The 72089-nt window shown below is 43.5% G+C and overlaps 1 protein-coding gene across 2 annotated transcripts; it reads left to right on the top strand.

Moving 5' to 3' along the window:
• The first annotated feature begins 22349 nt into the window (after positions 1–22349).
• On the top strand, positions 22350–67407 carry LOC147424113 (Clathrin adaptor complexes medium subunit family protein). Of its 2 annotated transcripts, XM_086500892.1 has the most exons (15): positions 22350–22526; positions 22683–22781; positions 22856–22950; positions 60632–60835; positions 60915–61031; positions 61213–61341; positions 61455–61581; positions 64603–64706; positions 64861–64965; positions 65050–65144; positions 66139–66226; positions 66315–66375; positions 66470–66543; positions 67016–67069; positions 67150–67407. In XM_086500892.1, the coding sequence occupies exons 2-15, from the start codon at positions 22724–22726 to the stop codon at positions 67204–67206; spliced, it is 1368 nt and encodes a 455-aa protein (XP_086357018.1). In that variant the 5' UTR covers positions 22350–22526; positions 22683–22723; the 3' UTR covers positions 67207–67407. The 2 variants fall into 2 exon arrangements, with proteins under 2 accessions (XP_086357018.1, XP_086357017.1); XM_086500891.1 differs by having other exon boundaries at positions 22354–22526; positions 67016–67407.
• Positions 67408–72089: the final 4682 nt, after the last annotated feature.

The following is a 72089-nucleotide window of genomic DNA, read 5'->3' as shown; positions in this document are numbered from 1 at the left end:
AAGATAAAGACTAAAGGGGAATCTAGCAAAAAGCCGTCCAAGTCACGACGTAAAATTGACATTGTAGATTTCTCTTTGGGTGAATGTTCTAAACTATATGATTTGGTTCAAGATGTTTCTGTGCAGGGCCCAAAAATCACCTGGCCCCAGTTACTCCACCTAGCACCTAGGGTGAGGAGACAATGGACAAAGATGGTTAACACGAGGCGACCAAAGCCAAAGATAGCTGGGGCTATCTCTGGGAGGAATCTAGACGACATACTACCAGTGATGGATGCTTACATAAAAGGGCAACACATCTCCAATATCTACATCGATGGTGGCGCACAAATATGCGTCATGAGTGAAAAAATGATGCACCGTTTGGGTTTAGAGGTGAGTCGGCCGGCACCATGCCAAGCCAAAATGGCAAATAATTTAAAAGTTCAATGTGTTGGTGTCATAAATGCAGTTAGGATAAAGGCATTCAACACCGAGGTAGATGTGGACATCTTTGTCATGCCACACAAAGGGGAGGGCTATCCTATCATTCTAGGGAGGCCTTGGCTTATGGCTATGAGAGCTAAGCAGGACTGGGACACAGGCATAATCCAGATGAAGGATGCAAAAGGAAGGCCAATACTTTACGACATGAAGATAGGTCAACAACGCGACATGGATCTAGAAACCTCCGAGGATGAGTTTTCTAGTGGTGAATCTTCAACCGCTTCAGAGGAGGAGTCAACAGTGAGTGAAGAAAGTGACAGTAGCATTGAGGTGATGGGGATCATTCTCAAGGACCCTAAGAAGATGGAGCAACCTGATGCCTCATCATCAAGCCAAGGGGAGACACCAGGTATACAACCTCTGGTAGAAGCAAGTAAGCTACATCAAATGCTCTCTAGTGAGTTGTGTGGGAAGGAGCGTGAAGATTATATTTTGATGCTAAGTAATTTTACCACATTGTTCATTGATGAATATGATAAAATCACTGGCATCACAGTAGTTCAACATCACATTAAGCTCAAGGAGGGAAGTAAACCTGTAGTGCAGAAGCTTAGGCGGCTAGGAGTAATTCAACAAGACGCCCTACTCAAAGAGGTGAGGAAATTGCTAGAAGCCGGTTTTATCTATCCTGTTGAAGACTCAGAGTGGGTTTCTCCAGTGGTAGTCACACCAAAGAAGAATGGTAAGTGGAGGGTTTGTGTTGATTACAAGCCTCTTAATGCAGCCACAAAGAGGGACCATTTTCCTCTTCCTTTTCAAGACGAAATACTCAATGAGGTAGCAGGACATGAGCGCTACACGGTATGTGATGGCTACTCAGGCTACCTCCAAATTAGCATCGCTGAAGAAGATCAAAAGAAGACAACCTTCATCACACCATGGGGATGTTTTGCTTACAGAGTTATGCCTTTTGGTCTCACTAATGCTCTAGCCACTTTTCAGCGATATGTGACATTTGTTTTTCAGCCATTCTTTGGAAAATCAATCCGTGTTTTTATTGATGACTTTTGCATTTATAGCTCTCGCTCTCTTCATTTGGAGAAAGTTTATGAAGGTCTAGCTAGGCTACAAGCTTTGGGTGGCCAACTCAATGTGGAGAAATGCCACATTGGTGAAAGCAAGGTTACTCTTCTTGGCCATGTGATCTCGGCCAATGGCATTGAAGCTGACCCAAGCAAGATTCAAGCCTTGGTGGCTTTGACCTCTCCCACCACAACAAAGCAATTGGTCTCTTTTCTTCAAAAGGTGAGGTATTTGAGTAGGTTCATTCACTTGCTCTTCTAGCTTCACTTCCCACCATAGCACCTCCAAAGTGGGACGAGCCATTTTATGTAAACCCTAGTGTTGGCAATGACACACTTGGGACTGTATTGATGCAAAAGGATCCTCAAACTTCTTTCATGCGTCCTATCTACTTCTCTAGTCGAATGATGACCCCATCAGAAAAGGGATACACGGCAGTGGAGCACATGGTGCTTGCATTAATGTTTGCTACCACCAAATTTCGCTCTTATTTATTGTCTAGACCATTCATAATCTTAACAATGGAAGAAGTATTTCCTTATGTAATGCAGCACATGGATGTTTCTTCTAGGATTTCCAAATGGCTCACAAGGCTACAAGAGTTTGACTACACAATGCAAGTGGAGAACTCCACAAGGGCCAGTCTAGGAGGTATTCTCACTCATCGCCACTATGAAAAGAAGCTAAAGATAAAGCCAAATGATCAAGATATTACACCTGTGCTGGAAGTCCCTAAGGTAAAGGAGGCTCACTCTCTTTTCTTTGATGGAGCCTACAAGAGGAAAGTGGACAAAGCTGCAGCAGGCATTGTCATCTTCAACGAGCAAGGGGACAAGGTTTTCTCCATTGGGAATCTCTTGGATTCTCACTCTAACAATGAGGCAGAATATGCAGCTTTAACTCTTTGGTTAGAGTGGTGTGTGACACAGGGCATTCAACGGTTAAATGTATTTGGTGATGCCATGCTTTTAATAAAACAAATACAAGGAACTTGGGCTTGTAAAAATCATATCTTGCTAGGCCATTTGCGCAAAGTCAAGGAACTTTTAGGAAAATTTCAAGTAGTACAATTACATCATGTCCCTCGAGCAGAAAATCAAGAAGCAGATGCTCTAGCTAGAGAGAAGTTGCAAGATGTTTCAGTGGTGGGTGCTATCAAGTTGAAGCTGCCTCTCTTCCAAGGTAGCGATGCTATGCCTGACATCATGAGTTTCTTGGACACAGGAGAGTGTCCTAAGGATCTTACTAAGGGACAAAAGCAGTGGCTTGTGCGCAAGGCAACAAAATACCGCCTTATCAATGACGACCTCTACTGCAAGGGTAAGGATCAAATTCTTAGGCGTGTACCTCTCTCTAGAGAGATCACTGAAATCATTTCAAGTTGCCATGATGGTGTTTGCGGAGGACACTTTGCACTTGACATCACTAGTAGAAAGATTCTACAAGCCGGGTTTGTATGGCCTAGTCTACATAGGGATGTGCATCATTGGTGTAAAACATGCAAGGAATGTCAAAAGGCAGGGGATAGGAGGCTCACATATGAGCCACAGACTCCTATAATCTCATATGGACCATTTGAGAAATGGGGAATTGATGCTATTGGGCCTTTGCCAAGGAGCCAATCAGGTAAATTTTATATCATCATGGGTGTGGACTACATGACCAGGTGGGCTGAAGCAGTTGCCACCACCCGGATTACAGCTAAGGAAGTGGCTAAGTTCGTATTTGAAAACATTTGTTGCCGTTTTGGCACTCCTCTTGAACTAATTTCTGACAGGGGACCAGGTTTTAGAGGAGACCTTGTAGGAGAGCTAATGGAGAAGTTAGGTATCTCACGACGACACTCAACTCCCTACTACCCACAATGCAATGGTTTGGTGGAAAAGGTAAATGGTATGATCTGCAAGATCATCACTAAGCATGTAAACAATCACAAAAGTGATTGGGACAAGCATCTTATGGCTGCACTTTGGGCTTATCGCACTTCATTTCGCACATCCCTTGGGTTCACACCATATCACTTGGTGTTTGGTAAGGAAGCCATTTTACCCATTGAAGTACAATTGGCTAGTCTCAGGGTGCTAGCTGGGCAGGTGGAACGTCCTAATGCTCATCTCCACAACCACATTCTTGATCTAGAGAGGCTTCAACTAGACAGAGAAGACGCTATCAACTATTATGCAGCACAGGCAGAGCAACGTCGACTTACCTTCAACAAGGGACTTAGGGCAAAAGGTCTCAAGAAAGGTATGTTGGTCCTACGCTATGATAACAGGTTTGACACTAGGAAGGATAAAAAGTTTTCACCCAGATGGGAAGGGCCATTTGTCATTAGAAAGCGCTACGCCAATGGCAGTTATCGATTGATGGATGCAGATGGTAAGCTCCACAAAACACGTGTCAATGGATGGAGGTTGAAGCAGTACTTTTTGAGATTTGATCAAACACCTATGATGGAAATCCCCGAGGAGGGAGACTCCTCCACCTCAATTGAAGAAGAATCAGGTACAACGCTAGAGGCATGAATACCTCTAGCCTTAGGGGGAGGGCTAATGAGGCAAGCTTTTCCATGCATGGGAACCCCCCCATATATTTTTGCCATTTTATCAAAATATTTCCCATTATATAAGTTACTTTTGATTTTTTCTTCCTTTTTCACAAACGTTTTAGCCTTTATTAAATAAATAATACTTATGCTAATCAATCACGATGTAGCATAATAAGTAAGCTTTCTTTGTTGATCTCTCTTTTGACCTTAAAAAATATTAAATATATATATTCTAGTATTTTCTAATATATTTTTTTTTCATGTATGTATATTATTCCACTTTACCAAATATTTTATTCACTAGTTTTCATTTTCAAACCTCAACCCCACTTTCAAATTTCAATAATACCTCCATCTAGATGATTGCCAATCTTTTCAACACTCTAGGTCATGTTTTCATACACATGAAGGAGCTTACACTTGAAGGCAAGAGAGAAGTCCACTCAAAGGGGACCACCAAAAGACTTTTGCAGCCACAAATAATACATTATTTGGCTGAATTTTTTAAGTAAAGAGAACCCCGAATCTGAAGGAGCGTTCAACATGAAAGATGTAGCTCGTGATTTCAACTTTTAGCTCAAATTTTTTCAGAATTTTTGGAGTTATGAACACGGAGATATGATTTTTGTAGTGGACCCCAGTTTTCTCGTGTAATGGTGACACAGGCCATCCCCACTTTTCTTCCTTCTAGAATGGCTATGGTTCTACAAGTCTTCAAGCATGATTACAAGAGACAAGGCTCTTTTAATGAGGTCTTGGCTAGTCTAGAGTAATTCTATCACCATTTTTGGAGGATCCATCCTCATCAACAAATATCCACCTTCGACAACCTCTTGTATAATTTTTTTACCTCTCTCTTCTCTCCCTAATAAGCTTATGTCTATCCAAAGCTAAACTATTGTAAATGATTTCCTATCCTCTACATCCTACCCACATTCTCTTTTTTTCTCTCTCTATTGACTCTGGTATTTTAAATAATGAGGAGACAAGATGGGAGCCACAGTCACATGCACCCCATTTTCCTAGTCACCAAAGTGGGACACTCACCTCAAATAGAAATATTGCTAAATCCTTCCCTCCTTCCCTATATAAGGAGGCCATGAGAGCTCACTTGGGGGAGAGAACACACACACACACACACCTATCCATACACACTCTTGTGCTACATGCTTGTAGCATGAACCCTAATCACATAATCACAACACCATCACCATGCACAAAAGATGAGCACCACACCTCCACACCACTTGTAATTAAGGGTTGAAGGCACAATTTCAAGAAGAAGAAGGGTGGACACACTCATGATATTCCTCGCCATCAACTCCCATCTCTCCATTATGCCTCCTACGATCTTGTTCCCTTCTCATTTTCCTGTCATACGCTACCTATTGTATTCATCTTTTGCAAGCAATCAACACACTCCATCTTGGTGCCATACTTTGTGTCGCTTTGGATACATCTCATTGTGAGTATGGTATATGCTTGTTCCTTGCCATTTTTTTTCTACTTATGTTAAGGTGTGCGGATTCGCCACCACACACACACACTCTCTCTCCCTCTCATATTCCTATCATCTTGCTACCTCCATCTTAAGGTGTGCGGATTTGCCACCTTTTGTATGAGAAGTGAGCATACTTGCATGTATCCCTGACCTCGTTATCTTCCTTACTACATGCACGCGTAGTGAGCCCATTCTCACTCACTCACCACTCCTCTCACCTTATTCTCCGACCACCCCATTCCACATTTGGGCGTGGATCTTGAAATTGTTTTCCATGCATGCTTCATTGTGTATATGTATGCGTCCTAGCCGCATATCTTGCTAGGTGGTGCCCCTATTGTGTATTCTCCATGATGAGGCCATTGTGCATAGTCTTGGTGTAGAGGCCACCGGGTCTATTTTTTCACTTCCGCCTCTCAGTGTGTTCCCTGTCTCGGCCAAGTGTGTTGTGTAAGCCGAGTGGTGCCCCATAGTGTGTGTGTGTGTGTGTGTGTGTGTATCATTCCAAGAGTGTGTGTCGGGTCGTTATAGAGGCACTGTGTGTGTTTTCATCCCGCTCACATTCTTTTGGTGCCCCCACTGAGGATCTTCTTCGAGTACCTTCTGCTTCGAGCTTCGAGCTTCGAGATTCGAGATTCGGGATGCAGGTTGCAGACTTCAAATTACAGGTTACAGGTTACAAGTTATAGGGACAGGTACAGGTACAGGTGATTCACACAGGTACAGGTAGCTGGAGTACAGCGATATACTAGCAGTGGTGTCACTTGCAGTTGTTGTGGGTATGCATCATTTAGCGCTTGTTTGAGCTCATTGTCTGCTGGATTGTATGTTACTTGTGGAAACTGCTATTGTATGCCTTTGTGGAGCCATACTTGGTTTTATTTGGCAGTCCCAGCCATTTCTGAGACTTGGTCTGGAAGATAGTCACTTCTGAGACTTGCATATACGTGATTTGCATTAGCCTTCGTGTGAGGGTCGATAGCGTGAGGTTTTATTGAGCTGGGGGATTCTCAAATGTGGAGGTCCTTTCGGTGATACAGGTAGCTGGAGCACCTTTTTTGTGACCTCTCCATAGGCTATGTATTAGTGATTCCTATTTGATGCTCGGGTTCTATTGTTGACAGTTTATGCATACATATACAGTCTATATTTTGAGTTCTCACTGCTCTACTTATGGGGAAAGTCTGCAAAAAAATTTCCAAGTTATAATGGCCGGTTTTTTGGTCTTGTGAGCCATTTATGTTGTTATGCTGCTGAAATTTTGGCAAAATCAGAGGATAAGACAGGTGTGCTTTCTTTGGAGCTGCATGGTTGGCTTTAATGGATGATCAAAATGGCCCTCAATTCACTCCTTTTCATTTAACTCAAAGAATCCAGATAAATGTTCATGTGTCCAGGAAGATTTTTTTTCAGCAGCGCATAGTCTTTGTGTTCGGGCCAAGAAGATTACGAGAGATCCTGGAATGTCCTTTGCCTGTTGTCATTCCGATGATCAACTATGAAAACTCATTTGATGTGCATGTGTTTGTCCTTATCTAAAGTTGAGCTCCATTGAAGTTTCTGGGGATTGGGTAGTGAAAAGTTTTGGGTTCTTGCACGTGTGTTCAAAGGGGTTCTCAAAGCATTGTAACTTGGGTAGCCATGGCTTTTTCTTATCCGGAGTTTCATGGAAGAAGTGATGAAGATGTGGAAGATTTTTTGAAAAAGATGGAGGTTGCCTGCATTAGCGACTAGATTCATGACCCTACGCAGATGTTACGTCTTCTCCAAATTTGTTTGAAGAGTGATGCACGAGCCTGGTCCAAAACATTTGAAGAGGAGTTGCGTGTGGCTGATCCACTTGTAAGATTGAGTTGGGACAATCTAAGGCATGGATTGGAAGTGGAGTTTGTCAAGATAGAAGATCCTGACAAAGTGTGGCAAGAAGTACAGGCTTTAGTGCAAAAGGAAGGTGAGCCAGTAGATGCGTACATACGTAAGTTCTCATTGGCATGGGAGCGGATGTGCAAGGCCTTAGCACCACAGGTACCCCCGCCTGACATGATGAAGAAGGACAGGTTCTTGGCTGGTGTTTGGGAGAATATACGTTGGAGAGTGGAGCTAAAGAAGCCTAGGACATATGAAGATGCACTAGAGGTAGCAAGGAACAAAGAGTGGAAGTTGAGGAAAATGAGCCAGTTAGGGGTGGAGTCTTTGCCCATGAGGTCTGAATTTCATCCTATAGAGTCTTTACAAGGTCGCATGTCAGGGGTTCATAATGAACCAGTGGTTCCTATTACTACTCAGGTTATGCCAGCAGTGGTCACTACATCGGTGCAAGATGATGGGCTAAGGCAAGACATGAAGCAAGTGGTAGATTTGATGAAGAATCTCAGCCTAAACATGCTAGGTCAAGTGGGAAATAATCGAGGTCGAGGGAGGTTTGCAAATCAGCGAGGAGGTGAAGAAAGGCCTAGGAATGGTGTTGGACAAAGCAATGGTAGGTTTTGGAGGCAGACGCCCACATGTTATAATTGTGGAGAGTTGGGTCACATCAGCCCGCAATGTGATAAGCCACCAAGGATGGGGGGAGACATGTATCCATTGCCAAGACAGGTGCTAACTAGGTCAAATGATTATGGCATCGAAATTAAGGGAGACGAAGGAACCAGTGGACTGACCCAGGAGGAAAAGGGAAAGACAAAAGTGCTAAGTGTAGTCACCTTGGAGAAGGCATCAAAGCTAGAGGATACATTAGTGATGCCTATTGGGAAGAGGACCACAGAGGATAAGGAAGGAAGAAGTGCCCCAGGTCCTAGTAAGAAGAAAGGAAAGATCCATGAAGGCGAGGATGTCAAGGCCAAGAGGAAAAGGAGAGCTCGTCGAAAGTTTCATGTTTCAGATTTTCCACTAGGGGATGGGCAACTAAGCTATGACTTGAAGGAGGATCTAACGAGCAGGAAGGCAGATGTTACTTTTGGGTAGCTTATAGAGATGGTGCCTAAGCTACAGCGACAGTGGAAGAGGATGGTTAACCCAATGGAGAAAGAGCCAGAGAGAGGTTCAGTAAAGGTGTTGGCAATGGATGAGCTACCAGACATTTGTCCAATAGTAGATGTGTGGCATAAAAGGAAAAATTTGGGACAAGGTTGTGTGGATGGCGGAGCCCAAATATGCGTCATAACACACTCATGCGTTGAGAAGATGGGTCTCACAGTGGCTGGGGTGTCAGATTGGCAAACCATCAAAAAGTAAAATGTTTGGGTGTTGTAAAGAGCTTAGAAGTGGAGGCATATGATGCAAAGGCAGTGGTTGATTTTCATGTGATGCCAGCAGGGTTGGGAGCATATCCTATTATATTGGGCAGACCATGGTTACGTGCAGTGGGAGCTGTTCAAGATTGGCGACATGGTACGATTAGCCTCTATGGAAAGACAGGTACCAAGAAGCTTTATAATATGGACACAAGGAAACGATTAGAGGAGCTTTATGAAGATGAGGATGAGTCTAGTGATGAAGACTCTTCCACGGTGACAGATGAGGACAGTGATAGCACTACCAGCAGTGATGAGGATGCTGATGTTGCATTTCTTTTGATGGACAAAGAAATCCAGGAGTTTGGTTTAGTTGCATTTGCGAATGAGGTTGAAGATGAAAGTGAAGGGCCTTATGAAGTGATTGAAGGGCTGATGCAAACCAAGGTTGAGTTGTCAAAGAAGCAGGAATTGATGACACAAATGATCAGTGGAGACCTCTCAGCTATGGAGAAGGATATATATTTGCACATGCTGGCTAGTTTTCCTGATTTGTTCATTACTTCATATGAAGAGATCAGAGGGTTCAAGGGCGAAGAGATGCATATAGAGCTGAAAGAAGGTGCTAAGCCAGTGCGGCAAAGGCTAAGAAGGATGGGTCAAGAGAAAATGGAAGCCTTGCGAGAAGAGGTGGACAAATTGTTGAAGGCAGGGTTCATAGTCCCTGTGGAGACCACAGAATGGGTGAGTCCAGTTGTAGTCAGTCCAAAGAAGGATGGGAAGTGGAGAATTTGTGTAGATTTTAAACCCTTAAACAGAGCCACTAAGAAGAACCCATATCCTCTTCCATTCATCGATCAGATCTTGGATTCAGTGGCAGGTTATGAGAGGTACAGTGTGTGTGATGGTTTTTCAGGCTATTTTCAATTGAAGATTGCTCTTAAAGCCCGCACAAAGACCACTTTTATTATGCCATGGGGCTGCTATTGCTACACAGTATTGCCATTTGGGTTGTCAAATGGACCTTCCTTCTATCAAGAGAGAGAAAATTGGGTGTTGGAACCATTCATTGGTAGTTGTGTTAAAGCTTTTATGGATGACTTCTATGTTTATAGCAGTAGGGATGAACACCATGAGAAGCTGCAGATGGTATTGGCTCGATATGATGAATGTGGAGGACAACTAAATCCAAAGAAATGTCATCTAGCACAGCCAAGGGTGAAGTTATTGGGCCATATGGTGTCAGAAAATGACATTGAGGTTGATCCAGATAAGATTAAGTCTATTATTCTTCTTCCATCACCTACGAGTACGAAGAAATTGGCAACTTTTATACACAAAGTGAAGTACATGGCACGGTTTATTCCATTGTCTTCGCAGCTTCTTTATCCATTACAGCAAGTGGCAAAGCATGATCCATTGCAATGGGAGGACAAGTGCGAAGAAGTGTTTCAAGAGGTGAAAGAGGTGTTAGGGGGGTTGTCAGCCATGCAGGCTCCTGATTGGGAGAAAGTGTTTTATGTAAATCCATCAGTAGGGGATGATGCCATTGGAGCCATGCTATTGCAAAAGGGGAAGGGCAGCCATTATATGAGGCCAGTGTATTGTGCAAGCCGAGTGAAATTGGTAGCGGAGAGAAAGTTCTCGGAAGTAGAGCTAGTGATGGCTAGTGTAATATTTGCTTGTCGATGATTTCGTCATTACTTGCTACCACGGCCTTTTGTTTTCTTGACGAGTTATGCCTTTTTGCCACAGTTAATTAATGGTACTAACATGTCAAATGTGGTGAAGAAATGGGTAATTGAGCTGCAAGAGTTTGAGTTCTCTTTTCTAGTGGAAGATAGTACAAGGGCTACCCTAGCTGATTTGTTGACCTACAAGGAGAATCCCCTTATTGTTAAGGAAGAGGTGGTGAGAAAGGTAGTTGAAGAAGTGCCACAGATCAGCAATGCACATGTGTTGTTCTTTGATGGTTCATACAGAAAGAGCCATGATGCAGCTTCAGGGGGTATAGCACTTTATGATCCAGAGGGGAAGCTAGTATGCAAGAGAGGGTTCAAATTGGATGCTCATAGTAACAATGAGGCTGAATATGCTACTCTGGAAGCCAGATTACACATTTGTTTGAAGCATGGGGTTCGAAGGTTGAGCATAAAAGGTGATGCCTTGTTAGTGGTGAAGCAAGTGCTGGGTGTGTGGAAGAGCAAGAACACCTCATTGAAGGAAATGTGCTTCAGAATTAAAGGCCTGTTAAAAAAGTTCAAAGCATGGATCATCAGACACATTGAACGTGCTCTAAATGGAGAGGCACATGAAGAAGCTCAAGGCATGATTGGGGAGCTATTTGTGTTGAGGACCACTTTACCTCTTTATCATGGCCGGGAAAGTTTGGCTCAAGAAGAGGAGTTTTTGCTAACAGGAATCATTCCAAAGGAGATGCAGAAGTCTAAGAAGTATGGCTTTGTGCGTAGAGCATACAGGTACAAATTGATTGGTGATGTCTTATACATGAAAGGGGTTGATCTCGTGTTGAGACGTGTACCTTGGCGGGAGGAGCTTTACAGAGTGTTGAAAGAGAATCATGAAGGCACATGTGGTGGCCATTTTGCTCTAAAGATCACCTTGCATAAGATTTTGCAAGAGGGGTATGTATGGCCTACTTTGCACAAGGATGTTCACCATTGGTGTAGGTCTTGCAATAGGTGTCAAGCATTTGGGAAGAGAGTGTTGAAGCCAGAGCTACGAAAAACCATTATGGCGTTTGATGTGTTTGAAAAGTGGGGGATTGATGCAATAGGCCCGTTACCTATCACAAGCAGGGGCAAAAGCTATATCTTGACGGCAGTGGACTATCTCTCTAGATGGGCAGAGGCTATAGCAGTAAAACAGATCACTGCAAAGGATGTGGCAAAATTTGTGTATGATGAAATATGTTGCAAGTTTGGGGTGCCATTAGAGCTACTTTCAGATAAGGGGCCAGGATTTAGAGCTAAACTGCTAGACTTCTTATGCACAAAGATGAAGATTAGGCACCAGCATACCACTCCTTATTACCCGCAGTGTAATGGCTTAAATGAAAGATTCAATGGTGAGTTGGTACAAATTCTTTCTAAAGTGACAGAGCACCAAGGAAAGAATTGGGATTTGGAATTTCCTAGTGCATTATGGGCTTACCGTACTTCGGTGAAGACAGGTACAGGGTTTACTCCATTTCATTTGGTGTATGGAAAGGAAGCACTATTGCCTGTGGAAGTAGAGTTGCCTGCAGTCAAGATGCTAGAGAAGTTGCTTGGGCCGCCTAGTGATGCTTTCAAAGAGAGGCTCTTGCAGTTACAAGAGGTTCAGTTGGATAGGATGAGCGCATTGGAGCATTATGGGCAGATGCAGGATAAGGCTTTGGCAAAGATAAATGAAAAGGTCAAAAGTAAGGGTATCAAGAAACATGACTTGGTTTTGCGCTACAACAGTAAGCTGGACAACACCTTCCAAAAGAAGTTTCAAATTAAGTGGGAAGGCCCTTTCAAGGTAGTGGAGTGTTTTCCAAATGGCACATATCAGCTGGCTAACCTGGATTGTGTTCTACATAAGCCAAGGGTAAATGGATTGCGTCTTAAATTGTATCATGCTAGATTGATGATGGTGGAGCAAGATGAGCTGTCTGTGGATCAAGCAGTGTTGGTGAGGGATGAGGAGACCTGTGATGCAGCGAGTCTCATATCTCTCTTTGCTCCTGCTGATCATGAATGATCTAGCAGGCTAGGGGATGGGCAAATTATGTCAGGAGTTTTTTTGAGCAAGGGATTGCGCATATGTACATACACATTCATGGTGCATCGAATAAAGGATTACCCAATTTCCATAGCCAGGTGGTTACGTGGGGCCCACGTGTGTACAGGTAGGACAGGGTGTACATAGTGCAACGATTTTCACTATTATCAGTACCAGTGTGTTTTTTCTACAATAAGGAGGAGTTGGTAGCGCGTAAAACTTCTCGAGGAAGCTATCCGCAGGCTGACGACATGAGGTAAGTAGGTGTGTCAGATGGCATCGAGTGGCGTCAGGAGGTCGAACGGGGTCAATACTTGCACGCGGAGAAGTATGGACACGACGTGGGTGTTTTCTTGTGATACTTATGCAGAAAGGTCATCATGAGGACCACTTTTTGGGGATACTTCACATGGTTGCGGGATGCATTATTTGGAAAAACTGAGTGCCAGGTATGCGGATGATGCAAAAAGGTGACAACTATGCACTGCGACGTCAGTTTTTGGCCTGTTCGGGGTCCGTTTGAGGTCATCTAAAAGGCCACGGGTGCCCAACTAATAAAGCTAAGTGTGGGAACTGAGAAAATTGAGAGAAGACCAGAAAAAACGTGGAGAAGAGAGGAGGAACAGCCGCAGGTGTGTTTTTGCTCATTTTGGAGCTTGTTTTGGCCGTAAACTGCTCATCCGAGGTCGGATTTGAGCACTTTGACATTGTAGACTGGTGTTTTGGGCCGTTCCGGACGCGATGGCGCTGTCCATTTTGCCAAATTCCTCACTCGTTTCTTGCTGTTTTTCTGTGTAAGTTTCTCCTATGAGCGAAGTTTCTGCTCTAGTTTGTGATTGTATCTGACTTATTTTACCCATATTGTGTGAGCTATTTGCCCCATTGGTGTTGGCCCAAGATCAATTGTATCTAAACATCAGAAATTCTCCTTTTTTGAGCTGAGTTTTTTGGGTGTGTGTGTGTGTGTGTGTCTGTGTGGAGTGGGCAAGTGGATAGTCTCTCTCCTCTCACTCCAGAGGTGTGTTCCCTGTCTCGGCCAGGTGTGTTGTGTAAGCCGAGTGGTGCCCCATAGTGTGTGTGTATCATTCCAAGAGTGTGTGTCAGGTCGTTATAGAGGCGCTGTGTGTGTTTTCATCCCGCTCACAACGCCATCATGTACGAAAACAAGCCTTAATCAAGTGGAAAGACCGACGTGAAGAAGGTGCCACTTGGGAAAACATTGGTGTTCTTAAGAAGAAGTTTCCCACTTTTGTTTTCGAGGATGAAAACTCTTCTTCAAGGGGGGAGTAATGTCAGGACACGGGTCCTGTACCCTAAGAACTAGGCTAGGCAAGGACTACGGCCAAGGGCCGGGCTAGGCAGTGTGGATAGGGGATCCGTTTAGGGCAAGGGGCTAGGAGCCCACCTATAAAGGGAGGTTGGGAGGAGGATCCAAGGGAGCCTAGTTGCTTAGTTTCTTACAGTCCTAGTGTGTTCACACACATCACTACCACATGTATATGGTAACACTTTAGACTTTCTGAATGCTCCGAAACCTTGAGGAAAACCTTGCCTCCTTCTTGGAAAGTAGCAAGATGGCGATGCTCATTTGCGTACTTCTTATATCAATCTTGAGCTTGCTTAACATTTTGTCGAGCAACTCAAAGCATATCAAAATGGTCTTGGAGAAAATCCTTCACTTTTTGTATCTTCTTCGTAGCCAACCCCACCGTAACGGCTGATCTAGGTTGAAAACCATATAAAAGCATAAATGGACTAAACCCTGTAGTCACATGCTTTGAACTATTATAAGCAAATTTGAATATAGGTAAGTAGTCTTCCCAATTAGTTTGCTTCTTGCTAACGTATGCTCGTAGCATATCCTCTAGCACTTGATTAACCCTTTTGGTTTGACCATTTGTTTGTGGATGAATAGCCATACTAAGACTAAGTGTAGTTTCCAACTTTTGGAACACAGATCTCCAGAAGTGATTGTCGAACTTTCGATCTCTGTCACTAATGATACTAGCTGGAAGACCATAGAGTCTATATATATACTCTATAAATAGCCGTGCTAATTTTAGTGTCTTAATCATAGTCTTAGTGGAAATGAATCGACACATCTTTGTCCCATATAGCATCATGGCCACGATTTGTATTAGGTAGTCCTACTACAAAATCCATAGAGATACTCTCCCACTTACCTTGTGGAATCTCTAAAGGATGTAAAAGGCCACCTACTTTGAGGCGCTCTGCCTTATTAACTTGGTGCCGTTGGCAGTTTAGTACGTACTCTTGAACATCATGATGTAAGTCTGGCCAATAAAATTGTCGTCGAACTAAGGCATAAGTCTTACGAATACCTGGATGACCAACACTTGGACTATCGTGACACTCAAATAATATTTGGCACCTAGTGTTTGAGTCCTTTGGCACACATACTCTGCCCTTGTGGAGTAAGTAGCCATCGTCAATGGAAAAATTCTTCCATCGCTTAAGCTCGTCCAGAGTAGGGGTGGAGCTCTGTGTGTTGGAGTTTTTATTTGCGCGTGCAAAAATATGTTGATCTAGCCGTGCACAAATATGTGAGTATGAGGGATCCCTTCTTAAAACTGCACTCCACACTTTAGCATATGATTGGTCTTGTGCACACTTGCCATGTAATGACTTCAAAAATTCACTCTTTATTCCCGTGAAAGCAAGTAAATTAATCTGAGGCATTCGGCTTAGTGCATCCGCTACTACATTATATTGCCCCTTGCGATATCGTAGCTTACAATCATAATCTTGAGGGATTTCCTCCCATCTAGCTTTACGACCAAGTCCGTTTGAGTAGTAAACCATTTTATACTCTCATGGTCAAAAACCACTTCAAATTCGACACCATATAAATAGTGTCACCACTTTCGTAAAGTGTGAACTGTGGCATAGAGCTCCCTCTCATAGACATAATAATTTTGTTGAGCTCTATCCAACTTTTTACTTTCAAAGGCTATAGGTCTTCCCTTCTGGAGAAGTACCACACCAATTGCTTTATCACTAGCATCAGTCTCTACCACAAACGGCTTAAGTGGGTCAACGATTGCTAAGATGGGATCATCGGCCACAGCTACCTTGAGCTGTTCAAAACTGCATTGTTGGGCTTCTTCCCAAGAAAAGGTCTTACCTTTTGCTTTAATTTGATCCATCATAGGAACAAAAATTTTGGCATAATCACGGATCTATTGTCAATATAATCGAGCCATGCCTAAGAAGATTTGAAGCTCCTCAACCGTGTTGAGATGTGGCCATTGAAGAATGGAAGCAACCTTGTCAATGTCCATCTTGATGCTAGAATAAGAGATCACATGACCGAGGTAATGTATCTCTCTTTAAAGAAATTGCACTTGCTTGGCATAGCATACATGGCATGAGTTTGTATCTATTCAAACACTAATCGTAAGTATTCTATGTGTTCATCTTCAGTCTTACTGTAAATGAGAATGTCATCAAGAAAAACAACGAAAAATTTTCCAAGATAGGGACGTAAAACACTATCCATGAGTGTCATAAATGTAGCTGGAGCATTGGTTAAACCAAAAGGCATGACCAAAAACTCATAATGCCCACACCGTGTTTTAAAGGCAGTCTTAGAGATATCTTTCAAAAGGATACGCACTGGGTGGTATCTTGAACAAAGATCTATCTTTGTATAGTATCTTGTCCCATGGAGTTGATCAAACAACTCATCCACTCCAAGCAGAGGATACTTGTTCTTGATGGTTATGGCGTTTAATCCGTAATAAGCTACGCACATGCGTATAATACCATCTTTCTTTTTTACCAATAGAATTGGCGATGCCCAAGGTGAAGTGCTAGGTCTAATGAAACCACGGGTGAGGTAGTCAGCCAACCAATGCTCAACCTCCTTGGCCTCACTAGCACTCATACGATAAGTTGGTTTACTCACCGGTTTAGTGCCGACATGACATCTATGCCATGTTGCACATCACGTGTAGGGGGTAAACCCAGCGGTAAATCACTTGAGAATACATCACTATACTCCATGAGTAAGTGAGTCAGCTTTTTCTGCTAAAAAGGAGAAAGTAAACTAGAGTTATGCTAGGATGGATAATCTTGAAATTCCTTTGATATTTGTTTTACAATAGTTGCACATTGCTCAACATAATAAGAATTGAGAGCACTTTGCTTTTTAGAATTGTTAGCACTTTGCTTTTCATTAAAATTCATTGCACTTTACATACCATAACTACGATCCACAACACTTTGCTCTTGAGAATTCACAAGACTTGGAGACAAGCAGTAACACAAAAAGACTTCATCTATTAAATTTGCTTTCTATAAAATAGAAAGCTCGGCTGTACATATAAGAGGTGCAGATGGTGTACTTTTCTCACCAAGCAAGGACGCATGTTTACAATTGGCCATAAAGGATAAGAAGCTGTGTTCGTAACTAGTGTGCAATGTGTTTCTTAAACCATGCATCCACTCCTGTCTTAAAACTACATCAGCACGATCCATGTTCATAACTTGAAAGTCGAGGGTCATCGTATGATCTTGAACAATAAGTTCAACTCCTTGAACTACCGTGTCCCATACTTCTTTATCATTTCCAGACATCTGTTTTACCACATACTTGTGGGAGCAGGGAGTTTGTGTAAGCTTCAATTTCTTGACTAGCTTATAGTTCAAGAAGTTATGAGTTGCACCATCATCCACTAAAATACGAACATGTTGTCTATTAATAGTGCCATGCATGCAAATCAACTCATGGGGGCCAAAGGTGGGCTGCCAGATTGAAGCAAGCACACAACACTTGTGCTTTTCTTCCATATGAAGAACCTCTACAACACAATATTTAGGAGATGAATCTAATGTGAGACATTGCACTGTGTCCATGGCCTTTTCTTTGCCTTGCAAAAGAGAAAAATCCTTCTTGTTATGCTGGTCCAAAAGACATCTAAAACACAAATTGTGTTTCTTTGCACGCTCAAAATCGACAGTTTTGAGAGACCCACGTGGAGTATCTTGTGATTGCTTAGTCTTCTTAGTCTCTTGAGAGCGCAGAGAGGTAGATTGTCTCTTGTTTCTCTTGGAACGTGTGGGAGATCTACCTCATCGTTGACTCTTAGCCGAACTGCTCTTAGCAAAAGTATTATTAGAGTAGGTATCATTTCCCTTCCTCTGTTGGTCATCATCATATGTTTGGGCATGAGCGATGGCTTCTTCGAAATTTTTTGGATGTTGGGTCTTGACATGAAGACGATAGTCTTTGTCAAGACCCGTATTGAAACCCCGTATCTTTTGGAATTCATCTAAACCTTCTAGTTTTAATATGATTTCTTGATACTTAGAAAGATACTAAGTGAGAGAGAGGCCAGACATGCGGCCTGCATCCCATACTATCCAATTCTTATCTTCTTCATTGGAGTCCAAAAACTCTTTGGAGAAAGAAGCTTGAAACGCAGCCCAAGACTAAGGAGGACGAGCATCTATTGGAAATGCCATCCACCACTTATAGGCCTTGCCTTTAAGAGAGAGACTTGTTTCCATAGTTGTCTTAATATCTGGGTGTGTCTCAGCCTATGAGTATCACTCCATTTGTGTAAGAACGTATTGACCGCATCCTTGTCGTGTTCACGCTCTTCACCCTGAAACTCAGGAATGGTGATATTCTTAAGTAATGCATTGCTACCTTCTGCATCTTCTGAATCACTTGCCTCATGGACTCCTTGAGTTGTGCAAACGTGGGTTCCTTGAACCATGCAAGCTTGGGTTCCTTGAACCTTGCCAGTGTAGGCTCCTTGAGCAATTTATAAATGTCATAAGTAGCTCAGTAAGGTTTGTAACATTTACATTTAATGCAGAGATGTTGCGTTCAAGTACGCTTTGGCAACTTTCTAAAGTCTTGAAAGCAGCCATATATACAAGGCCATGATCTCTTAGACCATCATCGTCATGCATATCAGTGTCGGCACCGCCTGTGGTTGCCGAATTTTAATGTGTGTGTTCGTGTGGTATCCTCGTCGGCCATGGTAAACACACACTAATGTAGAGAGAGAGAAAAAAAAAAACGTCAACTTGTACCTTGTAAAGCTTGAAGTTGTTGTGTTTTTTTATGCTCGATGAATTTTGCGTTGCATGCGATCCTTACTTTGCGGAATTTGTAGCACTTCACGTCTTGTTCTTCATAAGAACACCTTCATTGATTCTTCACAAAAACTCTCGTTTTTTTGAAGGCTTTTGTTCACTTGTGAAGCTTCTTTCTCGGAAGAAAACTTATCTTTCTCTAAGGAGTGAAAAGGAAGGGTGAAACTACTTCTCTTAAGTTTGTAGCTTTCCTTTCCTTCTAGCTTTTTTTGTCAACTCAAGTATGCTATCTTTCCTTGTTGTATACAACAAGTCTCAATAGATTGGATGATAGGGTGTTGGCCTCTTACCCTCACGGGGTGGGTTCAATCCTCCTTCATGCAAGGGTTTAGAGAGCCTTCCTACGCGTGCAATCAATGACGCCAAACAGAGCCTCGGTGTCATAGAGTTGTCTGTCGAGTTTGTCTTGGTCGTCCGCCTTAGATGGCGGACGTTTTGCCTAACTTCTCTTTTGTTACGCTGTGGGCCATCGTCTTCATCTCTGTTGCCTACAGATCGTGGGAAAGGAGATGTGTGCTGCCAATGTAGAACACATATAATACTCTTCGTGTCACACATTAGAGAAACTGCAAATGCCCCAAAATTCTCTTTTAACCTAAGGATATGCTCTTTACTAAGAACTTAACACTTTAGCTTGCAAATCTTACAGCATACCTATGTCCACTCTCATCGTCTTGTCCAATTGCCCATCCAACTTTTGTAGGGTCGTATCAACAAGCACAATCATTGCCCTTTTGCATTTGTAATCCGCTTTCATCAATGTCAGAGCACTTTGTAGCATCTTATTCATCTTCTTTATTGTTTTTGTGTGCACTTAGTTCCACATAAACTCATGCCCTTTTCGTAACAATTGATACAATACTTCGAAAACATGGGTAAAATGAGGTAACCAAATCAATTAGAAAACACATGCACTTAAGAAACTTTGGACTTCAATAACTGGAGTGCATAATTCCTTCACCCTTTGGATAGATTCAACTTTAATTGTACTTGATGTCCTTCCAAATGGTCCACACAAGTGGCCCACTATAAAAAAAATCTTTAACTCCACAGACTTTTGCCATAAAATTGTAAGGTTAAACTTTTCAAGCAGGATTCACATATGAAGGTTGAGAATAAAAGCTTATAATTGTATGGAGATCAAGAATTGGATGATGAGGATGAGGTTTTTGATAGTATTGTTAATTTGAATGAGTTTAAGGTTGGCCCATGCCGAAGGATGTGCAAGTTCAAAGGGGTGAATGTCATTCCATGTTGTGGGCATGGGTGGAAGATCGGAAAAAAGATTTCGTGTTTTTTGCCTGAGTTGTGTTTGGTTTTTGGCTACCAAAGTTGACAAACATTTGATTGATATGTATGATAAATGAGGTGCCAAGTGGTGGATTGGTTGACATGTATGCCAAAACAAAACCTTGTAGAGAAACTTCAAAGTTGAAATTCAAGATTGCAAGATCTTGACCAAGGTAGTGGGTTCGGGCCTTGATTGGACCCAAAATTGGTCACTTTCATCCATGTTTTTAAAAAAAATGGTATCGAAAAGGGGGGAGATAGAATTGTGCCACATGGCACCCCAATAACCTATATACCATTTGAAGGCTTAACCTCTTTGGAGTATATAATGCAAAGAAGGTTTCCTTACTAGCATCACAAGAGGAGAGAGCTCCTTGGAGGGAGATTCCCTCCCCTTGGCTATGTCAGCCTATGTGTTGGTTATCTTACTTGTGAGGGCTCTCGTTCATGCATGTGATGGTGTTGGATGCTAGTGGTGGGGACTGCCAAGCAGTGGTGCTATTGGATGGTATTTCCCTATGAGTCCATATTTAAGGGGTTTTTTCCATATGTCTCATGGTGACATGGGTATTCAATGATGGAAAAACTAGGAGCTTCATACGGGAGAATTTAGAGTTGGATTCTAATTGTTTCCATACATGCAATTGAATCTCGATTTTTGTTTAGGGTGAGATCTTCAAGGTGTGTATTGACAAGATTTGAGCATACAATTGATTGGCTCTATTTGGTTTATTGAGATCTTGGATTTTGGATAAACAACATTTTTTGGTTACCAATCCTATTCTAATCTTCTCTATATCTCTTTGATCATCTATAGTTAATCCAACTCAAATCTTTTTACTATTTTATGCCCTTACATCAATTATCTTAACCCATCTCATAGCCAAAGGGCCGATATCTACTTGGTCTCCCCTTGATCAACAATTTTCCTAATTATGTGGCCTCCAAAGGGCCAGAGTTGTGTACAAGAGCTTTGCCAAGTTCTCTTGCACACTGCTTTTGAGTGCAAGTAAAAAGTTATTCATGTTATCCATATTGAGTCTTCATAAAATATATATTTTGCAAGACACCACCTTGCAACAAATACCCCACTTTAATGTGAGACTAGTTAACTGCTTGGCTACCCATCACCCTCACCTTTATTTACCCACTTCGGCCCGTATCATTTGCCGGTCGCAATCTGTTATGGTAATGAGAAGGAATTCTGAGAAACTTGTCAAGCTGTGACTCACCGCCAATAAATCCTAAAGATAGTCAATTTTTGGAGATTTTTCTTTGCATTGATGTGTAACCTTGAAGGTTAATCTTTGGACTTGTGACGTGGTGACTAAGAAGATGATCGCAAACAAAGCGGGCCAAAAAGATGTTCAATCTTTCAATTTCTTCCTAGATATGGCCAAGGTTTTCCTGATGAAGGGATGGACCAATTAGCATACACCATTGATCCTTTGTAACCTCTTTGGTTGGCCCTCTTTGGTACCTATGAGTTGCCTTGATTGAGCCTAGTTAATGTTGCAAGTAAGTAGCTTGGAAGTTCTCCTTGGAACGGCCTTGTGGCATCAACTTCAACCATCCACTAGTGTTCTTGTGGTTGCTTCTTTGCCACTTGAGTAGAAATGAGAAAGCTATAAGTTTGGGTGAGCTTCATGTGGGCACTCTTGGCCATGCATATTTGGAATAAGCGCATGGAGTACTATCTTCCAAGTAGCACGCATCGTGAAGACTTGGCTGCTTTTGAGTTTATTCGTAGATGTTGAGTTGATGCACTCCCTTACTTCATTTGGTCCCATCTTGGACCTCATGTGGAGGGCTTGGCACATTGCCCCCTAGTCTTTGTGTAGACTTGAATTGGTCTTTAGCTCATAGTTCACTTTAAAAGTGGCTGGGCACATCTATGTGTCACCATTCACCCCGAAGGATTCCCGGCCCACTCCAGTACCACATTCATGGCCATCTAACTTAATAATAACACTATCTAACCTATTTGGAGCAACCAGATGCAATGTAGAAATTTTGTGTTTTGTGGAATTTTTTTGGATAGATAAAAAAATTCTCAAAATGCATTGCTCTATGTCTCACACAATTTATCCTTTTTGATAATAGAGATTTATCTTCAAGTGTCTTATGCCAGAATTTCCCCCAATAATAGTGGCATTTGTGTTCTCAAATAATGATGTGTTTCATACTAAGAGCCCACAATGCCATAAGAAATTTAGTCCTCTAATACCAATGTCTTTTGGAAATTTTGATAAACTTTAATGGCATTTTGGGACTTATAGAGGTGTTTTGGGAATTTCCACAAATTTGAGGGGCATGTTGGTAAATTTTTCTAACCCAAATGACACTCCCTACATGCATTAACATTTCAGTGTAGGGAATTGTACGCAATGAGAAGGGGCCAGGGCCAGATCGGATCCATCTGCCAAACAAAGCTCTTTTGTCTCAGAAAGTCGAAGGAAGCAAGTGGCGACACCCCTCCTAAGCTCTCATCGCAGGCCTGAACCAGCGCTGCTGAAACTGCTGCCGTTCATTCTTCTGAAATGGCTTGGTTTGTATAAGCTTCTCTGAGTTCAGATATATCAGACGATCAAGCATTGTTTTTTTTGCATGGACTTCGGCGTTCATACATAACTAAAGATTCTCTCTCTCTCTCTCTCTCTCTCTCCTACCAATCTATAACAATTATGCACTTTTGTGCTTGCAGACATGCTGTGAGTTGCCAGAGACGGGGGTGCTTTGAGTATCATGATTTCCCAGTTTTTTGTCCTGTCTCTGCGTGGAGACAACATCATTTTTCGTGACTGTAAGCATGGGTTGAGCTATATGCCTGCTGTTTACTCTTTAGTATAATTGAATTAAGCCTTGGTTTTCCTGTAGATCGTGCCGATGTCCCTAAAAGCAGTGCTGAAATCTTTTTCCGAAATGTGAAGTTCTGGAAAGGTGAAGAGGGAGAGGAGGCTCCACCAGTATTTGTAAGTCAAATGCATGACGGCCCCCCCCCCCCCCCCTTTTTCAGTTTTGTGGCAATGCAACTGGTAGGAGGCGCTAACACTCATCAGCGATAAACTTGTTTTTTCATCGATAACCGCCCTTAATAAATAGGGCATTGAACTAAGAACAACCACATTCCTTATTAAGTCAAAATGTGCCAAAAAGGACCTGGTAATATGCTTCTACAACTTGTCGGATTCTGATCTTTTAGAGACCTGCTCTGACCTGACGGGCTAAATCGCTTGATATGTGGGCCTGATGCACCATATAATCAGGTCTTAATGCGATGCATGTAGGTGGTTCTGAGGTGTGTTTATGTGAAGCATGATGTGAGTGATGATCACTACGTCCATGGGGAACCCCATGCGAGCTTATCAATTTGAACTAACTGGCTGGAAAAATACTCAGTTTTTGATTATAGAAAAGAGAGAGATTGTAGGATTGACGGTTTCTAGTTATTTTATTGATGGAACACTAAATAAAACTGTTAGTGATTGTTAGTTATGGGCTAACTATGTAATTGCTCAGAGTTTAGATGCTGAGGGAAAGCACAATCAAGGCTTTATAGCATAACTAGAAATAGGATGCAAGGGCACAAGACTTATAGCTGCTGTGCACACTAGACATCGGCATTTTTGAAATTGGTTTATGTTACAGGCATTAGCAACTTGTGCTCGATAGAGATCGAGTGAGATCGGCACTTCTATGGAGATGCCAAGCATACTATGAGATTGGTGGAAGGTATCATTGGTGATTTGAAGAGGGTCTTGGTCATCTGTAAAGAAGAAGAAGAATAAGAATAGAGATTTTAACATAGTAGAGATAATCCCAAGAGATCTCAAACATCTATTCGACGAGTCTTGAACTCAAGACCGGATACTCTAGAGGGAATTGGGATAACCAATCTACCACACTGGGGTGATAGACAGGTTATTCTAGTTTCCTCTTCTTATTTACACCCGCCGCCGCCCCCCCCCCCCCCCCCCCCCCCCCCCCCCATCCATGAGAGTGATAGAGATACTATGTTCTTTGATAATAAGATAGAAAAGGCTTCCTTGTGACAAAATTGAGCATAGTGTTCATTGTCACCTTCAAGTTTTCACAAATAGAGCAAAGAACTCGGATTTGGGAGTTTTGTCTCTCCAAATAGATTCTACGCAATAAATTGCTAAACTTGGAGTCTCTATTTGAAACCATAGACTTTGACACCAGAGTGATGATGTGGCATAGGTAATGTGTGTAAAATCATGAATATGCGAACTATATGCTTGCCACAGACCTAAAAAGGAACGCACATCATATGCTGTTATGGGTAAATCCCAATTACAAACGTGTTCTACCTTGGCGGGGTCCACTGAGACACTGCCTGCAGAGATGATATAGACTAGATGAGTAACCTTAGAAAAAATTCCGACTTCTTAGCTGCAATATATAGGTGGCACTCATCTAAACGAGCTAAAACCTTCTCTACATCCTGCTCATACTGTTCCCAAGATGTAGAGTAAATGAGAATGTCATTTAGGAAAATGAACACACATATACCAATCATGTCACGATAACTACCTATCGTGAGACAATTGAAAGTATTCATGGCACTTGTCACTCTTTGAGAGTGACTTTGCTAAAAACCTTAGCCCCATTGAGCCTATCAAGAATATACTCAATGCGAGGCATAGGAAACTTGTTTTTGAGTGTCATCTTGTTGAGTGCCTTGTAATCTACACACAAACGAGAAGACCACCTATCTTTCTTAAGGATAAACAAAATAGGAGCAACAAATGAACTTACACTAGGTTGCATGAATCCCTTGGGCACCAGCTCGATTAGTTGCCGCTCTAATTCCTCTTCTTGAGATTTGTTCAAGTGGTAGGGAGCTTTGTTGACAGGCTAAGCTCCTTCCATGAGTTCATTGCGATGATCCTTCGGTCTCCCGAGAGGGAGTTGTGGTGGGAGATCATCATGCAAGAATAGATTCTCATACTTTTCAAACAAACCTGAGTATTTTTTTGTAGTCTTGAGGTCAGCCATTGGAGCGGCATAAATGAATGCCGCTTGAGCTCCTCGACGTAGCTCGCACTTAGCCTGCACATGAGAGATTAGAGGCAAAGAAGAGATTCCTTGCGCATCGCAAATGACCACGGGGGAGACACCCTCTTCAGAGAGTGAGTGTCTTATCTTTCTAATTACTGGATCAATCTCACGAAACCACTTAATGCCTAAAATCATAGCACATCCAAAGAGAAGAGAGACAATAAACTTGCAACAAAAAGATACGTTTTGAACAGAGACTTGCACATTAGGACATTCATGCGTGATTGAAGAGTCCATGCCAAGAGCAAATTGAGAAACCGCAATGTCACGTGCGCACTTCACTTGCACCACGTGGACACGCTTTTGCCATAGTCTAGCATGAGTCTTAGCTTAGGACTGAGCCTGGCACCTTTGTGAGCCTCTAGCAAGACGTGCATGTCCAGGCCAATCACATTTGCACACCCTCTCTTGCTCAAGAACAGTCATTTCATCATGCAGGCATTTTATTGCGCGAACCGAAATGATTGTTCTTGTGCAAGAGAGGGTATGTAAGTGTGATTGACCTGGACATGCACGTCCTGCAAGAGGCTCACAAAGGTGCCATGCTCAGTCCTAAGCTAAGACTCATGCTAGACTATGGCAGAAGCGTGTCCATGGGTGCAAGTGAAGTGCGCACGTGACATTCCCTCCCGTTAAAAGTGAGGCACAACTGCCAAACTTCTTTCTGTACTTCTGATGCTGACTGATGAATGCTTCTGATGCCATGGATACACAAACCAATGCAGATTCCTCCGAAACCAGGGTCTGATGGTACTGCGGGTGCTCTGGGTGCTGTGGGTACTGTTGGCGATGCAAACAGCGTGTAAGGGTGTCGAGCCTTACTATGATTGCTGAATATCAGCCTGGGCTCTATACCAGATAGTGCTGACTCTGCTTGCTGTAGGGAGAGCTGTTCCCCAAACACTGATTGTGGTGAAAACATTACCGGTGCTAAGGGACCGAGGTGTAGTTCCGGAGTCCTTTTCAAAGGTTCTATGACGAGGGAAATGGATGCACGCTACATGCGAATACGAATGCAGAAGAGGTTAGGGATCTTGTCTCCAACTCCTTCCATATCCGCATACAAAGCTAGGAGATCTTGGTATTCAAGATCTGGGTTCTCGTGTATCCGATGTCGACCTTCTTTTAAAGACATGGCAATGAAGATGGAATCTGGTAAATCCATGGTCAGGACTCAAAAGATTCTTCAGGAAAAAAATTTGGGAGAGGTTCCTTGGGTTCTTGGGCTCGATGGTTCTTCTTGGGTTCTTGGGGTTCTTGGTTCTTGAGGTTCTTCTTTAGGTTCTTGGTTCTTGGTGGTTCTTCTCTTGAGTTTGCGAAACCGAAGCACACAGAGCTCTGATACCAATGTCAGGTGCAGTGGAATGAATGTTTGCGCTTTGCTCAAGATGAGTGCTCCGAACTGTGCTCAAGGTTCCTTTTGTTCTTATGGAAGGTAGAGCCTTCCGTTCTTAATGAGAGAGTGCTATGATCACAAACAAAGTGAATGGACACTGTGCGTGCAAGTGTATGAGACTGAGAGATAGAGAGAGAAGAGAGATACGACACCAGAGACGTAAAACCCTCCTCCGAAGGCCCCACTCTCGTCGGCGAGAGTGGTCTACTTATGATTGCACAAATTGGTACAAACTGAATGCATGTGACTGATGCAAGTCTAGGCTATGTCGGCGATGACGACGGTGATGGCGAGACCAACCTAAGGACTGAAATCTGCAATCCTTTATCTGCTGTCCAAAAATGCTATGGGCTGAAATTTGCTACAAATCCAAAAACGCTGGTTTTGGGGCTGATTCTGCTGATCTTTGTCGTTGAAATTCTGCAGGTCTTAAGGCTGAAAAGTGATGGTCTTTTATGGCTGAAAATCACCTGCCGCAATGGTCCAAAGGCTGAAATTTGAGGCTATGCTTGCAAGGACCAAAAACGCTAGGCATGGGGGATCTGTTGGCGATGGCAAGGGCTGAAAACGCTGGTGTTTGCAGGCTGCTGAAAACGCTAGGCTTGAGAACCTGCTAGCGATGGCAAGGATCAAAAACGTTAGGCCTGAAGTTGCTGATGGGTTGCTGATGCAAAACGCTAGGGCAAGGACTAGATGGCTACGACTACTTGCTGGAGAAAACGCCAATGGTGGATGCCGATGAGGAAAACGCTAGGTGTTGAGTCCTTCTTGCTTGGAGGGGAGACCACCAAGTTCTTGCTTGAGAAGTTGCCTGTTGAGCAAGGTGCTCCTGCTGCCTCTTCTGCCAATTAGTGCTAACTTTGGTTTGCTTATATACAAACTTAGCAAAATTGCCCTACCTACTTCCCAACAAAAGTCACTTAAAAATAATAAGTGAAAAATGTCAAAAATAGGGAAAATAGGCCTATGCATTGTAAAAATGCTACTGATGCGATCTGACTGGAATCTGATGGTCATGCTGTGTGCAACCAGCGGATATGCATCTATTCTAAGTGTCTGGACATGCACGGTCTACGAATAGACTCACAAAAGTGCCAGATCACTTCTAATTTAGACTGACTAACTGGACTGACTGAACCTTGATCATGCTGTAGCTTGTCCACGGACACATAGGGTTGGATGTGTCACGTGATACGCAATAAGAGTTGGTTGAATAGCTTCTAAGCATGCCCTCTTCACAAGAGAATCACTAATCACATGATACATATTGCCAAAGTCAAAGAAGTTCACAATGCGCTGATCGTTGACACGTCCATAACACTTAACGAGAGACTCATCAAGATGATCGTCGGAAACTTGGGACTCACTACTTTGTTCATACATGAGACTAATAGACGATGTTGGTGTCAGGATGGGCAGCAAAAGATGCAAAGACGAGAAGAACTTGCCTCCGATCTGATGGACACCTCGACTTTGATCTGCCTTGGCTCCGATAAGATCCTCTTAACACAAGAGAACACTTGCAATGTCACAATCATGAACAAGGCACCGTGGAGAAGAGAGATCCCTTGGTAGAAAGAGAGAGGAAATATAATAGAAATGAATCAATGTCTACAAAAGGCCAAAATGACTTATGAGACTAACAAGTTACAAACAGGTGAATCTAATACAAAGTCTGTGTGCTGAAAGAAAGACTAACATCCTAAACAAAATGAAACAAAATGTTGTAATGAACGTGAAAGTGGGGAAAAGACTAGAGATTCTTTAGTGGGATAAAAACTGAAACTGAACTAGAACTAGAGACAAAGACTCAAGAGACTGAATGTGTTGATTGATTGAAATGTGTTACAATGGCATTCTTATATAGAAACTGAAGAGACACGATGAAGAGACATGACCATAGGTCAAAAGACATGACTCTATGCCAATAGTCGTGTCCCTCTGTTGTAGAGTCGTGACCCTTCACCCTAAAGGTGCAACCATTCGCTAAAGAGGCATGGCTATTTGTCGAACATGTGCGACTTTGGGGCGAAGAGACGCATCCTTTGGAGAATCGGGGTTGGATATGGTGCATCTTTGTATCTGCAAAAGAATGAAGTGAAGAAGGTAATACCAAGACTAATAATATGTCACAATTGAGACATTCCCTCTCATTTAAAATAAATCAAAAATTTCTTGTAGGAGGTTAGGGTATTGTTGCATTTCTTCGTCCGTTTTCCAAGTAGAGTCGGATTCCTCAAGATCTGTAATAATCTTCCGTCTTATTTCCTTCTGATGAACATCAAGTATAAGTTCTGGGACTAAAATCAAGTGCTCTTCTTTAATTTCTGGAACATAGGATGAGACATCTTGAATAATTGAATCTCTTGGAACATATTTCTTAGCCAAGAAATATGAAATGTTGGGTGAATTTTTTCCCATGCTGGTGGAAGTTCAAGTTTGTTTTGCTTGTAGAATATTTCTTCAAAATCTTGAAAGGACCATAATATTTGGGCCATAACTTAGGAAAGACAGACTTCACTGTCTTATATCGATGCGAAGCAACATCTAATAACACCAAGTCTCCTTGAAATCAAATGGCACCTTCCTCATCAAAGAGTTAATTGAGTTTCTGTAGGCATATTCCACCAAAGGTAAAAACCTTTCCCAAGTAGTCTTCTGATCCAACAAAGAAGACTTCAACAAATTCAATACTACTGAATTAGCAATCACTGATTGCCTGTCAGTCTGTGGGTAGAACGATGACGAGAACTGCAACCGCGTGCCTATGTTCTCCCAAATAGCCGTCCGAAACAAACTCGTGAACCTGGGGTCCCGTCGGAGACAATTGTCTCAGGCATGCCATGTAATCTGAAGACCTGGGCAATAAACAATCGTGCCCACGCTGTGTTCTCGGGAGATGAAATCCATTGCAATACTTTCCCCGGGGCGGGTGGGTATGGGTAAAAAGGCTGTAGCAATCCCTATGCTTTATGCCTGTCAAACTTGACCTTCTGGCATACCAAGCAACTGCGCACAATCTCGTCCACATCCGTCTTGAGTCTCGGCCAAAAGAAGTATCTCTCTACCCCTTTCAAGGTGGTAGCAATGCATCGGTGACCCGTAAAAGGTGGACAGCGGCATTCGGTTAGAACCTTTTCCCTCAACAGTTGTGTAACACACAACATGGTTTTCTTCATCAAGTAGCCATCCCGAATGGAATAGTCCGCTTGTCACAAACGGGAGCGCATAACAATATAAAATACATTCAGATAAATAGATTTTATCACTTAATATTGAAGTCAGAGTATATAGAGAGAAATAGATAAAGGGAGAGAGATAGAGAGTGAGAAGATCGACACAGTATTGGGGACCAGAAGATGGGCTGCCCCCCCCCCCCCCCCGGTAATAGTATCTTTATTACTGAGGAGAAGTCTATACAAGCACTTGAATCGAACATATTACCACGTTCGTTCTAGAATAAGGCTTGATGGTTCCTGGAAGCCTTAGCTTCCGATTCCTAGGGCATAACCCTATTCCACGGAACTTTCGTTCCTTATTCCAATTCCTCGAGAATCAAGGTTCTCGTCTCTGGATCTCACCTTCCAGACTCAGGGCATGGCATCCCTTTTCCGACTCTTTTCCCAGAGACCTCTTCCTGCAGAATTACTCTGCTTTCCCGGACATGAAGTCCTTCCTTGGGAATTTCAACTTCCGGATCACATCTTGAGAGTCTACCACTCTCGGATCCGTGGATCTACTTCCCAAACTCGAGTACGAAACCCTTGGGCTGATCTGGCTCTAGTTCCTCAAAGCGCTTCTATCTTGCAGAGGCTCATGCCTTCCTCTGCTCCTACTCCCTGTCACAAACGGGAGCGCATAACAATATAGAATACATTCGGATAAATAGAATTTATCACTTAATACTGAAGCCAAAAGATATAGAGAGAAATAAATAGAGAGAGAGAGAAGATCGACACAATACTGGGACCAGAAGATGGGCTGGTCCCCCCCCCCCCCCCCCCCCTTAAAGAGAATTCTTTATTAGGGAGAATCTTTTTACAAGCACAAGAATCGGAGAAAACCCCTCCGTTCTAAATCTCTGACTCGATGGTCGTTCCTTCTCGTAAGGGAAATCCGAGAGACGAGCTCTCAATCCGTTTTCCGTCTATACTTGGAGTCGAGACTCCGCAGACAATTTCCGAATTCCGTTCCCGGAATTCCCAAGCGTAGGCCGAAGCCTTCTCGCTTCTCCTTTGCGATGAAGTACCTGCAAACACACACACAAACACGCGACAACAATTCGTATGGCGAATCCACAATAGATACCTGTCGCTCTTGCGCGGGAAAAGCGACTTCCGTGCTTCGTAGTCTCGCGATCTCTTGCGTTATCTGGCGGTTGTCACAAAGTGATGACGTGGCGGACAGCAGAAACCCTAAAATTCTTGCAAATCCTAATTTTTGCCAGAAACCCTAATTTTCGGAAATCGCGGAGGCGGAATATTTATTTATTATTATTATTTTTTTTTTTGGGGAAATTTTTAGCGACGCAAATCTCAGCTTTTCGCTTTGATTTGGGAGAAAGAAAGAGAAAAAGAGAACTTGCTTTTTACTGACTCTCATTGAGAGAGAGAGAGAGAGAGAATCTGCTTTTGCTTTCAAGCTTTTGGGGCTCTGCTTTTGGGCATCCCTTGTAACCTTTAAATTAGTGGTGAGGGCCTCACTTCTCAGAGCATCTGGACGCAGAGTCTTAGAGTGAAACCCTAACCGCTCTCTTGTACTTTGATGATTGATTAATACAAAAAGAAATACCGAAAGGGGCGCCAGTCTTTGGGGCCAATATCTCTAGGCACGGAACTCCGCCGGGCCAGTGCAAATCTATTGTGATCTGTGAATTGTTTTGAAGTGGTTATTTGGTGCTGTCGCGGTTGATTCTTGACTTGAAGTGTCCAAGTCTGTTACAATGGTATCAGAGCACGACCGATTTCTCTTCTACGGGAAATCCGATCCCCGATTTTTTTTTTCCGCGACACCTATGGCTTCAGGCAATGATTAGTCGATTCCCTCTGCATCTGGAGATGCGGGCTGGGATCACAACGAAGATTCAGGCAGAGTATGGCCCGCCTTGGCCTACTTAGGCGGAGCGGCGAGAGATAGAGCGTCGCCAGTTGATCGGCGATGCAACAAAGATGATGCTCAATTTTGCCAAGGACCCGAAGATGACAAAATATATGAACCAGACCTCTTTGGAAGAGGTACAGACAGAGTGGCAGAGAACCACAACACCACTCCCGAAACCCGCTCTCAAGAAATCTTCTGCCTCCAAGAAATATACGGAGAAGGAACTAGAGAACGTGGTTGATGCACGGATTGCTCAGCTTTTCGACGTGCAAAAGAAGGACAAAAAGCACAGTAAAAAGCAGAAGAAAGGCACTGACTTCTTGGGATATTTGGGTCGTCGGTCGACATTCGACAAGGCAAAGAAACTGAAGAAGCGCGTCAAGTTTGAAGGCCTACCCAGTTCTTCTTCTTCTTCTTCTTCTTCTTCTGACAGTTCTTCTAGCTCTTCAGACTCGAGCGAAGAAGACGGGAAAAGCAAAAAGCGAAGCAAGAAACAAAGCTTCGGAAAGGGCAAGAAAAAGGCAAAGAAGGCTACATCTCGCCCAGAGACTGACAGTTCTACTGAGGACTCGTCTACAGACAGCTCAGATTCCGATGACGGAAAGTTTTATGCGAACAAGAAGAATTTTTACAAAGCCAACCAGTATGACTTTCTCGAAGATGAAAGCAAGAAAGTCTGAGAGTTTAAGGAAGGTGGCCACTCGATCAAGTTTGATACTTTTTCAGGATACTCAGATGCTTCGAAGGCTTTGTCTTTTATACAGCAGTTTGACATCGCTTTCGCGGGAGGACGCTATTCAGAGCACTCCAAGATTCGGAGAGCTGCCTCTTACTTTAAGGGGAATGCTCGTACTTGGTGGTCCACGCTTCTTTTAAACAAGACTGCGCCAGTTAAACGACTGAAATTTAAGAGGCTTTTTATTTCTTCTTGGTTGACTCAAGAGATTGAGCGAGATATACGAGCTGCTTGGAACCATCTTCGGATGACCAAGAAAGATACAATCAATGCTTATTGTGAAAGATTCTGGAGCTCTCTTCTACTCGCCTCTTCATTCAAGAAGGTCTCTTTCAGAGAACAGATTGAGCGGTTTACCTTGGGTCTACCTACAGAGATCCGAGATCACTGCTTGGAAAGAAGTCAGCTTCTATTCAGGAGTTGATGAGTCATGCGAAGCTGGGCTTTGCCATTCACTCTGGCAGTCTGACCTACCCCACAGATGAGGCCATGACACAACGAGCTGAACAGACTTTTGGGAATGAAAATAGAAAGAAAAAGAGCAACCCAGAGAAAAAAGGATGCACGACCCAAGCTTACTCCTGAGGAGAGAGCTCGCTTCATCAGAGAGGGGAAGTGCTTTGGATGCGGGGAACAGGGACATATCTCCGCGAAGTGTCCTAAAAAGGCATAGAAAGAACAGCATGATAAAGACGACGACAGGCTTGAGAGTTCGAGAGCAGCTGAGGAACATGGCAGAAAAGGCAGATAGAAAAACAGAATTGGTACCACATGGCGTGGGACCTGCACCGAATCTAATGAATGAAAGTACAAACTTTGCCGCTTTTGGGGCAAAGTGAAGGATGAGGAAGCTCTTTTGAAGGAGCCAAGGCCAACTTCTTTTCACTTGGAATTGGCGGCTCGATTTGGAATTACGCCCAACAGACTGATGCCATAGGCGGAGGTAGTTCGACTGGCACGCGGATGGGATGTTACCATTACACCGAGTATTGGCAAACATCGTTTGCAATGACAGGGGTGTTCAGGGCACGCGAGTGACGTTCTACTTAGGATCCCTTGGTACCACAAGAACTACGCCGTGGTTGACTACCGGGCCGAGAAAGCGACTTTGATAAATGAAGGGCTTAGAGATTGTACTTGATGAACTTCAGTTTCTTACTGTAACAAACTTGGACACTCCAAGTCAAGAATCAACCGCGACAGCACCAAATAACCACTTCAAAACAATTCACAGATCACAATAGATTTGCACTGGCCCGGCGGAGTTCCGTGCCTAGAGATATTGGCCCCAAAGACTGGCGCCCCTTTCGGTATTTCTTTTTGTATTAATCAATCATCAAAGTACAAGAGAGCGGTTAGGGTTTCACTCTCAGACTCTGCGTCCAGATGCTCTGAGAAGTGAGGCCCTCACCACTAATTTAAAGGTTACAAGGGATGCCCAAAAGCAGAGCCCCAAAAGCTTTTAAAATCAAAAGCATCAGTTCTCTCTCTCTTGAAAGTCTTTTCTCTTTTTAAAAAAAAAAAAAAAAGCAAAAGCAAAATTCGCGTCGCTCATCATTTTCCAATTTTTTTTTTTTTTATAATAATCCGCCTCCGCGATTTCCGGAATTTAGGGTTTTTGGCAAAAATTAGGGTTTGCAGGAATTTTAGGGTTTCTGGCAGAAATTAGGGTTTCTGCTGTCCGCCACGTCATCACTTTGTGACATACCCCCCTCTTGAAAGCATTGTAATCGACCGCGATTACGCCTACAAAACCGACAAAAGCCATAAACCGTCTTAGCAGACACTGACTGTTAGTACCTACGTACTAGGAACACACATCTAGCACATGTACAAAATCGACAGTCACATCACACGACATCACAGGACATCACCAGACATCACAGGACATCACATGACATTCAACATTCATTCGGATCTTAGACCATGATTTATCGGCAATGTAGCTAGCAATCACATCTAGGTCCAATCGGGACCTCATCGATGTCCGATTGACTAACCCCTATTGCAACCATGTCTATTCGAGATCAATCAGACCAAAATGCTGCAGTCATTTCGGCTATCAGTTCCTGCACTCACAAGAAGTCAAGAACAAATCAGTATCATAATCAGGAATTCCATTTCATAAAGTCATCCAGCAGAATACTGTCAGCTCTCAGTATCCCTGAAGCTCAAAGAGACATCAGTGACTTTAGTATCAAAATCAAGGCATCTGTTGACAAAGGAGCGGAGTAACTCCCCTCTTGTGCATCCCACTGCACCAGATCTTCGGCCAAGCTGAGTTTCTGGGTTCCGTTTGGAGTAGACTATGCTAAACCAAAACATCGAGGTAAAGTTTCACAATCCGAGGAGTATCTGCTAGGTCCTCCTCCTCCATCCACTTCGCATCAAATGCAGGAAAGTTCTTGAACTTAACCAAGAACCGCCTTTGGACTTTACCTTTCTTCGTATCATTATGTGCCAAAATCTGTTCAGGAACAAGGATCTCCTCGTTTTCTTCCACTTTGGGTTGCTCATCAGGCTCCCCATCATCAGGCACATCACCCTTAACAGGGTTCAAGAGACTCACATGCAATGCATTGTGAATCCTCCAAGTATCTGGCAGTTTTAATCGGAAGGAGACATCATTTATCTTGTCAGTAATCTGGAAAGGTCCGTAGTATCACATACTAAGCTTTGGAAAAAGCCTCTCCTTTCCCTGTTTCTTTCTTAGGCGTGCCTTCTCAAAAGTAAGAGCACCCAATCATCCTCCTTCAGTTTCCAGTCGCGACGACGGCGATCCGCTGCCTTTTTTCTGTCGTTCTTGAGACTCCTGCAAAGTCTCGCGAACCTTGGCAAAAGCCGTATCCAAATCTCGCGAATATTCATCCGCTTCAAATTTCTAATTTTTCGTGCTCAGGAAGGATGGAACCTTCGCAGCAGTTTCAACAATCTCACATGGCATCTTCCCCGTCGAAGAGTGTATCGTGTTATTGTAGGCAAATTCCACCAAAGGTAAGTTCTTTTCCCATTGAGTCTTCTGATCCGAGATACAAGACTTCAATAAATCTAAAATCACTGAATTGGCAATCTTAAATTGCCCGTCAGTCTGCAAGTGGAACGATGACGAGAACTGCAACCGCGTGCCAATGTTCTCCCAAATTGCCTTCCAAAACAAACTCATAAATCTGGGGTCTCTATCGGAGACAATCGTCTCAGGCGTGCCATGTAATCGGAAAATCATCGTGATCATTCTGTATTCTCGGGAGATAAAAAAATGAAATCCATTTCAATATTTTCCCAGGGGCGGGTGGGTATGGATAAAGGTTGTAACAATCCCTGTGCCTTATGCCTGTCAAACTTGACCTTCTGGCATACCAAGCAACTGCGCACAAACTCTTCCACATCCTTCTTCAGTCTCCGCCAAAAGAAATCTCTCTCTACCCCTTTCATGGTGGTAGCAATGCCGCGGTGACCCGTAAAAGGTGGACAGTGGCAATCAGTCATAACCTTTTTCCTCAACGGCTGTGTAACGCACAACATAGTCTTTTTCATCAAGTAGCCTTCCTGAAGGGAGTATCCAGCTACTGTCTCCCCATCCCGTATCTGTGTGAAAATATCTGCAAAATCTGTATCTGTGGCACACTGATCGACCATATCCTCGAAGCTCCTATGATGTATCGCGGAAATAGCCAGAACCAACGGTTTTCGAGACAAAGCATCTGCCACCACATTCTTCTGTCCCTGCACATGGACAATCTGGAAGTGGAACTGTGACAAGATGTTCACCCATCGCATCTGCTTTTCCGAAAGCTGCTTCTGTGACAAGAAGTAGCGCAAACTCTGATGGTCTGTAAAGACAGTAAAATCCGCTCCGAGTAGGTAATGCCGCCACTGAGTAAGAGCATGGATAACCGCCAAAAGCTCTTTCCCATAGATCTGTGCTGTCATTTGCGGCCTAGAGAACAAACGGCTCTCGTAAGCTATGACATGGCCTTCTTGCATCAAGACCGCACCCAAACTACGACCACAAGCATCACAATATACTTCAAATGACTTCTGCAAGTCCGGCAAAGTCAAAATAGGTCCCGTAGTCAATTTCTCTTTCAATGTCCGAAAGACAGTCACCTCTGTGGGTCCCCACGAAAAGGGTACTCCTTTCTGTGTCAAGATATGCAAAAGGGGAAGCAACCTCTGCAAACTTTCGTATGAACCGCCTGTAGTACGAACACAGTCCCAAGAAGCTTCTAGCTTCATGGGCATTCCTCAAATCGGGCCAATCACGGATAGTCTCTATCTTGGCCGGGTCCATTTGCACTCCTGCTGCTGACACAATGTGTCCCAAAAAGTGTATCTCTGGTAGGAAAAATTCACTTTTCTTTGCATTAATCACTAACGTGTGATCTCGTAATGCCTGAAAGACTTGAAGCAGATGATCTCTGTGTTCTGCCTCATTCTTGGAGAAAACAATGATGTCGTCAAAGAAAGTGCCAACAAATAGCCTGTACTCTCGAAAAATCCTATCCATCATCCGGTTAAATGTCGCAGGAGCATTGGTTAAGCCAAAAGGCATCACCAAAAACTCAAATAACCCAAAAGTCGTCCGAAAAGCTGTCTTGTAGACATCTCCTGGTGCTATCCTGATCTGATGATATCCACTCTTCAAGTCAATCCTGCTAAAGCACGAGGATCCCTGTAACCTGTCGAGTATATCATCGATCCTAGGAATCGGAAATCTGTTCTTGATGGTGATTTCGTTGAGAGTGCTATAATCGATGCACATTCTCCAAGATCCGTCTTTCTTCAAAACCAAAAACACTGGAGAGCAATACGGTGAAGTACTAGGCTGGACAAGACCCTTTTCCAAGAGGTCTTTCACTGAGTTCATAATCTTTTCATTCTGTACTCGGCTCACACGTTAAGGTGGCCGATTCGGTGGCGTGCTTCCAGATATCAGATCAATGGTATGATCTTCAGGCCCTCTCAAAAGCAATCGGCATGAGCGTGGAGAAAAAAATCTTGGCGTTCTTTTGATCAGGTCAAAACATATTCAACCTTTATCCATCGTTCAGTTCTCCCAAAAGAATGAGTAAGAAAACTGAAGTTCATCAAGTACAATCTCTTAAGCCCTTCATTTATCAAAGTCGCTTTCTCGGCCCGGTAGTCAACCACGGCGTAGTTCTTGTGGTACCAAGGGATCCCGAGTAGAACGTCACTCGCGTGCCCTGAACACCCCTGTCATTGCAAACAAAGTTTGCCAATGCTCGGTGTAATGGCAACATCCCATCCGTGTGCCAGTCGAACTACCTCCGCCTGTGGCGTCAGTCTGTCGGGCGTAGTTCCAAATCGAGCCACCAATTCCAAGTGAAAAGAAGTTGGCCTTGGCTCCTTCAAAAGAGCTTCCTGATCCTTCACTTTGCTCCGAAAGCGGCAAAGTTTGTACTTTCATTCATTAGATTCGGTGCAGGTCCCACGCCATGTGGTACCAGTTCTGCTTTTCTATCTGCCTTTTCTGCCACATTCCTCAGCTGCTCTCGAACTCTCAGACCTGTCGTTGTCTTTATCATTCTGTTCTTTCTGTGCCTTATCAGGGCACTTCGCGGAGATATGTCCATGTTCCCCGCATCCAAAGCACTTCCCCTCTCTGATGAAGCGAGCTCTCTCCTCAGGAGTAAGCTTGGGTTGTGCATCCTTTTTTTTTCTCTGGGTTGCTCTTTTTCATTCTACTTTCATTCCCAGAAGTCTGTTCGGCTCGTTGTGTCATGGCCTCATCTGTGGGGTAGGTCAGATTGCCAGAGTGAATTGCAAAGCCCCGCTTCGCATGACTCATCAACTCCTGAATAGAAGTTGACTTCTGTTCCAAGCAGTGGTCTCGGATCTCTGTAGGTATACCCAAGGTAAACCGCTCAATCTGTTCTCTGAATGAGATCTTCTTGAATGAAGATGCGGGTAGAAAAGAGCTCCAGAATCTTTCACAATAAGAATTCACTGTATCGCTCTTGGTCATCCGGAGATGGTTCCAAGCAGCTCGTATATCTCGCTCAAACTCTTGAGTCAACCAAGAAGAAATAAAAAGCCTCTTGAATTTCAGCCATGTAACTGGCACAATCTTGCTTAATAGAAGCGTGGACCACCAAGTGCGAGCATTCCCCTTAAAGTAAGAGTCAGCTCTCCGAATCTTGGAGTGCTCTGAATAGCGTCCTCCCGCGAAAGCGATGTCAAACTGCTGAATAAAAGACAAAGCCTTCGAAGCATCTGAGTATCCTGAAAAGTATCAAACTTGATCGAGTGGCCACCTTCCTTAAACTCTCGGACTTTCTTGCTTTTATCTTCGAGAAAGTCATACTGGTTGGCTTTGTAAAAATTCTTCTTGTTCGCATAAAACTTTCCGTCATCGGAATCTGAGCTGTTTGTAGACGAGTCCTCAGTAGAACTGTCGGTCTCTGGGCGAGATGTAGCCTGCTTTGCCTTTTTCTTGCCCTTTCCGAAGCTTTGTGTCTTGCTTCGCTTTTTGCTTTTTCTGTCTTCTTCGCTCTAATCCGAGGAGCTAGAAGAACTGTCAGAAGAAGAAGAAGAAGAACTGGGTACTCCTTCATATCGAACACGCTTCTTCCGTTTCTTTGCTTTGTCGAATGTAGACTGACGACCCAAATATCCCGGGAAGTCAGTACCTTTGTTCTGCTTTTTGCCGTGCTTTTTGCCTTTCTTTTGCACGTCGAAAAGCTGAGCAATCCGTGCATCAACCACGTTCTCCAGTTCCTTCTCCGTATATTTCTTGGAGGCAGAAGGTTTCTTGAGAGCGGGTTTCGGGAGTGGTGTTGTGGTTCTCTGCCACTCCGTCTGTACCTCTTCCAAAGAGGTCTGGTTCATATATTTTGCCATCTTCGGGTCCTTGGCAAAATTGAGCATCATCATTGTTGCATCGCTGAAACTGGCGACGCTCTATCTCTCGCCGCTCCGCCTAAGTAGGCCAAGGCGGGCCATACTCTCTGTCTGAATCTTCGTTGTGATCCCAGCCCGCATCTCCAGATGCAGAGGGAGTCGACTGATCATTGCCTGAAGCCATAGGTGCCGCGGAAAAAAAATTTCGGGGATCGGATTTCCCGTAGAAGAGAAATCGGCCGTGCTCTAATACCACTGTAACAAACTTGGACACTCCAAGTCAAGAATCAACCGCGACAGCACCAAATAACCACTTCAAAACAATTCACAGATCACAATAGATTTGCACTGGCCCGGCGGAGTTCCGTGCCTAGAGATATTGGCCCCAAAGACTGGCGCCCCTTTCGGTATTTCTTTTTGTATTAATCAATCATCAAAGTACAAGAGAGCGGTTAGGGTTTCACTCTCAGACTCTGCGTCCAGATGCTCTGAGAAGTGAGGCCCTCACCACTAATTTAAAGGTTACAAGGGATGCCCAAAAGCAGAGCCCCAAAAGCTTTTAAAATCAAAAGCATCAGTTCTCTCTCTCTTGAGAGTCTTTTCTCTTTTAAAAAAAAAAAAAAAAAGCAAAAGCAAAATTCGCGTCGCTCATCATTTTCCAAAAAAAATCCGCCTCCGCGATTTCCGAAATTTAGGGTTTTTGGCAAAAATTAGGGTTTGCAGGAATTTTAGGGTTTCTGCTGTCCGCCACGTCATCACTTTGTGACACTTACTCATTCTTTTGGAAGAGAACTGAACGATGGATAAAGGTTGAATATGTTTTGACCTGATCAAAAGAACGCCAAGATTTTTCTCCACACTCATGCCGATTGCTTTTCAGAGGGCTTGAAGATCAAACCATTGATCTGATACCTGGAAGCACGCCACCGAATCGGCCACCTTATCGTGTGAGCCGAGTACAGAATGAAAAGATTATGAACCCAGTGAAAGACCTCTTGGAAAAGGGTCTTGTCCTGCCTAGTACTTCACCGTATTGCTCTCCAGTGTTGTTGGTTTTGAAGAAAGACGGATCTTGGAGAATGTGCATCGATTATAGCACTCTCAACGAAATCACCATCAAGAACAGATTTCCGATTCCTAGGATCAATGATATACTTGACAGGTTACAGGGATCCTCGTGCTTTAGCAGGATTGACTTGAAGAGTCGATATCATCAGATCAGGATAGCGCCAGGAGATGTCTACAAGACAACTATTCGAACGACTTTTGGGTTATTTGAGTTTTTGGTGATGCCTTTTGGCTTAACCAATGCTCTTGCGACATTTAACCAGATGGTGGACAGGATTTTTCGAGAGTACAGGCTATTTGTTGGCACTTTCTTTGACGACATCATTGTTTTCTCCAAGAATGAGGCAGAACACAGAGATCATCTGCTTCAAGTCTTTCAGGCATTACGAGATCACACGTTAGTGATTAATGCAAAGAAAAGTGAATTTTTCCTACCAGAGATACACTTTTTGGGACACATTGTGTCAGCAGCAGGAGTGCAAATGGACCCGGCCAAGATAGAGACTATCCGTGATTGGCCCGATTTGAGGAATGTCCATGAAGTTAGAAGCTTCTTGGGATTGTGTTTGTACTACAGGCGGTTCATACGAAAGTTTGCAGAGGTTGCTTCCCCTTTGCATACCTTGACACAGAAAGGAGTACCTTTTTCGTGGGGAACCACAGAGGTGACTGCCTTTCAGACACTGAAAGAGAAATTGACTACGGGACCTATTTTGACTTTGCTGGACTTGCAGAAGTCATTTGAAGTATATTGTGATGCTTGTGGTTGTAGTCTGGGTGCGGTCTTGATGCAAGAAGGCCATGTCATAGCTTACGAGAGCCGTTTGTTCTCTAGGCCGGAGATGACAGCACAGATTTATGAGAAAGAGCTTTTGGCGGTTATCCATGCTCTTACTCAGTGGCGGCATTACCTACTCGAAGCGGATTTTACTGTCTTTACAGACCATCAGAGTTTGCGCTACTTCTTGTCACAGAAGCAGCTTTCGGAAAAGCAGATGCGGTGGACGAACATCTTGTCATAGTTCCACTTCCAGATTGTCCATGTGTAGGGACAAAAGAATGTGGTGGCAGATGCTTTGTCTCGGAAACTGTTGGTTCTGGCTATTTCTGCGATACATCATAGGAGCTTCAAGGATATGGTCGATCAGTATGCCACAGATACAGATTTTGCAGATATTTTCACATGGATACGGGATGGGGAGACAGTAGCGGGATACTCCCTTCAGGAAGGCTACTTGATGAAAAAGACTATGTTGTGTGTTACACAGCCGTTGAGGGATAAGGTTATGACTGAATGCCACTGTTCACCTTTTACGGGTCACCGCGGCATTGCTACCACCATGAAGGGGGTAGAGAGATACTTCTTTGGGCCGAGACTCAAAAAGGATGTGGAAGAGTTTGTGCGCAGTTGCTTGGTATGCCAGAAGGTCAAGTTTGACAGGCATAAGGCACAGGGATTGTTACAGCCTTTACCCGTACCCACCCACCCCTGGGAAAGTATTGCAATGGATTTCATTTTTGATCTCCCGAGAACACAGAAAGATCACGATGATTTCTCGATTACATGGCACGTCTAAGACGATTGTCTCCGACAGAGACCCCAGATTTATGAGTTTGTTTTGGAAGGCAATTTGGGAGAACATTGGCACGCAGTTGCAGTTCTCGTCATCGTTCCACTTGCAGACTGACGGGCAATTTGAGATTGCCAGTTCAGTGATTTTAGATTTATTGAAGTCTTGTATCTCGGATCAGAAGACTCAAAGGGAAAAGAACTCACCTTTGGTGGAATTTGCCTACAATAACACAGTACACTCTTCGACGGGGAAGATGCCATGTGAGATTGTTGAAAGTGCTGCGAAGGTTCCATCCTTCCTGAGCACGAAAGATTAGATATTGGAAGCGGATGAATATTTGCGAGATTTGGATACGGCTTTTGCCAAGGTTCGCGAGAGTTTACAGGAGTCTCAAGAACGACAGAAAAAGGCAGCGGATCGCCATCGTCGCGACTTGAAATTGAAGGAGGATGATTGGGTGCTCTTACTTTTGAGAAGGCACGCCTGCGAAAGAAAAAGGGAAAGGAGAGGCTTTTTCCAAAGCTTAGTATGTGATACTACGGACCTTTCCAGATCACTGACAAGATAAATGATGTCTCCTTCCGATTGGAACTGCCAGATACTTGGAGGATTCATAATGCATTGCATGTGAGTCTCTTGAACCCTGTTAAGGGTGATGTGCCTGATGATGGGGAGCCTGATGAGCAACCCGCAGTGGAAGAAAACGAGGAGATCCTTGTTCTTGAACAGATTTTGTCACATAATGATACGAAGAAAGGTAAAGTCCGAAGGCGGTTCTTGGTTTAGTTCAAGAACTTTCCTGCATTTGATGCAAAGTGGATGGAGGAGGAGGACCTAGCAGATACTCCTCGGATTGTGAAACTTTACCTCGATGCTTTGGTTTAGCATAGTCTACTCCAAACGGAACCCAGAATTCAGCTTGGTCGGAGATCTGGTGCAGTGGGATGCACAAGAGGGGAGTTACTCCACTCCTTTGTCAACAGATGCCTCGATTTTGATACTAAAGTCACTGATGTCTCTTTGAGCTTCAGGGATATTGAGAGCTGACAGTATTCTGCTGGATGACTTTATGAAATGGAATTCCTGATTATGATACTGATTTGTTCTTGACTTCTTGTGAGTGCAGGAATTGATAGCCGAAATGACTGCAGCATTTTGGTCTGATTGATCTCGAATAGACATGGTTGCAATAGGGGTTAGACAATCGGACATCGTTGAGGTCCCGATTGGACCTAGATGTGATTGCTAGCTACATTGCCGATAAATCATGGTCTAAGATCCGAATGGATGTTGAATGTCATGTGATGTCCTGTGATGTCTGGTGATGTCCTGTGATGTCGTGTGATGTGACTGTCGATTTTGTACATGTGCTAGATGTGTGTTCCTAGTACGTAGGTACTAACAGTCAGTGTCTGCTAAGACGGTTTATGGCTTTTGTCGGTTTTGCAGGCGTAATCGCGGTCAATTACAATGCTTTCAAGAGGGGGGTATGTCACAAAGTGATGACGTGGCGGACAACATAAACCCTAATTTCTGCCAAAAACCCTAATTTCCAGAAATCGCGGAGGCGGAATATTATTATTATTATGATTTTTTGGGGAAATTTTGAGCGACGCAAATCTCAGCTTTTCGCTTTGATTTGGGAGAAAGAAAGAGAAAAAGAGAACTTGCTTTTTACTGACTCTCATTGAGAGAGAGAGAGAGAGAGAATCTGCTTTTGCTTTCAAGCTTTTGGGGCTCTGCTTTTGGGCATCCCTTGTAACCTTTAAATTAGTGGTGAGGGCCTCACTTCTCAGAGCATCTGGACGCAGAGTCTTAGAGTGAAACCCTAACCGCTCTCTTGTACTTTGATGATTGATTAATACAAAAAGAAATACCGAAAGGGGCGCCAGTCTTTGGGGCCAATATCTCTAGGCACGGAACTCCGCCGGGCCAGTGCAAATCTATTGTGATCTGTGAATTGTTTTGAAGTGGTTATTTGGTGCTGTCGCGGTTGATTCTTGACTTGGAGTGTCCAAGTCTGTTACAGCGGTAGAGTCTTCTCTTGCTGACGTTGGTAACTCCCTTTCAGCGAGGACATGTGGTGCTTTTATAGCTCCTTGGCCACGGCCGGTTTTTTTTTTTTTGCTTGCATTGCTCTATCCGAAATAGGGAGAGAGAATTCGCTGGTTGGCTTTGTTGCTTTAGTTTCTAAGTGGCTGCCCACTTATTAAGTGGGCGGACGACATTTTAAAATTGGTCTAAACCTGCCCAAAAACTCAATAAAACCTTATAAGTTTAAAACAATGCTTTTCACAACACTTCCCAGGCGTCCCTGGATGCAACCACATGCATAAATGCAATGCAGACATAGATTCCTCGCGGGAAAGCGTCTGCTCTTCCCGGAAAACTCGTTAAAATATTCCGCTTTTTAAGAAAAGCTTCTCAGAACCCATCTTTATTCTTGTGCTTGCGTCTTTACGCGTGTTCCTCTTTCCAGTTCGGATTTCCTCTCGACTATGGATATCCCCTTTCCGATGCACCCGTCACCCACCTTGTGACGCATCAGGAATACCCATCACCTAGTCCTTTCTTACCGAACTTACGGTACAATCCCCTTCACGATGCTTATGTCACCCATCCTATGACGCATCAGAGATGTCCGTTCCCGGATGGTCGGATACTTCTTCCCGATGCTCCTTGTCAGCCATCCGATGTGACGCATCAGAAGTACCCGTTCTTGGTGGCCTTACAGATATTCCCGTTCACAGTGCTCCCGTCATTACTTTGAATGACGCACTAGGAATACTCTGTACTCGGATGTCTCCAGTGAGAAAAACCCTCTCACTTAAAATTCCAATAATTCATTTAGAATTATTTTTCGTGTTGTTCCAAGCGAGAAAACCCTCTTACTTATAAATCCAATAATTCATTTAGAATTATTTTTCTGTCAGATAAAGCCAATTTAGCAACATCCCTCTCACTTATAAATAGTCGTCCTCAATTGTAGAGGTCCAATTGAACTGTCGGGGAGAAACCGGAAAATTTCAAATCTTGCCCAATAGTGAGTTGAGCTAGTCCTTTCTCAAAAGAGAACTTAGAAATTAAATTAAACAAAAATTCAATAATTCAATACTTACCTTACCGGTTCATGCCTTTCCTCTAGTACCTCAAGGATATCCTTCACCATTCATCAAACTCACGAGCCATGTAAGAACTCGTTATTCACGTCTTTCCAACAGATCGGAAGTTTCCTCATCCGAGAATCTGTTAACTCAATTCCACCTTCTCAATCCCGAGAAGAATAATCCTCCTAGAAATCAATCTAGGTTTCTATCCTTGCGCATTATACTGCGCTGTTAGTCCTGAGGGTATTAACCTCGTGTCCTCCCACATACGGAATGCCCAAGTCGTAGAGCATTAAGCTCGATGTCTTTCTTTCACAAACAGAGTTTGCGATAACATTAAAGAAGGTTCTTGTTTTGGGCCGTCGCTCAATGTAGGCGGACGGCTACAATCCGAAGATTCCTTGTGCACGACGACACTTTCTTCCAATCTTTTCGTCCTGCGAGTTATTACCACCAGCAGTGTTTTCCAGACGCCCATTAGAGTCTCTTCCTTACAGAATCATAAAAAATGATTTACCTTGCGAGCATCAATGACGCCTTGCAAAATATCAGGCAGATAGGATTCTAGCCATAGCATTTTCTGAACGTACGTTCAAACCCGGTTCACAATAGAGCAAACCCTCTTTGATTCTAAGGGATGTTCTCCCGTATGTAATTCTTACCATTTTGAAACGGTTGGCGAACTATATTCTTATGAACATAATAGTTCGAATTTATTCCAGTAGCGTGCAAATGCTACTTGACCTGCTCATGGAGAAACATATACCGCTTTTACCTACTGTAATGGTAAAAGCACATAGCGTACTCAATGATCAACGACCATCAGAAACCTCTTCTCCGTAGAGAAACTCAAATTCCTTGTACCAAACACATCTCAAATAGAGATTCTCGTGTCGGAATATCCTTGCACGCAAAAAGGCGCTCAAGAGAGTATAACAAACTCTCATCCAATTCCTTGCAATAGGTCTGGATCTTTGTGTGTTATCCATGTACCCAAAGGTGTACATAATTCTTAAGCTGAGAGTTTTGGTGAACCTGGGAAATTACCTTCCCTATGTAAGATCCTTAGAGCGAAGATGCTCAATCTGACGATCCCTTGCAACAGGAGCGAAGCTCAGCAGACAACTTCTCCAATAAGACCTTGGTGGATTCCCGCCAAGCAAGACCCATCACTAGCGTTTTCTCCATCAGCAGATCCTCGCCGCAACCCTACCACAGCCTGGCGTTTTGCATCAGGGCACCTTGCCAAGGAACCCCATCCTCTAGCGTTTTTGCAGAGAAGCCAGCAGCTAGCGTTTTTGCATGACCCAGCGTTAGCAAATTGCAGCGTTTTTCAGCCACAACAGCCTAGCGTCTTCAGCCATGAAGAGTCAGCAAGATTCAGCTCCTAAAGGTAGCAGATTCAGCCCATGAAGAAGTAGCAGATTCAGCCCCAGCAAGACCTCAGTTTTCAGCCATTAAACTGCAGATTTTCAGCGACAAAGACCCACATAAAAGTTAAAACAGCCCCAAAATCAGCGTTTTTGGCCTAGTCGCAGATTTCAGCCCATAGCGTCTCTGGACAGCAGTAGATAGATTGCAGATTTTAGCCCTTAGGTTGACTTCGTCATCCCCGTCGTCATCGTCGACATAGCCTAGACTTGCATCCATCATTTGCATTCAGTTTGTACCAGTGGTGCAATCATAAGTAGACCACTCTCGCCAACGAGAGTGGGGCCTTCGGAGGAGGGTTTTACAACGTCTCTGGTGTCGTCTCTCTTCTCTCTCTATCTTTCAGTCTCATACACTTGCACGCTCAGTGTCCACTCACTTTGTTCGTGATCATAGCACTCTCCATTATGAACAGAAGGCTCTCCCTTCCATAAGAACTAAAAGGAACCTTGAGCAAATATGGATCACTCATCTTGAGAAAGAACAACATTCATTCCGTTGCACCTAACAACCCATCCGATGTGACGCATCAAAAGTACCCGTTCCTGGTGGCCTTACAGATATTCCCTTTCACAGTGCTCCCGTCATTACTCTGAATGATGCACTAGGAATATTCTATACTCGGATGTCTCCAGTGAGAAAAACCCTTTGACTTAAAATTCCAATAATTCATTTAGAATTATTTTTCTTGGTGTTCCAAGCGAGAAAACCCTCTCACTTATAAATCCAATAATTCATTTAGAATTATTTTTATGTCAGATAAAGCCAATTTAGCAACACCGCTACTATCTCCCCTTTCTTTATTCAACTGAATACATATGCAAACTCTGTTCTGTGGGGTACTGACCGACCATGTCCTCGAAGTTCCTATGATGTATCGTGGAAATAGCCAGAACCAACGGCTTTCGGGACAAAGTATTTGCCCCAATTTCTTTTGTCCCTAGGGGCACATGGACAATCTGGAAGTAAACTGTGACAAGATGTTTGCCCACTGCATCTCTTTTTCCGATAGCCGCTTCCGTGATAAGAAGTAGCGTAAACTCCCATCATCTGTGAAAACCATAAAATTGGCTCCGAGTAGGTAATGTCGCCACTGAATAAGAGCATGGATAGCTGCCAAAAGCTCTTTCTCACATATCTATACCGTCAATTCCGGCCTTGAGAACAATCGGTTCTCGTAGGCAATGACATTGGCCTTCTTGCATTAAGATCGCCTCGAGACTACGACTACAAGTATCACAATATACTTCAAACGACTTCTCTGTGGGTCCCCATGAGAAAAGGGACTCCTTTCTGTGTCAAGATATGCAAAGGGGAAGCAACCTCTGCAAACTTTCGAATGAACCGCCTGTAGTACGAACACAGTCCCAAGAAGCTTCTAACTTCCTGGACATTCTTCAAATCGGGCCAATCACGGAAAGTCTATCTTGGCCGGATCCATTTGCAATTCTGTTGCTGTCCCAAAAAGTGGATCTCTGGTAGGAAAAAGTCACTTTTCTTCGCATTAATCACTAACTTGTGATCTCATAATGCCTGAAAGACCTGTTGTGTCCATCATCCGGTGCGATCTGGATCCGATGATATCCACTCTTCTAATTAATCTTGCTAAAACGCGAGGATTCTTGTAATCTGTCGAGTATATCATCGATCCTAGGAATCGGAAATCTGTTCTTGATGGTGATTTTGTTGAGAGCTCTATAATTGATGCACATTCTCCAAGATTCGTCTTTCTTCAAAACCAACAACACTGGAGAGCAATATGATGAAGTACTAGCCTGGACAAGACCCTTTTCCAAGAGGTCTTTCACTTGGTTCATAATCTCTTCGTTCTGGGCTCGGCTCACACGGTAAGGTGGCCGGTTCGGTGGTGTGCTTCTAGGTATCAGATCAATACTATGATCTTCAGGATGAGCGGATGGTAACTCGCCTCGCAGGCCCTCTGAAAAGCAATCGGCATGAGTGTGGAGAAAATCTTTGTTCTTTTGTTCATGTCACGTGACACATCCCAACCCTATGTGTCCGTTGACAAGCTACACCACAGCAGGGTTCAGTCAGTTTAGTCAAGTCTAGATTAGCAGTGATCTGGCACTTTTGTGAGTCTATTCGTAGACCGTGCATGCCCAGTCACTTAGCATAGATGCATATCCTCCGGTTGCACAGAGTATGATCATCGGAATTCCCATCAGAATCCATTAGCATCAGTTAGGGGAATTTTCCAGTGCATTTAGCCTATTTTCCTATTTATTGGTATTTTCACTTATTATTTTTAAGTGACTTTCCAACAAAAGTAGGTAGGGCAATTTTGCTAAGTTAATATATAAGCAAACCCAAGTTAGCACTTTCTGGCAGAAGAGGCAGCAGGAGCTTCCCGCTCAACAGGCAACTTCTCAGCAGTACCCCCCAAAGACCTCTAGCGTTTTCTGTTTCCAGCAGTAAAACTCCATCCTTGGTGTTTTCCTCACTGGCAGTCCTCGCCCTCACCCTCAACACCCTAGCGTTAGCAGATTGTGGATCCATCGCCAGAATTCATCAGCATTAGCGTTTTGCTAATTCAGCCCATTAGCGTTTTTGTCTCCCAACAGGCCAGCGTTTTTGGCAAGAGGCAGAACCAGCCAGCGTTTTTGTTTTCAGCCTTCAACTACATCAGATCCACGCAGATTTCAGCCTATGACACAGTAGCAGATCAGCCCCCCGTCGGTTGCAGATGTTCCCCCATTTTCAGCCATAAAAACGTAGTCAAAACAGTCATTTTCAGCCACCGAAACAGTCCCGAATTCAGCGATTAGAAGGTCACAGATTTCAGCCACCAAGTCGTCGTCATCACCGTCGTCGTCATCGGCATAGTCCCATTGCATCAGTCCATTGCATTCGCATTGTACACCTTTGTGTTGGGGGGGGGGGGGGGGGTACTGCTGAGAAGTTGCCTGTTGAGCGGGAAGCTCTTGCTGCCTCTTCTGCCAGAAAGTGCTAACTTGGGTTTGCTTATATATTAACTTAGCACAATTGCCCTACCTACTTTTGTTGGAAAGTCACTTAAAAATAATAAGTGAAAATAACCAATAAATAGGAAAATAGGTTAAATACACTGGAAAATTCCCCTAACTGATGTGAATGGATTCTGATGGGAATTCTGATGATCATGCTGTGTGCAACCGCATCTATTGCTAAGTGACTGGGCATGCACTGTCTACGAATAGACTCACAAAAGTGCCAGATCACTGCTAATCTAAACTTGACTGAACTGACTGAACCCTTGTTGCTAATTGGACTATTTTCTTATTTTTAATGATTAATCTCTTTTTAGGATATTTTATTATGTGCACTAAGAACTGTTAAAAGATTGTAGCTACAGGAACTGCCATCAAGAATGGACAAACTCTGATGTGTCATTTGATGGGTGACGGTAAACATCGCGAAGGAGTTTCCGTAAGTTCGGTGGAAAGGGCCGGGTTACGAGTGCCCTTGATGCGTCACATGATGGGTGACGGGTGCATCAGTAAGGGGGCATCCTGTAGGCTAAGGAGGAAATCCGAACTGAGTAAGAAAATACTTGTAAGAACGCAAGCACAAGAATAAAGATGGGTTCAATGAAGCTTTTTATGAAAAGCAAGAACATTCGCGGGAGGGCAGATGCTTTCCCGCGAGGAGTCTGTGTCTGCATTGCATCTGTGTCATGTCCTGCATCCGGGGACGCCTGGAATGTGTTCGTGTAGCATTGTTTTCACTAATTGAGTGAGTTTTTAAAGTTTGAACAGGTTCACACTTTATTTTATAAAGTGGCCGGTCACTTTTAAGTGACCAACCCTTTTATTAATAAAATAAAGCGAGCAAGGCTCTTAAAAAAAAAGCCAGTGCTAAAAGCTAACGCAGGGGGTTGAAATTGCGATCTCTCTCTCTCCTCTCTCTAGGAGCGCCAGGCTGTGCTTTTTGGGCCTCTATTCTTGCCGGGTGCCAGACCCTATAAAAGGGTAAGCCAGCGTTCCAGTTTTCAGCAAGCCGGGAGCAGCAAAAAGTGCTAGCGCTGGGATCTTGGAGTAGAGACTGGCGACGGAAATTGCAAGTGTTCGCGTGACGACTGAGTGCGGAGGTCGATTCTCCGAGCAAGGAGCGACAGGTATAAGGTGTTGATACGTATTGAGAATTGTTGCTTTGTGTGGTTTGTTTTGCAGGAATCTCCCGTCTTATGGGAAGGCCCCTTCAAGGGAAGTACGGCTTCACGCCTAAGTCCCTTACGGGAAAGTACGGCTTCGCGCCCAAGTCCCTTACGGGAAGGAACGGCCTTGTGCCCAAGCCCTTTTACGGGAAAGCACGACCTTCGGGTCTAAGATTACAGAACGGAGGGGTTTCCTCGGGTTCTCTTGCTTGTATAAGAATTCTCCCTGAATAAAAGAATACTCCTAACGGGGGGGGACCAGCCCATCTTTTGGTCCCCAATACTGTGTCGATCTTCTCCCTTCTCTCCCTTTTGCGAAGTATTTTATTTTTCAGATTTCTAAGTGCTTGTGTACGCTCCCGTTTTGTGACAACCCTGCTGTGGTGTAGCTTGTCCACGGACACATAGGGTTGGGATGTGTCACGTGATATCCCCTCCTTTTCAAAGTGAGGTACTGGTACCGAACTGTATGGTGTCGAGGGAGATCGTCAACAGCATCCGGAATCCTGGAAGGGACTCTTCGCCGGCCCACTCTGTTGTGTGGATCGAGCGGTACTGGAACTTCAGAAAGGTCTGCAACGCTTGCTTCTTTGGGCCGCGCCGAAAGCGACAGTCTTCTGAATCTCCTTTCTTGCTTCAACTTCGTTTAGAGTCGTGCTTCTTTCGTCTTCAAGAATCTCCATGGCTGAAAATTCCTGAAACCATCTCCAACACAAAACCATGAACATACCCATTCCATGTAAAGTGAAGGAAAAAAATCATGTCTGTTCTAAAGACTGTGTATGCAATGTAGATGAACATAGAGACGGAGTGACAACCCGTTCATCAAACACATGCAAACAATGTGATCGAATCTTTTCTGTTTGATCAAAATCAATCAACTGTGGCAAATCACAATGGAAATACCCATGCTTGGTGCTCATAGAATCATGTGATCTTTCGGAAACTGTGTCATGCCAAGGAAGAGACTTGAAATGTGACTTCTTGACGTACAAACTTTTCAGCTTTTCATGAACAATCCGCATACATTCGTGCTCATCCATGAGAGAAACGTGCTCAACATACAATATGTCATGCCTAGGAAAAGGGATCACATAACGATGCTGACTAAAATACAGGAAATGATTACGAATGAAACATTCGAACAATGCGTGCGTATCAATCATGGGAACACATAATACTTTCTGTGATGGTTCTTTGGACCAAGGCTCGAGAACCAAGCTCGGTTCGTCTTGAATGATCGAATCGTCCTGTGGGGGTTCTTTGGACCTCGACCCGAAAGCCAAGATCGGATCTTCGTGATTGATCGAATCTACAACGAGGTTAGCTTCGCTAGGAAAAGCATCCACTAACACATCATCCTTGTGAACAATCACATCATCTTCATGCAATTCATCATGTTTGTCTTTTTCATCCAAATCTTCGTGCAAATCATTATCAATCAAATCATCATGCTTCTCATAATCATGCAAATCCTGTGTGTCATGTTGTGGAGAAAAAGAGACGGAGGGAGTCTCCTTCTCCTGAATCCTGTCAATCTTGTCCTGCATATTAGCAATGAGAGATGGAGAATGAGCAATGTCTTCTCCATGAATGACAATAGGAGAATCACTTTTGGCATTGAGAGTTATAGTGTTAGTCAGAAAATCCATGAGAGCGTCATTATCACAAAACCATCGAATGCCCAAAATCATATCACATCCTGAGAGAGGAGAAACAACAAATCTTCTAGTGAAGGCAGTCTGTTGAATTGCAAACAACACATCAAGGCACTCCTCGGTGATGAGAGCGTCCATACCGGAACGAAAGCCAGAGACCTCGATAGGAGATCTCGGACTAACTTCGAGGCGGGCTCTCTCAACAAGAGAGGAACTGATCACATCATGCATACTACCTGGGTCAAACAATATGACAAAACGGTGCCCCGACGTATGACCATAACATTTAATGAGAGAATCATCAATGGGAGGGTCCTGAGAAACTTTGGGCACAATCGTGTTATCATTCATTGCATTGACAGATGTAGTGGGTGCTGTGGGTTCTTTAGATTCATTCGATTCAAGCTTAGGACATGTTCTTTTTATGTGACCCTTAATGTGACAATGAAAACAACGACCTTCCTTAGAATAAATGCTTTGTTCTTCCGACGTGATGTATTCTCCTACAATTCCTTGTGCTACCTTTTCATCTGGAGTAAGCTTAGGTTTAGCAATTGTGTTAGCCTTACCCTTAGATTCATTGGAAGAATTCTTTGTTGAGATACTATTGGAAGATTGGTTCGAAGAGTTATCATTCTTACCGTTCTTACCGTTCTAAGGAGTCTGCAAGGTACTTGTGGAAGTTTTGTTCTCCTTAGGCTTTCCCTTGTTGTGCTTCATCTCCTGTGCGAGAGCAATCGCTACCGCCTTGTTGAGATCGATTGGATCGAGTACCTCGACATCGTACTTCTACTCGTCCAATCCAAAGAGAAAAGCCTCTTTGCGCTCTTCATCCGACATGCGTAGTTGGGTACCTAGCTGCAAAACACGATTAGAAAAAGACATGACTGGCATACCATTTTGCTTGAGAGCGCGCCAATTGTCCTTCAATCGTGCAAGGTACTGAGGTGGCATAAACCGTGCCTTGGAGCTTGTCTTGGAAATCAGCCCAACTAAAAGAGAGGGGCGTGAAATCGTCGGCTGCCTCTAGGTGCGCGGCTAGCTGTGCCTCTTGCCATGCGTGGTACCAATTGATGGCATCACCAGCAAGGTACATAGCTGCCGTCAAAACTTTGCTATTTCCTTTCTTCTTAGTTGTTGCAAAATAAGCATTAAATTGATGCAACCAAGAATGAATCACCGTAGCATCCATCTTACCAGTAGCATCCATCTTACCATCATACTTACTGAAAGTCACTTTTTCGGTGACTGTGTTGTTGGAATTGGCATCGTGGCTTGCACCACGAGAGGAACTCCCATGATCTTTGGGTGGTTCGGTCTTCGAAGCTAGGATGTGGAAAATAAATTCTTGATGACGAATCTCCCTTTGAGCTTCTCGTTCATCGCGCTCGCGTTCGAAAGCAAGTCGATTTTCTTCTTGTTTTGCGGCAAGAGCAAGGCGATTTGCTTCTTGTCTATCCATCACGGCCATCATCTGCTTGACCACTGCCTCCATAGGGTTTGGCGTAGATGGCGAAGGGGGAGGGTTGAAGAAATCATCTCCGGGTGGGAACGAGTCTTTGTCGCCTCTCTCATGCTCATCACCTGTATTCGAAGTATCCATTCCGCTTCGGGTGATGACCATGCACTATAATCTTGGGGTCTTAAGCTCGCGAGAAACTTGGGTTCTTGAGGGTCTTGAGATTCTTGAGGTCCTTGATTCGTGAGAATCTTGGGTTCTTGAGGTTCTTGAGTCTTGAGGGTCTTGGGTTCTTGGGGTTCTTGAGGTTTTCTTTCGCTTGCAAATTGTGTTGAGAAGGATCTTCTCTTCACCCGAGTTCTACCCTTTTCTACGGGCGCACCCCTTGGCGGCCTTGCACTCACACCAAGGTTGCTTTTTCCCACCTCATGTCGATTGGCCGGCCGTTAAGTGCACGGTCCGCTCTCAATGAGTGAAAAGAGACACAAGGGGAGGCTGGACAAGCCCTTCTTTCTTGGGATTCCTGTCACTCTTCAACAAAACACGATTAGGAATCGCCACGCCCAAGTAAACTTGGGTTCGTGCGATCGCAACAAGAAAAAAAAATTCTTGTGGTTCTTTCCTTGAGTAATGCAGAACACTTCCAAAGCTCTGATACCAATGTAAGGTGCAGCGGAATGAATGTTGTATTTTCTCAAGATTAGTGATCTTTACTGCTCAAGGTTCCTTTTAGTTCTTAGGGAAAGAGAGAGCTTTCCGTCTTATAGAGAGTGCTGTGGTCACGAACAAAGTGAGTGGATATTGTGCGTGCAAGTGAATGAGACTGAGAGAAGGAGAGAGAAGAGATACGACACCGAGAGGTTGTAAAACCCTCCCCCGAAGGCCCCACTCTCGTCGGCAAGAGTGGTCTACTTGATTGCACAAAGGTGTACAATGCGAATGCAATGGACAGATGCAAGTTGGACTATGCCGATGACGACGACAGTGATGACGACGACTTGATGGCTGAAATCTGTTGTCTTCTTTCTGTTGTTTTTCGGGACTGTTTTGGTGGCTGAAAATGACTGTTTTGGCTGCGTTTTTATGGCTAAAGTTGGGGGGACTTCTGCAACCGGTCTTGGGGGACTGATCTGCTCTGTGTCTAGGCTGAAAACTGCGCTCTCTTCAAGGCTGAAATTTGCTAATAAAAAACGCTGAGAGGCTGAAAGCAAAACGCTGAGATCTGTTGTTGGGCTGGCGTTTTTGTGAGAAAAACGCTGGCTGATTTGGTGGCGTTTTTGCAAGCCAAAACGCTAGGCCTTGGGCTGAACTGCCGGGGTACTATCGCCACAAGGGAGAAACTGCAAGGCCATGGGAGATCTGTGAAAAACGCTGAAGAAGTGGGAGGTATGGCGAGGGGTCTGATGGGGGGGGGGGGGGGTACTGCTGAGAAGTTGCCTGTTGAGCGGGAAGCTCCTGCTGCCTCTTCTGCCAGAAAGTGCTAACTTGGGTTTGCTTATATATTAACTTAGCAAAATTGCCCTACCTACTTTTGTTGGAAAGTCACTTAAAAATAATAAGTGAAAATAACCAATAAATAGGAAAATAGGCTAAATGCATTGGAAAATTCCCCTAACTGATGCGAATGGATTCTGATGGGAATTACGATGATCATGCTGTGTGCAACCGGAGGATATGCATCTATTGCTAAGTGACTGGGCATACACGGTCTACGAATAGACTCACAAAAGTGCCAGATCATTGCTAATCTAAACTTGACTGAACTGACTGAACCCTGTTGTGGTGTAGCTTGTCCACGGACACATAGGGTTGGGATGTGTCACGTGACACTTCATCCTGTTCATTTGGTGCCTTGTTAGGGTACTTTGCAGAGATATGTCCAGTTTCCCCGCATTCAAAGCACTTTCCCTCCTTTATGTAGCGAGCTCTCTCCTAAGGAGTAAGCTTGGGTCGTGCATCCTTCTTTTCTGGGTTGCTCTTTCTCTTTCTACTTTCATTTGTCGAAGTCTGTTCAGCTCTTTGTGTCATGATCTCATCGATGGGGTAGGTCAAACTGCCAGAGTGAATGGCAAAACCCCGTTTTGCATGACTCATCAACTCCTGAATGGAAGCTGACTTCTGTTCCAAGCAGTGATCTCGGATCTCTGTAGGAAGACCCAAGGTAAACCGCTCAATCTGTTCCTTGAACGAGATCTTCTTAAATGAAGAGGCGGGTAGAAAAGAGCTCCAGAATCTCTCGCAATAAGCGTCCACTGTATCTTTCTTGGTCATCCGAAGATGGTTCCAAGCAGTTCGTATATCACGTTCATATTCTCGAGTCAACCAAGAAGAATTAAAAATCCTCTTGAATTTCAGCCATTTAACTGGTGCAGTCTTGCTTAATAGAAGCGTGGACCACCAAGTTCGAGCATTCCCTTAAAGTAAGAGGCAGCTCTCCGAATTTTAGAGTGCTCCGAGTAACGTCCTCCTGCGAAAGCAATGTCAAAATGCTGTACAAAAGACAAAGCCTTCGAAGCATCTCTATATCCTGTAAACGTGTCAAATTTAATTGACTGTCCACCTTCCTTAAACTCTCGGACTTTCTTGCTTTTGTCTTCCAGAAAGTCATACTGGTTGGCTTTGTAAAAATTCTTCTTCTTTGCATAAAAGTTGCTCTCATCAGAGTCTGAACTGTCTGTAGACAAGTCCTCTGTAGAACTGTCACTCACGGGGCGAGATTTAGACTTCTTTGCCTTTTTCTTCCCCCTTCCGAATGTTGTTTCTTGCTTCTCTTTTTACCTTTTCGGTCTTCTTCGCTCGAGTCAGATGAGCTAGAAGAACTATCAAAAGAAGAAGAAGAAGAAGAACTGGGTACTCCTTCAAATCAAACACGCTTCTTCTGCTTTCTTGCTTTTTCAAAGGTAGACTGACGACCCAAATAACCCGGGAAGCCAGTGCCTTACTTAAGCTTTTTGCTGTGCTTTTTAGCTTTGTTTTGCGCGTAAAAAAAAGCTGAGCAATTCGTGCATCAACCACCTCTTCTAATTCCTTCTCTGTATATGTCTTGGGAATAGGAGGTTTCTTGAGAGCGGGTTTTGGGGGTGGTGTTGTGGTTTTCTGCCATTGCGTGTGCACCTCCTCCAAAGAGGTCTTGCTCATATATTTTGCCATTTTCGGGTCCTTGGCAAAATTAAGCATCATCTTTGTTGCATCGCCGATCAATTGTCGGCGCTCCATCTCTTGACGCTCCGCTTGAGTAGGCCGAGGCGGGCCATACTCATTGCGTGAATCTTCGTTGTGATCCCTTCCTGCATCTCCGAATGCATAGGGAATCGACTAATCCTTGAAGCCATAGGTGCCGCGGAAAAAAAATTGGGATCGGATTTCCCGTAGAAGAGAAATCGGCCGTGCTTTGAGACCACTGTAACAGACTTGGACACTCCAAGTCAAGAATCTACCGCGACAGCACCAAATAACCACTTTAAAACAGTTCACAGTTCACAATTTATTCGACATTGGCCCGGCGGAGTTTTGTGCCTAGAGATATTGGCCCCAAAGACTGGCGTCCCTTTCAGTATTTCTTTTTGTATTAATCTGAGTTCAAAGTATAAGAGTGCGGGCAGGCGCTCACACTCAGACTCTGTGTCCAGATGCTCTGAGTTGTGAGAGGCCTGCTCACATATTTAAAGTTACAAGGGGATGCCAAAAGCAAAGCCCAAAAGCTGAAAATCAAAAGCTTCCTGAAAATAAAGCAGAAGACTTCTCTCTCTCTCTCTCTCTCTCTCTCTCTCTCTCTTGCTTAATAGAAATAAAGCAAAGAGGCTTTCTTTCTCGTAGGCTTTAATAAAATAAAGCAAAAGCTGGGTGTCTCTCTCTCTCTTGCAATTTGCATAGAAAAGCAAGGCCCAAAAGCTGTCCAAATCTGCCGCAATATGCGCCACAAATCACGGAATCCCGTATTGCTTTCCACGTGGCAGCGCTTCCGCGTTTTACGTTGCAGCCAGCTAGTCAGCATTTCAGGGTTAGGGTTTCAACAAAATTAGGGTTTTTGATTTTAGGGTTAGGGTTTCAGCAAAATTAGGGTTTTTGATTTTAGGGTTAGGGTTTCTTGCAGGTGGCGGGCTGAACTGGAAAATCCTGTGGAATTGGTGTCCTAACCACCTGTTCATGGATGGAAGGAATTCAACGGGCTCTACGTTGTGTGAGTTGCCTTGTCTGCTGTGGCACTGGTGGCTCTTGCAAAAACTCCATCTACACTAGTCGAGTGAAAACATTCACACCGGCAACCAACTGAGCCCTGAATTCATCATCTTCAAGTTGCCCAGTCATAAAGTCTTGCACTGGTGGAGCATTCACATTAGCAAGAGGTATAGACAGGGGTGGCCTAGAACTCTTGCCAACCTCAAACACCGTAGGTATTGCGTGCCTGTCTTGCGAAGAGGAACCCTCTTCCATAATGCCTTTCCCTTTGTCGGCCATAGTGTAATCCTACGTTCTTGTACTCTGTGTCTTCAACAAAAACCAACCGAGGCTCACTTCTCGAGGAAAAAATGATTCTGTCCCGGCGACGGAACCATGAAACCGGCCCGTAGGGCGGTAGACTTTGGCTTTCACTACTTCATACTTTAGGACACAGAGAAACTTTGCAAATAAAACCTGCAACTGGAATTAACACCTCGAACACACACGACTTGGAAGCTAGAGCGCTCCAAGCAAACGCCGACAACGTGTTGGCCCCAAAGACTGGCGCCCCTTTCGGTATTTCTTTATTCTTATCAAAAAGGGAATAAAACCTGCGATTTCCTACAAGATGTCCCGCATAATCCGGGCTGAAAAAGACATGTTCTGGCCCGATTTTAGCAGCATAATTGTACTAGGAAACTTCACAAACAAAATCCCCACGCAATGGATGACTTTCCCGGCGCATACCGACACTTTACAAAACTTGGCAAGAATCTGCAGCACACTGAATTCTCTGTTTTCTGCCCTGAAATTGTGCCAGATCACCTATTTAACGATCCCCTTGCTTCCCCCGACCTCCTGGGGTATTAGGGATCAATTAGGACTGAAACCCTAAACCTGCAAATTTACACAGCAGGCTGTAATTTCTTGTTTTGGGCTCCGTTCGTAAGCCGAACGCATTTGTAGCGAGCCCTCGTACTCCCGCACCTGTTGGGCTACTTGCCCTTTCGGACGAGATTTCTCACGAGAAATCTCTCCGAATTCACCTGTACGTGCGGGGGATTAGCAATTAGCCAGTACCTGGACAAGAGGCTCTTGCCTCGGCATACGCGCATGAACCCACATAACTATACATACAGATGAGTAGCCCTCGAGCGGGGCATTACGATTCTATATTCAAAAGGGGAGAGAGGTGCGCGAGAGCGGAATCATCGCGCTACATAGTGCAAGGGAGAGGGGAAGCTTTTCATTAAAGCTTCATCACCTGCACCAACTACTCACACACACTCTGTAGTCACTTAATGGCTCAAAATCAGCCTCTCCTCTTGAAATGGGCGCCCCCTCTTCATGCAAGCTTCGCCATGTGTCCACTTTACTTCTTTTGAGTTAATTTCCTACCCTCTTTTTGAAGTTGCAAATGGCCGGACATTGTATGGCCAGTGTGAAACGGCCGATGGCCGAGAGTTTCACCCGCAGACGGGAAGGCCTTGTCGCCACGAGTTGGTCGACCCGACCAGCGCTGGAATCCAAGCAGTAAAAGTATGTCTAGGCTTAGTTCAAAGTCATTTAGGCCCCCTCGCTACACTTATAAGTTGGTGGGTACTCCCAAAAATTAATAAAAATCATCAGAAAGAAACCAACAACTAAGGTTAGTAGTTGCCACGCCCTCGTGACAAGCGGGCACCGGACACAGGCATAAATGCCTTTATTCCCAACATGTCATGCAAAAAATGCTTCTCATGTTGTAGAGAATGAATGATAAAGAGAGGTTCCTTTTCATGCAATGACTGATTCTTCTCTAAACTGTGTGATTGTGTACTAAGGGATGCAATTTGACTACGTGTTTTGTCACAAACTGCTGTTGCTCGTAATAAAGATTCTCTAGGAGGTGACCAGCTCATCTTTTGGTCCTTAATACTATGTCGATCTTCTCCCGTCTTTTGCTCAGTCAAGTTTTATTTATTTTCAGCCTATTAATTGTTTGTATGCGCTCCCGTTTCTGACAGGCACCATGTGCCAAGCGGTAAAAAATGGACTTGAAACACAACTGTGAACTGTAAAATACTACTAGTGAACATTTTCAAGAGACACATGAGAGGTTGAGTTCTAGGTGATGATCTTATTCTCCCTATTTTTGGACAGGCACTGAAGTTAAAGGTCGCATTTTCAAGTTGGTAAAGTTGTGTTTAATTTGGCTGTTTATTGATTCATTTCAGGTCTGTACATGGTAAAGTCGCATTTTAGTCTTTCACTCGTATCAAGAGTTAAGAATTTGCTCTCGTCTCATGCTTGTGTTGTGGAGTGAGTTTGAAATGTAGGAAGCAGGTTTTTGTGCTGTCTTGTGCTTGTTGTTGTGGTCTTTAAGTTGAGGTCTTGGTCAAAGTTTTACTCAATTAAGCTTCTCTTTTATTTGCCTATCTCTTTTGGGTTGGTTATTTTTAAGTAACTGTTGTTATTATATTTTCATCTATTTGTTCATTTTAAACAAATAAGTTGAACTTCTAATTAGTATTGCTTCATTATCATCCTCCTTTGTGTGTCTTGATTTTGTGTTTTGTGCAAGTGTGTTGACCCCTTTTTTAGTTTGTAAGTTTGGACTTTTTTGACCTCGTGAAAGTATGTAAACTGTATTGTTATCACTAGCATGTGATACAGCATTCAGGGAGCTTCTATGCACTGCCTAACATTTGCAATTGGGATGGCTTAAATGAGAAGTAGGACGAGATGATACACAACTGCTTGAGCTTGTCAGTATCAGCTAGTTTGTGGTGCAAGAAATTATCTTTGATTTGCTTCAGCAGCATCCTAAAAAGAAGTATTGCTGGATAGATTCTATGAGCTGTAAGTGTCTTGTTCTTATATTGCAGAATGTGGACGGAGTAAATTATCTCCACGTGAAGGTTGCAGGATTGCTATTTGTGGCAACATCAAGGGTAAATGTCTCTCCTTCGCTTGTTCTTGAGTTGCTACAGCGGATTATTCGTGTAGCGAAGGACTATCTAGGGGTGCTTAACGAGGAGTCCTTACGGAAGAATTTTGTGCTGGTCTACGAACTGCTTGATGAAACCATAGTACGTAATTGTGTGTATTGAGCTAATATTTCATGATGCATGGAGGGTTTTCTTTGAATGTTTCTTTTGCTGCTGGCAGGACTTTGGATATCCACAAACCACTTCTACAGAGGTTTTGAAATCATATGTTTTTAATGAGCCAATTCCTATCGATGCTGCCAGGATACCAAATCTCGGTGCTGCTGCCATATTTATGGTTGGTTGAGCTCTGTCTTGTACTTGTACTACCATATGGGCTCTATCTCTATAAACACACAGACAAGTTCATGTGTGTGTGTGTGTGTGTGCGAGGGTTGGGTTGGGGTTGTGTTTTGAATGGGTATATAGATGTGCATGTTGAATGACACACTAAAGCATGTATTCCTTTCTAATTCTAGCAAGGTTCCAAACGAATGCCCGGAACTGCTGTCACAAAGTCAGTCGTGGCTAATGATTCAGGTGGGAAGAAGCGTGAAGAGATTTTTGTGGATATCATTGAGAAAATAAGCGTCACTTTTAGCTCCAGTGTAAGTGTTTAATTTCTCCCCCAAAAATTTTAAGTGTTTTTGATATGGACTTTTTTGGTGCACATCTGGTGTTATCTGGATGCATCATCATAATAAGATTTCTTGATTTGTAGGGTTATATTCTGACATCAGAGGTTGATGGAACAATTCAAATGAAGAGTTATCTAACTGGAAATCCAGAAATAAGACTGGCACTGAATGAGGATCTGAGCATTGGTAGTGGGGGTGGTTCTAATTATGGTAAGCTATATGCATAAAGGCATCTTCATACAAAACATACTTGTTTTGTTGATGGACTCAAGGGCATCTCTTTTTACACTCTTTATTGAACAAGGTAGGCCTATGTGCAAAGCATCTTGCAGGTGTGCAGCTTTGTAAACTAGAGGTTCTTGGATCACATAATCTCCAAGGGAATCCACACTAGAAGGTCCATACCTTTGAAAAGTTTGCAAGAGCTCATCAAAACTCTTCACTTCAGGAACGAGCATATTTACCAAGAGAACATGATTCTTCACATCTCCACATGCTTTTTCCATGCATGTAGATGATGGTTAATCCGTGTCCATGCATGTAGACTATGGTTAACCCATGCTCTTCATACGATCACACCTACACCTACATACACGAAACATAAGAGAAAGGGGTGATCATCAGAGAGGAATGCCATCGTGAGCATGATGTCAGAGTCTACTGATCTATGGTGTTTTGATAGGCGTTTTTTTGGGGGGGGGGCATAGATTGTTGACAATGCCCCACTGTACGGAAGGATTTGAGAGGAGAGTGCAATTGCATATTATGTAACTGGCTTGGCATTGACAAGGTAGTAATCTCACAACAATACACAATCAGAAGAGAAAACTTTAACACTTGAACTTGAAATCAAATAGTCATTGAGACACAAAGTAGCGAAGGTCCACTTCCAGATGTATAGGCCCCAAGGTCCAGTGCCCTTTCCGGAACTCCTTTGTTTATTGATGATTCATAGAGTACAAAAGTTGGGGAGTCGCTGTGCGATCTTGCTTCCAAGCTAATCTGACCAAAGCGACCCCGCAGGCACCCTAGGCCCCTGGCCTCAAAGCAACAGACACAAAAAGCTGGCCCTAGCCCAAAAGCAATTACTAATAATAACTGGCACACGCGACGTCACCAGCTATACGGCTGTCGGAACTTCCTCCGTGTTTTATAGGTGTGCTGTAACATGCTTGGACACCCAAACGAGAAATCATTAGCAACACACGAATAGACTGAACTTGAACAGAGAGAGAGAGAGAGAGAGAGAGAGAGAGAGAGAGAGAGAGAGAGAGAGAGAGAGAGAGAGAGAGAGAGAGAGAGAGAGAGAGAGAGAGAGAGAGAGAGAGAGAGAGAGAGAGAGAGAGAGAGAGAGAGAGAGAGAGAGAGAGAGAGAGAGAGAGAGAGAGAGAGAGAGAGAGAGAGAGAGAGAGAGAGAGAGAGAGAGAGAGAGAGAGAGAGAGTTTTAACGTCTATGTCAGGCCGAAATCGGCCTATGAGACAAATCAAATGTACATGGTGTGTATGTCATCCGTCTATCGGAAAGACAAATGAAACAAAAACTGATACAAAACTGAACTGAATGTAGGTAGTGGAGTATCTGAGGAGGGATGGAGCTCTATCTCTAGGGGTATATGCATGTCTATATGCTCAAGGTAGTACAATCATGAGAATGCATCAAGCTATCTAGCTCCATCCTGTACTAATGGGGGGATGTAAGATGTGGTACATGGGCGGGTTTGGTGCCAAGGCTACCCGGATGAAAGCTGTCGGGTCGGCCCTCATCTGAGCCACTCGCTCCTCAGTGGCACGGCGCTCCCGGGCTCGGATCTCCTCGATCTGTCGGTGGTGGGAGCTCGCGCCCCTGTAGCCTGTGACTCGTGGTCGTTGTCTAGCTCGGCTCACCTCCGCCTGTGGGAGTGTCACTCCCCTTTGAGTGTCTGGTGAGGGGGGGGCGGCAATCCTCTGAAAGAAGTCTGTGAGCTGCGACTGTCTCCCCTCTGTCTGTGTAGCTATGTGTGGCTGTAGTAGTGTGTCCCGATGGCTCTGTATCTCTAGTAAGAAACGTCCGAGCTGTCTCTGATCTCGAGAGTCCATGATCTCTCGGAGAGTGGGCTGTCCTCTGAATAAGGCCTCATACCTGCCTCTGATCTCAGTGTATGCTCTGCATCTACATACAAAGTGCTCCTCACTCTCCACCTCCTCTGTGCAGGCTCTGCAGACTCGCTCCTCCCTGGGAACACCAGTATGTCTCCCGATCTCAATCTCTAACCTGTGTGAAGCCACTCTCAACTGACCAATCGCCACCCGTGAGCTATGTGGCATATATGTGTCCATGTAGCGTGGTCTCTGTATGAACCCCCTAGACAATATGGTGAGAAACTGGTCTCTGTAATCTGACGTCCTCGTCCCCAAGCCAGGTGACTCCCAGACTCTCCTAGTGTATAGCTGCCACAGATCCTGTCTCAATACCAAGTTCCTCTCACTGCGAGAGAGGTGAACATATGGTGAGTGGGCCCGTGGGGGTCGTACTGGAATGGTGGTAGGCTCTCCATGTCAAGACCGTGTCCCTCAAACCATGCTCTGACCTGTGTGAGAGAGAGAGAGAGAGAGAGAGAGAGAGAGAGAGAGAGAGAGAGAGAGCTTCCGGAATTGGCTAACGGAAGGGCACCACGTGCCAATGGAAAAGAACAGACTGAACAGCTTTTAGCACTTCAAATAATACTGAACTGAAAGAGATGCACAACACACGAGACGGGGAGTGGCCCCCAAATATTGCTTCAACTCAGTACAAGCTTTGGTGGCTCTGCTCTGCACCTGCTCCTGCAAGGATGCCAGAGTGAGAGCCCACCCTTCGTATATAAAGGCCCTAGGCATGTACACACAAGCTCCATTTTATTCCACGTTCATTAGAGTTAGAGCTCCATCCCCCTCATCCCTCATGTACATGTACACACACTCCCAGTTATTCTATTTTATTTTATAGCAGATTTATTTTCAGCACTTTTGTCCCTTTTCCTGAATACCCAGAGGACACACAAACTGTACACTGTTGTCTCATGACCGCCTTCGGCCTCTAGAAGACGTTAATAAAAATCTCATCACCATATCAGCTTTTTGTGTCTTAGATAGAGGATTTGATGTCGATTTTTTCTGCTGTGAACTGGTGACTTTCTTAGATTGAAATTCTTTTTTCCGAACCAATTGGAAGATCAGTGTAGCAATTCTAAATTTGACGAAAAAATTCTGTAGAATATGGAGGATCTGGAGGAATGGGCATGGTCATGCTGGATGACTGTAATTTCCACGAGTCTGTGCGGTTGGATGACTTTGATTTAGACAGAACACTGACTTTGGTGAGTTTTTGCAAAGCGTGTTTTTTTCCTTGTTTTTGCAAAATTGAACTGCCAATGGGTACATTGCACATTTAGGTCAGCTTTTTCTTCATTGCCGCCAAGTATTTGTGTATGTTTCTAAGATAGGCGAGTCTTTCACTTATGATCTTGAAAGGTTCCTCCAGATGGCGAGTTCTCTGTCATGAATTATAGAATGACTCAGGAGTTCAAGGTCCCGTTCAAGGTCTATCCAACCATTGTAGAAGCAGGTGCTTTCAAGGTAACAGAAAGTGCACCCCTTATCATCAGTGTTGTGTGATATCTGGAGAAGAACAACTTTTTGAATCAAGAATGGATCACACAGGCAGAGCTGGTGTTAAAAGTCCGTGCTGAATTTGCAAATACAGTCACAGCCAACTCGGTGGTGTTAAGGGTTCCATTGCCAAAGTCTACCATGAGGTAAACTGTGCAGTAGGTTAAAATGATTTTACTGATAGGTTGTAGTTGTCGTGGATACAGGAATGTCAGGAGCACAGAATTATCAGTTTTTGTCATTGCAGAAATAGTATTGATGTGGTCTACTATGTTTCGGTCTTGACCTTTTTTCATGCTGATTAGGAGCAGCTAGTAAGGGACCAATGTGAGTGCCAGAGCTCATGAATAACTTGTTAGTCTTTGAAGTGCTGGCTTACATGGATATGAACTAGATAATAAGAGGTTTTTTGATAGAGTCAGATCTCGTTCTAGTGCTGAGGATACTAGAAGTGGCTGCCATGCTGCGTTTTCTTTCTTTAGGATTTTGAGAGGTTGGTACAAGGCTTGATCCCTTGAGCAGCTTTCTAAAAGTGCAGGGACATTCTTGATTATAGATGTGTTGCTTATTGGAAGTTACAAAGATGGGTTAAGGTCACATTTTTTTCCCGAACACTTACTTTCCGTTGAAAAATAGACTTTGTACTCATGAAGGTGTTCGGACTGTTTACAGTTGTTCGTTATGACAGTCAAGAATTCTCATTAGTAACTGTGAGATTTGTTACTTCTGTCTCCGACCGTACACTAATAAAGAGCGTGCGGGAGCATGAGGTGTACTATATATAATGCCTAATTGGGAAGGAGGAACTGTGGATGGCTGAGCCTGCTGACTGCTGCCTTGCAAATGTGGGAAGCTTTTGTTTGGATCAGCATACTTGGAAATCTCTTTTGTGGGGTCCATACACCCCGAGCTTTAAGGGCAAGATGCTCCACAGTTCTTGAAGTCTCAAGTAGCTTTTGGCTGTCCTCTGCGTCTCTGTATAACTGTCAGCATTTTTCTTGGCTTAACCCCATCATCTTTGTCTAAAGGAAGAAATTTTACTTGTATTTACAAGTGGTTTAAATGGCTGGGCTGGGTGGGAACTCTTTTTTGACAGGAGAGGTTGATCTTGTGCTAAGAAGCTCTACCCATGTTGTTCAGGGCTAGCTTTGAGTTAGAGCTAGGAGCGTCGGGGCAGTCAACCGATTTCAAAGAAAGTAATAAGACAGTGGAATGGACACTGCGGAAGGTTGGGACCTCTTTATATTTTATATCTCAACTAGAAGATTATGGAGTCCTATTCAAGGAAAGATATTTTGAGTCTTATTGTGCTGCAGGTTGTGGGTGGGTCGGAGCATGTTCTGAGAGCGAAGCTTACACTTTCACAAGAAAGAAATGGTGGTCCTTTTGATATTTGCTTCTTCAGACTGCTTCTGTTGTCCTTGAAAACGAAGCACTCATTTAATGGCTGTCGTTTTTGGTCTTTTTCCAGTAAACCTAAAGAAGGAGGCAGGTCCAGTCAGCATGAATTTCACAATTCCCATGTTCAATGCCTCACGATTGCAGGTAATTCTTAGTGATGAGGTTAGGAGTGGCACAATTCTTAAGTTCCAGAGTCTTTTCCTGAAGTTAAAATAAACGACAGAGCAAATTATAGCCTGATTCAGGGGCTAGCATAAAATAGAAGTTTTGTTCTTGACACTTATATTAACACATTCTTCCAGAGGTATAAATATCCGAAAATACCAAAGTAAGGACGCCTCATTTTCCTTTTTCTCTTTCTTTTTTAATCGGCAATTGCAAGAATCTGGAAGAATGCTACCACACGGGTGCACTGGTCTTGTTGGAAAATTTGACTATGTTACCCTTATGAAAAACCGACACAAACACCATTGACTGGGTTGTGGGGAGTAATGTTTCTCAATTCGAACTAAACTTAGGCTTAAGGTGTAAATAAGTTAGGAAAGTGGTACTATAGAGTAAGCTTTGGAGCTTCACATATACTGTCAATAATCCAGTTTGATTCCTTGTGTGTCAGGTCCGTTATCTTCAGATTGTGAAGAAGTCGAAGGCTTACAATCCATATCGCTGGGTTCGATATGTCACCCATGCAAGCTCTTATGTTGTGAGAATCTAAGTCTACTAAAGATTGCAGTATGTTTTCACTTGTAGTCTCGGTTGATACAGATTCTTGGCCTCCTCCATTACAGTAGTACAGAATTCACATAACCTTTTGGTTTGCCAATCCAAATCCCTTGTATGTAATGGTGGTCACGATCTTGCTTTTAAGCCAAGATCACGTCCTTTTGAGGTCATTATATAACAAGCAAAGCAAGTGAATCTACTAGTAGAGTCGACTCTCTTCGTATCAGTATGTAATCTTATTGTATCGTGTACTGATGATTTATGCTTTTGGCTTGTTTTCCAAAATGGTGTTGTTGCATGGCACATCATATTGAAGAGAAACCAAGGTAGGGGACCGGTCAACCATAGTTACAGGGAATGACCATTTTCAGGTTTTTGTTCCCCGTTCCCATTCCAACTCCCCATTCTGAATCCCCATCCCATGTTTTAGAGGTGAGTATCCGTAACAGGGAATGACATTTCATGCCGGGTTCCGTCGATTTTCCGTTCTTGGTGACTATGGGGTCAACGCCAATTGTACGGGCAGTAACTGAGAAGAAGATTTTCTCGTAAACTCATTCTTAGTGGTTTTAGCTGATTCAGCGAGGAATCCTCACTGTCAGTAGTTGAAAGCCTAATGCTTTTCATGCTATAATCAGTAAGAAAACCTCATTCAGACATTATATTTTTTATAGACTTCCAAGCTGTCCTGTGATAAGAGCTAACTTGCTATACTGTGGATGGTAAAGCAAATTGCTTAAGTATCCTTACATTACAAATGGGTCACTACTCATTCCGTATCTCTTACTTTTGGCAAGGACTTACACTAATAGAGGACCAAATGTTGAAAGTTGACAAGAAATTGCTATGTTCATCGAGATATTGGCCTGGTGTATGCCACTATTAGCTGCTTTAGTGACGACATTACCAATGCGAATCTTGATTGTGATGAAAAGAAGACAGAAGATTCGTTGACTTTACTGCTCTTTATACAAAGTTAGTTCTCATAAGAGTTCTTGCTTCCCGGATTTGGACTTTTTGTTAATTATGCATTGTTTAAATATGGTGGAAATGGCTACATTGTTGGATTTTTTTTTCTTGGTAAACGATTCCTAGATGAGTAGGTAACAGGGCTGTATGCAATGTAAGCATCGGAACCATAAAATTCCTCTAGGAAAGTGAGATGTCTCGAGCGTTGTAATGTCATGCTTTGCTGGTTGAAACATAGGCGGTTTCACTGTAAAGAAAAGGTATCCATTTCAAGTTATGACTATTTAATTCATCTTTCAATTTTTTTTCCCTTGGTAAACAATTCCTAGATGAGTAGGTAATGGGATGTTTGCGATGAAATGTGGGCATTGGAACCTTAAAGTTCCTCTCAACAAAGAGGGTGAGGCGTCGCAAGCATTGAATGTAATGCCTTGGTGGTTAATTCATCTTTGATTGTTGGACTCCACGTTCATTGAGACCTACTGTTTGTATTGAAGGTTTCGAGTCAAAATGTCATGTTTTATTGTGAAATGCCATGGTACTGAAGTGTGCCATAGTCACATTGAGTTTTTAGGGTATCGTTTAGTGTAAGGCTGAAGAATGTCTCCAAGGTAAGCTCATTTGAAAGGGTCATTTGGAACTCTCCTCTCCCAATGGAGTTGTCTTGCTCAAATATGCAATGTTGAGCAATTCATTTTGAGTCGGCATTGAAGCATTTTTTATCCTCACTGGGTTATAGTTTGGTACATTTGAGTGTGGGCTCAGATTTGCAGTATCTACCTATGAAAGCTCATGCGCATGCTCATGCATATGAATGGAATGCTACAATGGTGCGAAGGGTCTTTGATGTCATTTTGAAAAGATTATGAAAATTGTGTGCAGACTATATATGTATGTATGCATGCATGCATTTATGTACATATTCGTGCATCTTAGCTTCAGAAGACAGAGATTTGGCAGGCACATCAATGTGCACTCCGAGAAGCTTACTAGGCTGGACAGCTTTGCAATAAGTATGACATGATCGAAGCCTTGCTTTTCTTTGCCTCATTTTTAAGAATGGTGGGGGATCACAATTCCATAGAAGGGATTCCATGACAGCTTTAATAAGAGAGATGTAGGTCAAGAAAAAGATACCCTCTTTACAGTAAATATGATCTACCTTTTTACACATGTAATTGCTAGTGAAAAAGATTTATTTTACCTTGTCTCAATTGGTATGGTTGCTATGTATGAACACTCTGTGTGCGTGCGCGTGTTTGTATGCATGCATATTATATTGTGTCATAAAAAAAAAACCTTCTAGGTCATGTTAAAGTGCCTTAAGAGGGGCTTACTCTTGTTCCTAGGGCCTGCATATTATATTTTGTGTCATAAAAAAAAAACCTTCTAGGTCATGTTAAAGTGCCTTAAGAGGGGCTTCCTCTTGTTCCTAGGGCCTCAAGTTGTTGATTTTGGCTTCAACTTCCTCTATAAATGTTTGGTATTCTCTTATTGGTTGACAGAGTGTTGTATGCTCCATTTGCACACAAAGACAATGGTGTTATTCATCTATCCCAAAGAGTTTGTAACATTGTTACATAAAGACAAAGGCTCACATATATATTGGAGTTTAAGGAGGTAGTCAAACCTTGTGCATTATAAGTTTTTTGCATTGCCAATTCCAAGTGTACAATAAAATTCATGGTGCCACCTAGTATACTTCTGCCACCTAGGTATACTTCGGCATGCATCAACAATACCGAATTTAACCCCATACCACTTTAAAAGTTGATACTCTTCATGACATTGGCTCAATTTTTTTTTTGTAAAAAGGAAGTTTAATGGTAATTGCCTTTGCTATACTAGAAATGTCGGTGGCTTACATGTATTCATGAAAGTCACTTTTTTAAAGTTATAAGGTATTAATAAATTTACAATAAATTTTTGTCGTTGCCTACGAGTACACCTTTACCTCCTTCCTTTTTTTGGGGAAGGGGGGGGGGGGGGGGGGGGGGGGGGGGGGGTTGGTAAAAGGGTATGGGGTGTTTAATGAATCCTTGACGCTAGGATCTTAGGCATGGAAGCCCAGACACGTCTCAAGGTCGTCTGATTTGTGAAAAGTAAACTTGGGCACATTTTGGTAACTTGGACGTTGGGAGCATTGTTCTTTATATACATGTGTTTTTCTCACAAAGACAACAAGCATCATGTGGGTGTGTGGTTAGTGCAACAAGCTCCTGGGCAGCACCCTCGAGGGTTTGAAACTCAAACGAGGGACTGTCCGTAATTTTTTTTTTGAGCTATCCACGCATCTTGAGATGCACGCTTGGCTCCCATGTTGATCCCACTGCTTTGGGGTCTTAAGGACCATGTGCCCTTTCATGTGGTATCAAAGCCGATGGATTACACCTAGTCCCAATTTATTATACACCTAATCACTCTCTTTCTCATTATTAGTAATAAGCTACACAATCGTGTCATGATTCTCGTAGAGTTGGGGCATGTTTACTACAAGCCACACTATGACTTGTTAATGTTTCTGCTATAACACAGTTCCCTTTCATGTGGTATCAAGCCGATGGTTCACACCTAGTCCCAATTTATTATACACCTAATCACTCTCTCTTTCTATCAAGCATTATTAGCAATAAGCTACATAATCGTGTCATGATTCTCATAGAGTTTGGGCACGTTCACTACGAGCCACTACCCTTGTTTATGAGAGGAACACGTGATTAGTAGCAATTAGTGTGCGTTAGGCTGCATTGCATTGGAAGGTACTTCCTTGGGGGCCATTGAAGAGTGCTGTGTTCGGGACCGGACACTAGTCGTTCGGCCTACGCAAAGGTGTAGTGCTTTTACCCCAACAACCTTCTACTTAAAGGCGATGGGCTGATAAGTGAATGTTACTAGCTAAATTAGTATGTACAAGAAAACTGATGAGAGACTCTCAATCTATGCCGACTGGCTCACTCAGTTGATTTACATGCAACCCAAATCGGCTCTAGTGATAGGCGAGCGTGCGTATACATGCTAGAGCCTGCATGTAAATCCCGTAGACAACTCTATATGGTTTGCAAAACTTCACAATTCATCATGCTAGTGTCAGTCACCGTACGGTTGATAATTTTTGCTTTAAATGCTCCCACTTCAATTGCTAGGTTGGGCCTTAACACTAGTAGGTCATACATGAGACACCGGATGTTGACAAAATCTGCACAAACCTGGCTATCCTAGCTTTCCCTGTACTATCTGCATGCACTGCCTCATCATGACTACTCATTGCATATGGATGTGTCATGACCGACACTGGATGGCTACGTCCCTCTCACACATAGGCAGAACTTTGTGTCTTGGTATCAACTCATCAGCCTCTAGTATGAGCATATAAAAAAACTCCATATCTGTTACCTCTGTCTCTGTATCTAAAAAGCACTCACTCTACGTCTGCTTACACAGATTTTGACAACACATGCTGTGTCTCATCAGAGCACTGATGCTCTACCTCTGTATGTACAGAGTGTACTGGCACATCTTGCATAGCTAAATGCTTTGTCTTATGAGCATTTAGCTCACCCACAAAGGAGAGACGTTTCGTCTCTCTCTCAATGCATGCCATCAATAAAACTGAGACTATGCCGTCTTGTACCTCAGATACATGCATAAGATATACCAAGCCACTGTGGGCTCCTCTGGCAATCACTAATGATCCGCAATTTAGCTAGAAAGACTACTCTCTAAGCAGTGTCCGATACCCCCAATTTGCTAACTGTCTCATTGAGATCAAGCTCTGTCTTAGCTGAGGAATATAACGCACATGTCGTAGCGTATAAGATGTACCACTGGGCAATAACAAGAAAACATCTCGTGCACCTGCAATGTCAAATGCTGAACTGTCGTTTAAGTGTACACAACCAAAGCTCCCACTAGAGAATGTGTTGAACCACTCACGATGTGGTGTGACACGGAAAACTGCATCTTCATCTAGTAACCAACGAGAATAAGTGTCACCTCTC

Source organism: Adiantum capillus-veneris, chromosome 26 (assembly GCF_014529385.1).
Source record: "Adiantum capillus-veneris isolate H3 chromosome 26, ASM1452938v2, whole genome shotgun sequence".
Lineage (NCBI taxonomy): Eukaryota > Viridiplantae > Streptophyta > Polypodiopsida > Polypodiales > Pteridaceae > Adiantum > Adiantum capillus-veneris.
Note: the sequence above shows the minus strand (reverse complement) of the source record. Positions and strands in the feature narration are given on the sequence as shown.

Coding starts and splice junctions, on each gene's coding strand:
- LOC147424113 (XM_086500892.1), top strand. CDS start 22,724: ATGATTTCCCAGTTTTTTGTCCTGTCTCTGCGTGGAGACAACATCATT. Junction 61,342..61,454: donor GCGTCACTTTTAGCTCCAGT/GTAAGTGTTTAA, acceptor CTTGATTTGTAG/GGTTATATTCTGACATCAGA. Junction 66,376..66,469: donor ACTTTCACAAGAAAGAAATG/GTGGTCCTTTTG, acceptor GTCTTTTTCCAG/TAAACCTAAAGAAGGAGGCA.